Source organism: Mytilus edulis, chromosome 13, assembly GCF_963676685.1.
Source record: "Mytilus edulis chromosome 13, xbMytEdul2.2, whole genome shotgun sequence".
NCBI lineage: Eukaryota > Metazoa > Mollusca > Bivalvia > Mytilida > Mytilidae > Mytilus > Mytilus edulis.
Genome location: NC_092356.1, coordinates 44,916,894 through 44,973,056, shown reverse-complemented (window position 1 = coordinate 44,973,056; position 56,163 = coordinate 44,916,894). Strand labels below are relative to the sequence as shown.

At 33.8% G+C, this 56,163-nt stretch overlaps 2 protein-coding genes and 1 long non-coding RNA gene across 3 annotated transcripts; 2 read left to right on the top strand and 1 right to left on the bottom strand.

The window, feature by feature from the left end:
• The first annotated feature begins 17,763 nt into the window (after window positions 1-17,763).
• Window positions 17,764-18,899, top strand: LOC139500831 (uncharacterized). The gene is made up of 3 exons (XM_071289706.1): window positions 17,764-17,829; window positions 18,050-18,173; window positions 18,466-18,899. The coding sequence occupies exons 1-3, from the start codon at window positions 17,812-17,814 to the stop codon at window positions 18,852-18,854; spliced, it is 531 nt and encodes a 176-aa protein (XP_071145807.1). The 5' UTR covers window positions 17,764-17,811; the 3' UTR covers window positions 18,855-18,899.
• A 1,691-nt stretch (window positions 18,900-20,590) lies between these two features.
• LOC139500866 (uncharacterized) lies at window positions 20,591-21,882 on the bottom strand. Its single transcript, XR_011658382.1, has 2 exons — window positions 21,828-21,882; window positions 20,591-21,092 (listed from the first exon to the last, which is right to left on the bottom strand). It is a non-coding gene; the product is annotated as an uncharacterized lncRNA (long non-coding RNA).
• An 11,717-nt stretch (window positions 21,883-33,599) lies between these two features.
• Window positions 33,600-36,824, top strand: LOC139501143 (uncharacterized). The gene is made up of 3 exons (XM_071290127.1): window positions 33,600-33,714; window positions 34,142-34,220; window positions 35,132-36,824. The coding sequence occupies exons 1-3, from the start codon at window positions 33,697-33,699 to the stop codon at window positions 35,518-35,520; spliced, it is 486 nt and encodes a 161-aa protein (XP_071146228.1). The 5' UTR covers window positions 33,600-33,696; the 3' UTR covers window positions 35,521-36,824.
• The last annotated feature ends 19,339 nt before the right edge of the window (window positions 36,825-56,163 follow it).

Genomic DNA, 56,163 nt, shown 5'->3' with positions numbered 1-56,163 from the left:
TTACTCAAAGCTTAATAGCGAACCAATGGGTACATTTTTATAGCAATAAACTAGGTTCATTCTTATAGCAAAGCATTAAGTCTAATTGTATAGCAGAACACTAGGTACATTATAAGAGCTTTACACTAGGTCAATTTAATAGCATAACATTAGGAATAATTGTATAGCAGAACACTAGGTACATATTTAGAGTGAAACATTAAAGCCAATTTTAAAGCATAAAGTTAAGTCCATTCTTATAGCACAACACTAAGAAAGTCCATTCTGATAGCATAGTATCAGGTCCATTCCCATAGCCAATGACTAGGTCCATTAGTATAGCAATACACTAGGTTCATTCTTAAAGCAAAGCATTATGCTGATTCTTATAGCAGAACACTAAGTCGTCCATTCTTATTGCATATCAATAGGTCCATTATTTAAACCAAACCACTATGAACACAACTACAATTATACATGGGATCAATTATCGAAATACTTTTTAAGTACTAGGACTCAATCAGGTGAATGATAAGCTGTACAATTACTCAATAAAATGTAGATTAGACTGGAACCATATTCTGATATGTTTGCAAAGCTGTGCCCTCTCTCAAACAGATGCATATGAGACAAGCTTGGGATCTCTAGCAGATGTATGAGAAAGCTCCACCCTAAGCCATATAGACACATATGATGTATCCCTTCTTAATCACAGGTATGAGCAGGTGTACTCTTACTCAAAGCTTAATAGCGAACCAATGGGTACATTTTTTATAGCAATAAACTAGGTCCATTCTTATAGCAAAGCATTAAGTCTAATTGTATAGCAGAACACTAGGTACATTATAAGAGCTTTACACTGGGTCAATTTTAATAGCATAACATTAGGAATAATTGTATAGCAGAACACTAGGTACATATTTAGAGTGAAACATTAAAACCAATTTTAAAGCATAAAGTTAAGTCCATTCTTATAGCACAACACTAAGAAAGTCCATTCTTATAGCATAGCATTATGTCCATTCCCATAGCCAATGACTAGGTCCATTAGTATAGCAATACACTAGATTCATTCTTCAAGCAAAGCATTATGCTGATTCTTATAGCAGAACACTAAGTCGTCCATTCTTATTGCATATCAATAGGTCCATTGTTTAAACCAGACCACTATGAACATTACTACAATTATACATGAGATCAATTATCGAAATACTTCTTTTTAAGTACTAGGACTCAATCAGGTGAATGAGAAGCTGTACAATTACTCAATAAAATGTAGATTAGACTGGAACCATATTCTGATATGTTTGCAAAGCTGTGCCCTTACTCAAACAAATGCATATGAGACAAGCTTGGGATCTCTAGCAGATGTATGAGAAAGCTTCACCCTAAGCCATACAGACACATATGATGTATCCCTTCTTAATCACATGTATCAGAAGGTGTATTCTTACTCAAAGCTTAATAGCGAACCAATGGGTACATTTTTATAGCAATAAACTAGGTTCATTCTTATAGCAAAGCATTAAGTCTAATTGTATAGCAGAACACTAGGTACATTATAAGAGCTTTACACTAGGTCAATTTTAATAGCATAACATAAGAATAATTGTATAGCAGAACACTAGGTACATATTTAGAGTGAAACATAAAAGCCAATTTTAAAGCATAAAGTTAAGTCCATTCTTATAGCACAACACTAAGAAAGTCCATTCTGATAGCATAGTATTAGGTCCATTCCCATAGCCAATGACTAGGTCCATTAGTATAGCAATACAATAGGTTCATTCTTAAAGCAAAGCATTATGCTGATTCTTATAGCAGAACACTAAGTCGTCCATTCTTATTGCATATCAACAGGTCCATTATTTAAACCAGACCACTATGAACACAACTACAATTATACATGGGATCAATTATCGAAATACTTTTTAAGTACTAGGACTCAATCAGTTGAATGAGAAGCTGTACAATTACTCAATAAAATGTAGATTAGACTGGAACCATATTCTGATATGTTTGCAAAGCTGTGCCCTCTCTCAAACAGATGCATATGAGACAAGCTTGGGATCTCTAGCAGATGTATGAGTAAGCTCCACCCTAAGCCATACAGACACATATGATGTATCCCTTTTTAATCACATGTTTGAGCAGGTGTATTCTTACTCAAACCTTAATAGCGAACCAATGGGTACATTTTTTATAGCAATAAACTAGGTCCATTCTTATAGCAAAGCATTAAGTCTAATTGTATAGCAGAACACTAGGTACATTATAAGAGCTTTACACTAGGTCAATTTTAATAGCATAACATTAGGAATAATTGTATAGCAGAACACTAGGTACATATTTAGAGTGAAACATTAAAGCCAATTTTAAAGCATAAAGTTAAGTCCATTCTTATAGCATAGCATTAGGTCCATTCCCATAGCCAATGACTAGGTCCATTAGTATAGCAATACACTAGGTTCATTCTTAAAGCAAAGCATTATGCTGATTCTTATAGCAGAACACTAAGTCGTCCATTCTTATTGCATATCAATAGGTCCATTATTTAAACCAGACCACTATGAACATTACTACAATTATACATGAGATCAATTATCGAAATACTTTTTAAGTACTAGGACTCAATCAGGTGAATGAGAAGCTGTACAATTACTCAATAAAATGTAGATTAGACTGGAACCATATTCTGATATGTTTGCAAAGCTATGCCCTTACTCAAACAGATGCATATGAGACAAGCTTGGGATCTCTAGCAGATGTATGAGAAAGCTCCACCCTAAGCCATACAGACACATATGATGTATCCCTTCTTAATCACATGTATGAGCAGGTGTATTCTTACTCAAAGCTTAATAGCGAACCAATGGGTACATTTTTATAGCAATAAACTAGGTCCATTCTTATAGCAAAGCATTAAGTTTAATTGTATAGCAGAACACTAGGTACATTATAAGAGCTTTACACTAGGTCAATTTTAATAGCATAACATTAGGAATAATTGTATAGCAGAACACTAGGTACATATTTAGAGTGAAACATTAAAGCCAATTTTAAAGCATAAAGTTAAGTCCATTCTTATAGCACAACACTAAGAAAGTCCATTCTGATAGCATAGTATAGCAATACACTAGGTTCATTCTTAAAGCAAAGCATTATGCTGATTCTTATAGCAGAACACTAAGTCGTCCATTCTTATTGCATATCAATAGGTCCATTATTTAAACCAAACCACTATGAACACAACTACAATTATACATGGGATCAATTATCGAAATACTTTTTAAGTACTAGGACTCAATCAGGTGAATGAGAAGCTATACAATTACTCAATAAAATGTAGATTAGACTGGAACCATATTCTGATATGTTTGCAAAGCTGTGCCCTCTCTCAAACAGATGCATATGAGACAAGCTTGGGATCTCTAGCAGATGTATGAGAAAGCTCCACCCTAAGCCATACAGACACATATGATGTATCCCTTCTTAATCACATGTATGAGCAGGTGTATTCTTACTCAAAGCTTAATAGCGAACCAATGGGTACATTTTTTAGAGCAATAAACTAGGTCCATTCTTATAGCAAAGCATTAAGTTTAATTGTATAGCAGAACACTAGGTACATTATAAGAGCTTTACACTAGGTCAATTTTAATAGCATAACATTAGGAATAATTGTATAGCAGAACACTAGGTACATATTTAGAGTGAAACATTAAAACCAATTTTAAAGCATAAAGTTAAGTCCATTCTTATAGCACAACACTAAGAAAGTCCATTCTGATAGCATAGTATTAGGTCCATTCCCATAGCCAATGACTAGGTCCATTAGTATAGCAATACACTAGGTTCATTCTTAAAGCAAAGCATTATGCTGATTCTTATAGCAGAACACTAAGTCGTCCATTCTTATTGCATATCAATAGGTCCATTATTTAAACCAAACCACTATGAACACAACTACAATTATACATGGGATCAATTATCGAAATACTTTTTAAGTACTAGGACTCAATCAGGTGATTGGAAAGCTGTACAATTACTCAATAAAATGTAGATTAGACTGGAACCATATTCTGATATGTTTGCAAAGCTGTGCCCTCTCTCAAACAGATGCATACGAGACAAGCTTGGGATCTCTAGCAGATGTATGAGAAAGCTCCACCCTAAGCCATACAGACACATATGATGTATCCCTTCTTAATCACATGTATGAGCAGGTGTATTCTTACTCAAAGCTTAATAGCGAACCAATGGGTACATTTTTTATAGCAATAAACTAGGTCCATTCTTATAGCAAAGCATTAAGTTTAATTGTATAGCAGAACACTAGGTACATTATAAGAGCTTTACGCTAGGTCAATTTTAATAGCATAACATTAGGAATAATTGTATAGCAGAACACTAGGTACATATTTAGAGTGAAACATTAAAGCCAATTTTAAAGCATAAAGTTAAGTCCATTCTTATAGCACAACACTAAGAAAGTCCATTCTGATAGCATAGTATAGCAATACACTAGGTTCATTCTTAAAGCAAAGCATTATGCTGATTCTTATAGCAGAACACTAAGTCGTCCATTCTTATTGCATATCAATAGGTCCATTATTTAAACCAAACCACTATGAACACATTACAATTATACATGGGATCAATTATCGAAATACTTTTTAAGTACTAGGACTCAATCAGGTGAATGAGAAGCTATACAATTACTCAATAAAATGTAGATTAGACTGGAACCATATTCTGATATGTTTGCAAAGCTGTGCCCTCTCTCAAACAGAAGCATATGAGACAAGCTTGGGATCTCTAGCAGATGTATGAGAAAGCTCCACCCTAAGCCATACAGACACATATGATGTATCCCTTCTTAATCACATGTATGAGCAGGTGTATTCTTACTCAAAGCTTAATAGCGAACCAATGGGTACATTTTTATAGCAATAAACTAGGTCCATTCTTATAGCAAAGCATTAAGTTTAATTGTATAGCAGAACACTAGGTACATTATAAGATCTTTACACTAGGTCAATTTTAATAGCATAACATTAGGAATAATTGTATAGCAGAACACTAGGTACATATTTAGAGTGAAACATTAAAACCAATTTTAAAGCATAAAGTTAAGTCCATTCTTATAGCACAACACTATGAAAGTCCATTCTGATAGCATAGTATTAGGTCCATTCCCATAGCCAATGACTAGGTCCATTAGTATAGCAATACACTAGGTTCATTCTTAAAGCAAAGCATTATGCTGATTCTTATAGCAGAACACTAAGTCGTCCATTATTATTGCATATCAATAGGTCCATTATTTAAACCAGACCACTATGTACATTACTGCAATTATACATGAGATCAATTATCGAAATACTTCTTTTTAAGTACTAGGACTCAATCAGGTGAATGAGAAGCTGTACAATTACTCAATAAAATGTAGATTAGACTGGAATAATATTCTGATATGTTTGCAAAGCTGTGCCTTCTCTCAAACAGATGCATATGAGACAAGCTTGGGATCTCTAGCAGATGTATGAGAAAGCTCCACCCTAAGCCATACAGACACATATGATGTATCCCTTCTTAATCACATGTATGAGCAGGTGTATTCTTACTCAAAGCTTAATAGCGAACCAATGGGTACATTTTTTATAGCAATAAACGAGGTCCATTCTTATAGCAAAGCATTAAGTCTAATTGTATAGCAGAACGCTAGGTACATTATAAGAGCTTTACACTAGATCAATTTTAATAGCATAACATTAGGAATAATTGTGTAGCGGAACACTAGGTACATATTTAGAGTGAAACATTCAAGCCAATTTTAAAGCATAAAGTTAAGTCCATTCTTACAGCACAACAATAAGAAAGTCCATTCTTATAGCATAGCATTAGGTCCATTCCCATAGCCAATGACTAGGTCCATTAGTATAGCAATACACTAGGTTCCTTCTTCAAGCAAAGCATTATGCTGATTCTTATAGCAGAACACTAAGTCGTCCCTTCTTATTGCATATCAATAGGTCCATTGTTTAAACCAGACCACTATGAACATTACTACAATTATACATGAGATCAATTATCGAAATACTTCTTTTTAAGTACTAGGACTCAATCAGGTGAATGAGAAGCTGTACAATTACTCAATAAAATGTAGATTAGACTGGAACCATATTCTGATATGTTTGCAAAGCTGTGCTCTTACTCAAACAGATGCATATGAGACAAGCTTGGGATCTCTAGCAGATGTATGAGAAAGCTTCACCCTAAGCCATACAGACACATATGATGTATCCCTTCTTAATCACATGTATCAGAAGGTGTATTCTTACTCAAAGCTTAATAGCGAACCAATGGGTACATTTTTATAGCAATAAACTAGGTTCATTCTTATAGCAAAGCATTAAGTCTAATTGTATAGCAGAACACTAGGTACATTATAAGAGCTTTACACTAGGTCAATTTAATAGCATAACATTAGGAATAATTGTATAGCAGAACACTAGGTATATATTTAGAGTGAAACATTAAAGTCAATTTTAAAGCATAAAGTTAAGTCCATTCTTATAGCACAACACTAAGAAAGTCCATTCTGATAGCATAGTATTAGGTCCATTCCCATAGCCAATGACTAGGTCCATTAGTATAGCAATACACTAGGTTCATTCTTAAAGCAAAGCATTATGCTGATTCTTATAGCAGAACACTAAGTCGTCCATTCTTATTGCATTTCAATAGGTCCATTATTTAAACCAAACCACTATGAACACAACTACAATTATACATGGGATCAATTATCGAAATACTTTTTAAGTACTAGGACTCAATCAGGTGAATGAGAAGCTGTACAATTACTCAATAAAATGTAGATTAGACTGGAACCATATTCTGATATGTTTGCAAAGCTGTGCCCTCTCTCAAACAGATGCATATGAGACAATCTTGGGATCTCTAGCAGATGTATGAGAAAGCTCCACTCTAAGCCATACAGACACATATGATGTATCTCTTCTTAATCACATGTATGAGAAGGTGTATTCTTACTCAAAGCTTAATAGCGAACCAATGGGTACATTTGTTATAGCAATAAACTAGGTCCATTCTTATAGCAAAGCATTAAGTCTAATTGTATAGCAGAACACTGGGTACATTATAAGAGCTTTACACTAGGTCAATTTTAATAGCATAACATTAGGAATAATTGTATAGCAGAACACTAGGTACATATTTAGAGTGAAACATTAAAGCCAATTTTAAAGCATAAAGTTAAGTCCATTCTTATAGCACAACACTAAGAAAGTCCATTCTTATAGCATAGCATTAGGTCCATTCCCATAGCCAATGACTAGGTCCATTAGTATAGCAATACACTAGGTTCATTCTTAAAGCAAAGCATTATGCTGATTCTTATAGCAGAACACTAAGTCGTCCATTATTATTGCATATCAATAGGTCCATTATTTAAAACAGACCACTATGTACATTACTACAATTATACGTGAGATCAATTATCGAAATACTTCTTTTTAAGTACTAGGACTCAATCAGGTGAATGAGAAGCTGTACAATTACTCAATAAAATGTAGATTAGACTGGAACCATATTCTGATATGTTTGCAAAGCTGTGCCCTTACTCAAACAAATGCATATGAGACAAGCTTGGGATCTCTAGCAGATGTATGAGAAAGCTTCACCCTAAGCCATACAGACACATATGATGTATCCCTTCTTAATCACATGTATCAGAAGGTGTATTCTTACTCAAAGCTTAATAGCGAACCAATGGGTACATTTTTATAGCAATAAACTTGGTCCATTCTTATAGCAAAGCATTAAGTTTAATTGTATAGCAGAACACTAGGTACATTATAAGAGCTTTACACTAGGTCAATTTTAATAGCATAACATTAGGAATAATTGTATAGCAGAACACTAGGTACATATTTAGAGTGAAACATTAAAGCCAATTTTAAAGCATAAAGTTAAGTCCATTCTTATAGCACAACACTAAGAAAGTCCATTCTGATAGCATAGTATAGCAATACACTAGGTTCATTCTTAAAGCAAAGCATTATGCTGATTCTTATAGCAGAACACTAAGTCGTCCATTCTTATTGCATATCAATAGGTCCATTATTTAAACCAAACCACTATGAACACAACTACAATTATACATGGGATCAATTATCGAAATACTTTTTAAGTACTAGGACTCAATCAGGTGAATGAGAAGCTATATAATTACTCAATAAAATGTAGATTAGACTGGAACCATATTCTGATATGTTTGCAAAGCTGTGCCCTCTCTCAAACAGATGCATATGAGACAAGCTTGGGATCTCTAGCAGATGTATGAGAAAGCTCCACCCTAAGCCATACAGACACATATGATGTATCCCTTCTTAATCACATGTATGAGCAGGTGTATTCTTACTCAAAGCTTAATAGCGAACCAATGGGTACATTTTTTATAGCAATAAACTAGGTCCATTCTTATAGCAAAGCATTAAGTGCAATTGTATAGCAGAACACTAGGTACATTATAAGAGCTTTACACTAGGTCAATTTAATAGCATAACATTAGGAATAATTGTATAGCAGAACACTAGGTATATATTTAGAGTGAACATTAAAGCCAATTTTAAAGCATACAGTTAAGTCCATTCTAATAGCACAACACTAAGAAAGTCCATTCTGATAGCATAGTATTAGGTTCATTTCCATAGCCAATGACTAGGTCCATTAGTATAGCAATACACTAGGTTCATTCTTAAAGCAAATCATTATGCTGATTCTTATAGCAGAACACTAAGTCGTCCATTCTTATTGCATATCAATAGGTCCATTATTTAAACCAAACCACTATGAACACAACTACAATTATACATGGGATCAATTATCGAAATACTTTTTAAGTACTAGGACTCAATCAGGTGAATGAGAAGCTGTACAATTACTCAATAAAATGTAGATTAGACTGGAACCATATTCTGATATGTTTGCAAAGCTGTGCCCTCTCTCAAACAGATGCATATGAGACAAGCTTGGGATCTCTAGCAGATGTATGAGAAAGCTCCACCCTAAGCCATACAGACACATATGATGTATCCCTTCTTAATCACATGTATGAGCAGGTGTATTCTTACTCAAAGCTTAATAGCGAACCAATGGGTACATTTTTTATAGCAATAAACGAGGTCCATTCTTATAGCAAAGCATTAAGTCTAATTGTATAGCAGAACGCTAGGTACATTATAAGAGCTTTACACTAGATCAATTTTAATAGCATAACATTAGGAATAATTGTGTAGCGGAACACTAGGTACATATTTAGAGTGAAACATTCAAGCCAATTTTAAAGCATAAAGTTAAGTCCATTCTTACAGCACAACAATAAGAAAGTCCATTCTTATAGCATAGCATTAGGTCCATTCCCATAGCCAATGACTAGGTCCATTAGTATAGCAATACACTAGGTTCATTCTTCAAGCAAAGCATTATGCTGATTCTTATAGCAGAGCACTAAGTCGTCCCTTCTTGTTGCATATCAATAGGTCCATTGTTTAAACCAGACCACTATGAACATTACTACAATTATACATGAGATCAATTATCGAAATACTTCTTTTTAAGTACTAGGACTCAATCAGGTGAATGAGAAGCTGTACAATTACTCAATAAAATGTAGATTAGACTGGAACCATATTCTGATATGTTTGCAAAGCTGTGCTCTTACTCAAACAGATGCATATAAGACAAGCTTGGGATCTCTAGCAGATGTATGAGAAAGCTTCACCCTAAGCCATACAGACACATATGATGTATCCCTTCTTAATCACATGTATCAGAAGGTGTATTCTTACTCAAAGCTTAATAGCGAACCAATGGGTACATTTTTATAGCAATAAACTAGGTTCATTCTTATAGCAAAGCATTAAGTCTAATTGTATAGCAGAACACTAGGTACATTATAAGAGCTTTACACTAGGTCAATTTAATAGCATAACATTAGGAATAATTGTATAGCAGAACACTAGGTATATATTTAGAGTTAAACATTAAAGTCAATTTTAAAGCATAAAGTTAAGTCCATTCTTATAGCACAACACTAAGAAAGTCCATTCTGATAGCATAGTATTAGGTTCATTCCCATAGCCAATGACTAGGTCCATTAGTATAGCAATACACTAGGTTCATTCTTAAAGCAAAGCATTATGCTGATTCTTATAGCAGAACACTAAGTCGTCCATTCTTATTGCATTTCAATAGGTCCATTATTTAAACCAAACCACTATGAACACAACTACAATTATACATGGGATCAATTATCGAAATACTTTTTAAGTACTAGGACTCAATCAGGTGAATGAGAAGCTGTACAATTACTCAATAAAATGTAGATTAGACTGGAACCATATTCTGATATGTTTGCAAAGCTGTGCCCTCTCTCAAACAGATGCATATGAGACAAGCTTGGGATCTCTAGCAGATGTATGAGAAAGCTCCACCCTAAGCCATACAGACACATATGATGTATCTCTTCTTAATCACATGTATGAGAAGGTGTATTCTTACTCAAAGCTTAATAGCGAACCAATGGGTACATTTGTTATAGCAATAAACTAGGTCCATTCTTATAGCAAAGCATTAAGTCTAATTGTATAGCAGAACACTAGGTACATTATAAGAGCTTTACACTAGGTCAATTTTAATAGCATAACATTAGGAATAATTGTATAGCAGAACACTAGGTACATATTTAGAGTGAAACATTAAAGCCAATTTTAAAGCATAAAGTTAAGTCCATTCTTATAGCACATCACTAAGAAAGTCTATTCCTATAGCATAGCATTAGGTCCATTCCCATAGCCAATGACTAGGTACATTAGTATAGCAATACACTAGGTTCATTCTTAAAGCAAAGCATTATGCTGATTCGTATAGCAGAACACTAAGTCGTCCATTCTTATTGCATATCAATAGGTCCATTATTTAAACCAAACCACAATGAACACAACTACAATTATACATGAGATCAATTATCGAAGTACTTTTTAAGTACTAGGACTCAATCAGGTGAATGAGAAGCTGTACAATTACTCAATAAAATGTAGATTAGACTGGAACCATATTCTGATATGTTTGCAAAGCTATGCCCTTACTCAAACAGATGCATATGAGACAAGCTTGGGATATCTAGCAGATGTATGAGAAAGCTTCACCCTAAGCCATACAGACACATATGATGTATCCCTTCTTAATCACATGTATGAGAAGGTGTATTCTTACTCAAAGCTTAATAGCGAACCAATGGGTACATTTTTATAGCAATAAACTAGGTCCATTCTTATAGCAAAGCATTAAGTTTAATTGTATAGCAGAACACTAGGTACATTATAAGAGCTTTACACTAGGTCAATTTTAATAGCATAACATTAGGAATAATTGTATAACAGAACACTAGGTACATATTTAGAGTGAAACATTAAAGCCAATTTTAAAGCATAAAGTTAAGTCCATTCTTATAGTACAACACTAAGAAAGTCCATTCTTATAGCATAGCATTAGGTCCATTCCCATAGCCAATGACTAGGTCCATTATTATAGCAATACACTAGGTTCATTCTTGAATCATAGCATTAGGCTTATTCTTATAGCAGTACACTAAGTCGTTCATTCTTATGATAGGATTAAGTCCATTATCATAACCGATTACTAGGTATATTGTTATAACAATACACTGGGTTCATTCATGAAGCATAGCATTAGGCTGATTCTTATAGCAGTACAATAGGTTCATTCTTGAAGCATAGCATTAGGCTGATTCTTACAACAGTACACTAGGTTCATTCTTGAAGCATAGCATTAGGCTGATTCTTACAGCAGTACACTAGGTTCATTCTTGAAGCATAACATTAGGCTGATTCTTATAGCAGTACACTAAGTCGTCCATTCTTATCGCATTGCAATATGTTCATTCTTTAAAGCAGACCACTATGAACATTCCTATAATTATACTTTGGCATTTAGAATACTTCTTATTACTAGTACTCAATCAGATAAATGAGAAGCTGTACAATTACTCAATAAAATGTAGATAAAACTGGAACCATATTCTGATATGTTTGCAAAGCTGTGCCCTTACTCAAACAGATGCATATGAGACAAGCTTGGGATCTCTAGCAGATGTATGAGAAAGTGTCACCCTAAGCCATACAGACACATATGATGTTACCCTTCTTAATCACATGTATGAGAAGGTGTATTCTTACTCAAGGCTTAATAGCGAACCACTGGGTACATGTGTACAGCAATAAACTAGGTCCACTCTTATAGCAAAGCATTAAGTGCAATTTTATAGCAGAACATTAGGTACATTATAAGAGCCTCACACTGGGTCAATTTTAATAGCTTAACATTAGGTATAATTGTATAGCAGAACACTAGGTACATATTTAGTGTGATACACTAAAGCCAATTCGAAAGCATGAAATTAAGTCCATTCTTATAGCACAACACTAAGAAAGTCCATTCTTATAGCCTAGCATTAGGGCCATTCCCATAGCCAATGACTAGGTCCATTATTATAGCAATACACTAGGTTCATTCTTGAAACATAGCATTAGGCTTATTATTATAGCAGTACACCAAGTCGTCCATTCTTATCGCATAGGAATAAGTCCATTATCATAACCGATTACTAGGTCTATTGTTATAGCAATACACTATGTTCATTCTTGAAGCATAGCATTAGGCTGATTCTTACAGCAGTACACTAGGTTCATTCTTGAAGCTTAACATTAGGCTGATTCTTATAGCAGTACACTAAGTCGTCCATTCTTATCGCATTGCAATATGTTCATTCTTTAAAGCAGACCACTATGAACATTCCTACAATTATACTTTGGCATTTAGAATACTTCTTATTACTAGTACTCAATCAGATAAATGAGAAGCTGTACAATTACTCAATAAAATGTAGATTAGACTGGAACCATATTCTGATATATTTGCAAAGCTGTGCCCTTACTCAAACAGATGCATATGAGACAAGCTTGGGATCTCTAGCAGATGTATGAGAAAGCTTCAACCTAAGCCATACAGACACATATGATGTATCCCTTCTTAATCACATGTGTGAGAAGGTGTATTCTTACTCAAGTTCTTAATAGCGAACCACTGGGTACATTTATACAGCAATAAACTAGGTCCACTCTTATAGCCAAGCATTAAGTCAAATTTTATAGCAGAACATTAGGTACATTATACGAGCCTCACACTGGGTCAATTTTAAAAGCTTAACATTAGATATAATTGTATAGCAGAACACGAGGTACATATTTAGAGTGATACACTAAAGCCAATTCGAAAGCATGAAATTAAGTCCATTCTTATAGCACAACACTTAGAAAGTCCATTCTTATAGACTAGCATTAGGTACATTCCCATAGCCAATGACTAGGTCCATTATTATAGCAATACACTAGGTTCATTCTTGAATCATAGCATTAGGCTTATTCTTATAGCAGTACACTAAGTCGTTCATTCTTATGATAGGATTAAGTCCATTATCATAACCGATTACTAGGTATATTGTTATAACAATACACTGGGTTCATTCATGAAGCATAGCATTAGGCTGATTCTTATAGCAGTACAATAGGTTCATTCTTGAAGCATAGCATTAGGCTGATTCTTATAGCAGTACACTAAGTCGTCCATTCTTATCGCATTGCAATATGTCCATTCTTTAAAGATGACCACTATGAACATTCTTACAATTATACTTTGTCGTTTCGAAATTCTTCTAAGTACTAGTACTCAATCAGATAAATGAGAAGCTGTGCAATTACTAAATAAAATGTAGATTATACTGGAACCATATTCTGGTATGTTTGCAAAGCTGTGCTCTTACTCAAACAGATGCATATGAGACAAGCATGGGATATCTAGCAGATGTATGAGAAAGCTTCACCCTAAGCCATACAGACACATATGATGTATCCCTTCTTAATAACATGTTTGAGAAGGTGTATTCTTACTCAAGGCTTAATAGCGAACCACTGGGTACATTTGTATAGCAATAAACTAGATTCACTCTTATAGCAAAGCATTAAGTGCAATTTTATAGCAGAACATTAGGTACATCATAAGACCCTCACACTGGGTCAATTTTAATAGTTTAACATTAGGTATAATTGTATAGCAGAACACTAGGTACATATTTAGAGTGATACACTAAAGCCAATTCGAAAGCATGAAATTAAGTCCATTCTTATAGCACAACACTAAGAAAGTCCATTCTTATAACCTAGCATTAGGTTCATTCCCATAGCCAATGACTAGGTCCATTATTATAGCAATACACTAGGTTCATTCTTGAAACATAGCATTAGGCTTATTCTTATAGTAGTACACTAAGTCGTCCATTCTTATCGCAAAGGATTAAGTCCATTATCATAACCGATTACTAGGTCTATTGTTATAGCAATATACTAGGTTCATTCTTGAAGCATAGCATTAGGCTGATTCTTATAGCAGTACACTAGGTTCATTCTTGAAGCATAGCATTAGGCTGATTCTTATAGTAGTACACTTAGTCGTCCATTCTTATCGCATTGCAATATGTTGATTCTTTAAAGCAGACTATAGCAGAACACAAGTTATAACATTAGAGTGATACACTATGGCCCATTTTACTGCAAAATATTAAGTCAATTCTTATAGCAGAAAACTAAGTCCATTCTTATAGCATAGCATTTTGTCCATTATATTATCAAACGACTAGGTATATTATTAAAGCAATACACTAGGTTCATTCTCATAGCATTGCATTGGACCAACTCTAATAGCAGAACACTAAGTCCATTCTTATAGCATAGCAATATGTCTTTCTTTAAAGCAAACCACTATATAAATTATTACATTTATACTTTGGGTTTGTTCTTGAAATACCATAAAGTACTCAATCAGATGAATGAGAAGCTGTACAATTGCTCAATGGAATGTAGATTATACTGAAACAATATTCTGATATACAAAGCTGTGCCCTTACTCATTCAGATGCATATGAGACAAGCTAAAGATCTCGAACAGATGTATGAAAAAGCTTCACCATAATCCATACAGATACATATGATGAATCCTTTCTTAATCACATGTATGAGAAGGTGTATTTTTACTCAAGTCTTAATTGCTAACCACGTGGTAAATAGTTATAGAAAATCATTAAGTCCAATCTAATAGCATACTATTTAGTACATTTTAAGTGTAATACACTTGGTCCATTCAAATAACACAACATTAGGTATAATTGTATAGCAGAACACAATGTACAACAATAAAATGATACACTAGGGCTCATTTTAGAGCAAAAAATTAGGTCCATTCTTATAGCAAAGCATTTTTTCCATTCTTATAGCAAACGACTAGGTCAATTAGTATAGCAATACACTAGATTAATTCTTATAGCATTTTATTAGGCCTATTCGTATAACAGAGCAATAGGTTTGTTCTTTAGAGCAGACCACTATGTACATAATAACAGTTATATATTGGGTCCATTCTTGAAATACTTGGTACATAACTATAGCAATACACGAGGTCCATTCTTATAGCAAATCCATAGGTCTAATCTTATAGCAGCACACTAGGTAAATTACAATAGCAATACACTAGGTTTATTGTTATATCATAGCATAAGGTCCATCATATAGGAGAACACTTGGTACATTATTTTAGCAATACACTAGGTAAATTCTTATAGCATAGCATTATGTCCATTTATAATAGCAAACAGCTAGTTAAATTATTATAGCAATACACTAAGTATATTCTTATAGGATAGCATTAGGTCCATTCTTATAGCAGAACACTAGGTACATTATTTAAACAAAACACGAGTTCTATTCTTATAGCATAGCTTTAGGTCCACCATATAGCAGAACACTTGGATCATATTATAGCAAAAGACTAGATTAATTCTTATAGCATAACATAAGGTCCATTCTTATAGCAGAAGACTAGGGACATTAGTATAGCAATACACTAGGTTCAATCTCATAGCATAGCATAATGTTTTTTTTGTTTTTTTTTTTTTTTTATAGTAGAACACTCAGTCCATTCTTATAGCATTTCATAGGTCATCATATCAATACACTGGGTTTATTCGCAGAGCAATTTCTCAATTTTCAATAGCCGACCACTAGTAACATTAATATAACAATACACTATGTCACGTCTTATAGCAAAGTAACAGGTCTAATCTTATAGCAGCACACTAGGCATATTATTTTAGCATTATACTAGGTTCATTCTTATAGCTTAGCAATATGCAAAACATGTACATGTACATGTCTTAAAGCATAGCATTAGGTCCATTTTTATAGCAGAACAAAGGTTAATTCTTATTGCATATCTTTAGCTATAGGTTCATCAGTAAAAGCAGACCACTATGTACATTACTATATTTATACACTAGACCCATTCTTGAAATAGCATTTAAAAATCAATCAGAGAGAAAGCTTCACCTGGCCTATTCCTTGTTAATCAAATGTATGAGAAGGTGTGTTCTTCTCAGATTTTAATAACAGACCACTGTGTACCTTATTACATCAATATACTAGGTCCATTCTTGATGCAAACATAAGGTCCAATTTTATAGCAGAACGCTATGTTTGTTATCAGAGTATATCATTAGGTCCAATCTTACAGCGTAGCGTTAGGTTTTTGAAGTAAAATAGCTGCTCCCTAAACGATGACGTCGGCCGACGCAAATTAGTCTAATTTGGAGCGCAGGATTACTGAGCTGCCGCCGAATCACATTTTGGCAAAAAGACACATACAGCTGTCCTCCTGGATTCATTCTCGCCGCCATATAGCCTTTTTGTGCTAATGCGGCTTAAAGCAACCAACAATCAAACAATCAATCCTGGGTTCATTAAAAGAAATTTTACAATTTCTGAGTAATCTTCTCTTACTTTGTTTAGTAAAAAGATTAGAATCAATTAAATGAAAATTAGTAGTAATTTACAAATATTCCTGCTCTAATATTTCAAAATCTAATTATTATAAAAAAAATCAATGTTACCCGGCGGCTAATTATTGTGTCATTGGGTCTCTTGTGGAGAGTTGTCTCATTGGCAATATACCACAACTTATGTTTAATGATTATATATAATTTTGAACGACCGACCCGCATTTCATCGACAACCTGACATCCAAGTTTCATCTATACTTCATCTTTATTTATTAAAATAGTCATGAGAAATATTTAAAATACAACTCCAGAGAGCCAAAACACGCGAAATATTTAATTGCATGATCAATACAAATATAGATTGTTTTAATAGACAATTTGTTAACAATTTTATAAGAATGTAGATTGTCAAAATATTGGTTCTCATCTGAGAGACGTCTAGGTTATGGGCAAACATTCTATCAGAAATGTAGCACACAGATGGTAAAATAATGATAATCTAAATCAATATTGATATCCAGGACCATTACACATAGTTTTGGTGAAGACATTTTGTTTTTCAAGCTTTATCTTAGATTTTTTTCTTTTGAAGAGAAATAAATGCAGACTTTTGACCTCGGATACCATTGTTTACAAAATGATTGTGCATGTATTGAATTTCCAATACTTTGAATACATTTTGTATTTTTCTTGGAACTTATAATGGTAATGAATATTGTAATAGAACAAAATAAACAGCATATGTTACCATAACCGATATGGTTATATATATTGCAACTGCATTTGATTAAATTTATTGCTCCTGTTCCTTGACAGAATACGCACAAAAATCACCAACAACAATGAAAGTAACTTTCTTGGTAAGATAGTTTTACTGAATAATCAAACGTCAAAATAATAATGATTATAATAAAAATGATAATAATGATAATAATAATAATAATAATAATAATAATAATAATAATAATATTAATTATATTAATAATAATTATAATAATAATAATAATAATACACAAAATAATTGCAAATATCATAGTTTCAAAACACTCATTGAAGTTTTCTTTTTCTTTTACAAAACAGCTTACGTTGCTGGTTCTAGTGGTTCTAGTTACTAATTCGTTTGGATGGCTTTGGCGAAGGTCAAGGAGGAATCGATGTGGTACCTGGCTTAGGCACAGGCCATGCACTGCTGCTAAGTGTAGTGGTATGTTTGCCTTCATATGATATAAAGCAATGTATATTTTAGGTGTTTTGAATTTTGAATCAATTTGTAAAGGCATGTTTGAGGACACTTGTAAGTAATTATACAAAGCTCTTTGTCTCGTATTGGCTTTTCATACGTAATATAAAATAGGAACCAAATGTTTCAATTAATGATTAGAACTAACTGTACTATAATCTATTTTTACAGTAACAATATTCTTATAAGTATTCAAATTACCTTTAACTGTTTTACAACAGCAAAACATATTAAATGTTATTTAATTATTTTTTAGATCCTTCAAGAGGGAAACCATTTTACTTTGGAACAACTCGTTTGTTTTGTATGGCAAAGGGAAAACGTGGATCGTCACCATCTCGACCAACATGGGCACTAAAGCATAGATGGATCGAATACAATGGCCATTTTTTCGAACGATTGAAGAATGGAGGAGATATTTTTAGCTCAAATGCCCCTAAGGACTCCAATAAATGTTCTTCTAGTCGGGAAAGTCGTCCAGCTGGGTACAGCAGTTTGAGCATAGATTGTATGAAACGTTGTACGAATAAGTACAGGCAACGCTATGGTGGATACCGCCTGTTGTCAAATAACTGCCACCACTTTGCTAATCGCTTCTCCGATATATTATGCAGCAGTTCCTCGTGTCCTTCGTGGTGTGCTTGAATTGAAATAATCTTAGTCTACTATCATTAAATGTAACTTCCTCTTCTCGCTATTTATTCTCTTAATTTATTATGCATGACTATATAAGGTAATACTGAAATAAGAAGATGTGGTATGATTGCCAATGAAAAAACACCATGAATATATCTCAGCAAAAGTTATCAACAATATAAATCACTTTATCAACAATGTGCTAACACAATACCACATAGCAAGCTATAAAGGGTCCCGACCTGACAATTGTAAAACCAACGAGAAAATTAACGGCCCGATTTATTTACAAAACAATAAACTAAAAATAAACAAATATGCTATACAGCAACAAACGACAACCGCTGAATTACAGGCTCCTGACTTGGAAGGTGTAGTACATTGTACCACCAAAAATGAATACGTCACATCAGGTAGCATACAATAGGACAGAACAAAATATTCACTCGAATTTTTCAGGGTCAAAAAAACATAATACTATATCTTGGGTGTTCAAGGCACTCCACTCTGAGGTTTCTGTATTAAAACAAAGTCAGCGTAGGACTTTCTTTGAGATATTGTTGTGTCGTAAAGAAACAAATGATGCTCCCGCAGATGCAAAGTGGAATTTTTAAATACACAAGTTGAGCATAGCGACAGAAACATCTATGATTCACTGTAAGAGGAGTTATTCGGAAACCCTATACACCTCGTATGCAAGTGTATACTCTAAAAAACATGACAATTTTCTTACAAAGGAGCAAATATTAATAAAATTAAAAAAAGTCTATCCTATTTTAAAACACACAAAATTAATCATGGGAGCACGTAGGTCTATGGGTCACTGTAGGGAGAATTTTCTGGGAACGCTATTCACCTCTTACTTATGCAAGTATATACTCCCAAAAAAATGACAAAGTTCAATTTACTCCAATAAGAGCAAATATCAATAAACTTTCAACATATTTTAACAATATTTTTTTTAATTTCCAACACAGTATGGATTGACATATTAAAATACAATTTAAAAGAAAGGATTTTAGGGATTAGACAAGACATACGACATAACAGTGATAACCAGTAGTAGATAGCATAACATCTAGCACCTCCGATAGGTAAACATAAAAACAAATTACCCCCCCCCCCCCCTTTCCCCCCCATAAAAAATCAACCAGGAAAACACATGGGTCAGAAAACCTATGTATTGCTTAATTACCATAAATAGGAATGCAGAGCCAAAATTTTGGAAAACCAAAGACAGTATCATATTGACGGCCTCGTAACCAAATTGATCATATAAGCATAAAGATACCAAGTCAGGAGCCTGAAATTCAGTGGTTGTCTTTTGATTATGTGGCATATTTATTTTTCGTTCATTTTTTTGTACATAAATAAGGCCGTTAGTTTTCTCGCTTGAAATGTTTTACAGTTCTATGCGGTATGGGCTGTGCTGATTGTTGAAGTCCGTACAGTGACCTATGGTTGTTATTTTTGTGTCATTTGGCCTTTTGTTGAGAGTTGTCTCATTGGCAATCATACCACATCCATCTTCTTTTCTATACTTAAATAGAAAGAGTTATGCTAATTTGAATACATATTTACCAATTACACACAGAATGACGAGCATTAATCAAAACTAACGAAGTCCTCCCTTTTAAAAATCAGTATAATTGTCTTTGTTCCTCTCATGTAAAGATTAAATTGTGTCAATATGCAAATTTTAAAAGTTTCCAAATTTAATTTCAAATTGATTAAAAAATAAACCATATTTTTCTATTTTTTTAATACACTTTTTTATACTTATTTAGTTACTGTTGGTATATCATGCATATCTATGCTAACCAAAACAACTGCCAGCAACTGCTTTCATTTGTCTATACGCATCTCCTGACAGCATGTCCCAATACTTGTACACACTATTAAGAGCGAACAAATTTGATGTATACATGTTGCAAAAAGCACAGTTCAAATAGCAATTAACGTGGGTGTCAAAAGCATAGGATTTTAATTTGTCACATTGGCCGACTACATTTTCCTGGTATTTTTCTATCAGTTTTCTTGTCAAACATGGTCTTACACAATCAATCCAACTTTTACCATCATTTGTGAACTTGTTATATCGGTTTCTAAATCTGCCGCAGTATTAGCACTTGTAGCCGTAACCAATTAGATAACCAGATGACCCACGCTGTCTTCTATTTTTAAAGCATATATAAAACCCACAGTCACCGTTTTGGCCTTTCTGTGTACAGTATGCATCTACTGGTTCTGTTTATGAAGACAAAAATTCATGGTTACAACATTATTTTAGAAGAAGAATATTACGTTACATTTGTCTTATGTTTATTTTTAATCAAACAAGAACTATCGAAAATCTTTATCTCATGAAAGACATTTCACATGGGATATCTTTATAATTGTACTTATAGATAATCATTGATCATCTCAACGATATTTTGATTTTCTCGCTTAAGCCGGTACGTCGAAAGCGAGAAAAGCAATCGAGTTGAGATGACCAATGATAATCTGTTTATAGCTATTTTACCTATGACGACGTTGTTAATGTCATGACAACCGGCACGTGCGTCCTTAGTTTCTAGCGCTAATTTTTATATCATTAATTTTCGCTGAGAAAATTTATAAGTCAGCAAGATCCAAGAAAAATTTCGTAACATAGCGATAAATTGCTATAATTCAGTTTTTATATATAACAGAAAAGCGCTACGGACGTATGAAATTGTTGTTTCTATGTATATCTTATATGAATATCAATTCAAAGCTGAACGAAAGCAAAGTGTTTAAACTAGTAACCAAACAATACTGATTATCAACAAATATTAATTAAGAAGTCACCATGCGACCTTGAACAATATCAACCACGAGCAAAGTTTTTAAAGTCATAGTTTATATCATTAGAGTGTGTTTTCTTCTTCTTTCGGGTATTGTAATGCTATCGAGCAGCATCTATGTTGAACACAAAGGAGGAAATACCCATTCACTTACTAATTGACTGAGAATTCGAAGTTCTAGATCTAGAACGCCAAAACCAGCCTGTATTTAAAAAAAATAAAATTCAAAATAAAATGTTGCATGTTAGGTGTATTATGCATAATTCCAAAAATAATTAACCTGATGAAAAGCTTTCTCACTGGTTTTAAAAGATTAATTGGTTATTCTTCGAACATAATTTTCGTAAGAAGGTTCTTTGTGGTAAAAATAGATTTTTTTAGGAAAGAGAACGATCGAACTATATAATTGTAGATATTATATCGATTTCATTAATTTCAACCAAATCGTGGAATTATACAACATAAAAGATAACATATTGATTATTTTGTTATATCTTGATATTTAAAAGACAATATACAAATATATTATCACCAAAGAAAATGGTCACCGTTGAACGGGACATACTTATAAATTATCAACTGTCACCCTTTTTTATAAAACTAGGCGTAAAATTTGCCCATTTTGGTTCACACATATTTATTAAGTCAAATTAGAGAAAAATAAACAGCAAAGGAGAGCTATGATCACTTGATTATACAGACTGATAACATATGATTAAGAGGACATGGAGCTAGAATAACTTGATTATACGGACTCAAATCATCTGATTTGGAGGACATGGCGCTATGATAAATCTACTAATGAATATATAGGACCGTCAAACAAGCTTTCCAATAGAAGCATCCACTTAATTGTTTAAAATACTTTCAAAGGATCAAAAGTTGGTAAATTTTTGATGTCCTATCAACAGGAAGTGTTCGCTGCCACATTCAATCAACAGTAAAGTCTCATTAAAAACAAACAGTGTATAAAGTAAAATAAAAGTGCTGATATAACAATTTATATGAAATTAAAACCTTAAGAGAAAGACTTATTTTTGAGATACTTTTAATGTGAAACATAACAGATCAATATACAATTTTTAAAATTACACATATGGTCTTGCCTCTTATACATGTTATAGGAAGAAAGTAAAATGAGTTACAAAGCATGACGTAAAGGTTGAAAATGGGAAACGACAATGACTTAACTAACATTAAGGTTATCCTTCCTTCATGCACAAGATCTTCCGGGTTTAAATAATTTTTTTAAGTATTTCTGAATTTTGTCCCCCCATTCCTTCTTTTTGTTCTTGCGCTTAATCAAACAAGCTAAGGAAGAATAATATAAAAAACAGGACCTTCCTGCTTATTTTGCTATAATTTAAGTTGTTTAGTACAACTGGTTTTTTTTTCAAAAAAAAAAAATGCAGGCCCAATGATGATAATGAATTGTGAAAAAGCGCAGATATTTTAGGGTTCGTTTCATTTAATTACTGGTACAAATGAAAAATATGAAATCAGTTTGTTGAAATCTCTTAGATCTTATTATATTTATGTTTGCATTTTACTTATATTCTAATGTCATTAAGTTTACATATCTCCCGCTTGTTTTTAACATCATGTATATCTCCTTTAATCAGACAGATACACACAAAAAATAACCAGATGCTCTACAGGGCGCAGCTTTATACGACAACAGAGTTCGAACCCTGAACATTGGGGCAAGTATGGACACAACATTCAAGCTTGATACAGCTCTGAATTTGGATTGTGATTAAATAGTTGACACAACACAGGTTTCTGACACATAATGAATGTGGTCCAAGAACTTAAACTTAAAAACTTTAAATTTTAGATTGGACCCTTTCGACCACAATGTGGACCAATTTGATAACCGGGCCCAAACATCAAAAATCTAAATACATAGTTAAACTAATCATATCTTAAAGAACCCCAACTATACAATTTTTCTTAAAATCAAACAAAGTTGAATTTTGAACCCCGATTTGGACCAACTTGAAAACTGGGCCCATAATAAAAAATCTAAGTACATGTATAGATTCAGCATATCAAAGAACCCCAAGTATTCATTTTTTGTTGAAATCAAACAAAGTTTAATTTTCTACCACGATTTTGACCAACTTGAAAACTAGGCCCATAATAAAACATCTAAGTACATGTTTAGATTCAGCATATCAAAGAACCCCAAGGATTCAATTTTTGTTAAAATCAAACTAAGTTTAATTTTGGATCCTTTAGACCCTAATGTAGACTAATTTGAAACCGGGACCAAAAATAAAGAATCTTAAAACACAGTTAGATTCGGCATATCAAAGAACCCCAATTATTTAATTTCTGATGAAATCAAACAAAGTTTAATTTTGGACCCTTTGGGCCCCTTATTCCTAAGCTGTTGGGACCAAAACTCCAAAAAATCAATCCCAACCTTCCTTTTATGGTCAAAAACTTGTGTTTAAAGTTCATAGATTTCTATTTACTTATACTAAAGTTATGGTGCGAAAACCAAGAATAATGCTTATCTGGGCCCTTTTTTGCCCTTAATTCCTAAACTGTTGGAACTAAAACTCCCAAAACCAATCCCAACCTTTCTTTAGTGGTCATAAACCTTGTGTCAAAATTTCATAGATTTCTATTTACTTAAATTAAAGTTATAGTGCGAAAACCAAGAACATGCTTACTTGGGCCCTTTGTGTGCCCTAATTCCTAAACTGTTAGGACCGAAACTTCCAAAATCAATCCCAACCTTCCTTTTGAGGTCATAAACCCTGTGTGTAAATTTTATAGATTTCTATTTTCCTATACTAAAGTTGTAGTGCGAAAACCAAATGTCTTCGGACGACGACGACGTAGACGACGACGCCAACGTGATACCAATATACGACCAAAAAATTTTCAATTTTTGCGGTCGTATAAAAAAAAATATAAAAGAATAAGCTTACTTTTTGTTTGTTAAAGCTTGATACACTGTATACACAACCTGTATGTCTATAATTGTTAAAAACTGCGTTGATCGCCAGACGACTTTTAGTTATTTATGTCGTTGGGTTGCTGTGCTATTTGCGCTATTCCCGTATTTACTTTTACAAATATGATACTTGTGTACAAGTCGGACAACAAGACCGTACATCAGTCTCAATAAAACCCCAGTTTCCAATAGGATGGTAATAGAAATACGACCACAGCTTGAGTATCTATTAAGGTCAGAAGGATAGAAAATAATGTTTCCAATGCGGTTAGAATGCATGTGAACCATAATATAAGGATCTCTTTGTTTGAAAATGAAAGCGGGAACATATCTTTCTTCACTAGTATATAAAAGAAAGCGAAACAAAATGATAATCAAACGTCCACTGTAATCAATTCTCCTGCTCATGCAAAAATGAAGTTTGTTTTACGGATATCTATACTACTATATCAAAAGATCGTGTTCATGTCAAGCTACAAGTGAAACTTATATAAGGGAAAGATGCTTGATAGGGTATATTGAAAATTTAACCCTTTTAAATCGTATACTATGCAATTAGACAAACTGATAATTTTCAGAACTAACCGATGCAATTTTCTTTTTAGTTATATCACATGTTACCTATTACCTTATCGGTGAGTTCCGCATCTGCCAGGCGCACCACCATACGGTGTATTTGGGAATTACACGGGTCATAATCACACGGTTGAAACTTCTAAATTCATCATTGTCACATTGTTTCTAATGCAGTATGTTAATCAGCATGACTTTATAAAATGAGAATTCGAATACTAAAAATCTAGACTTGAAATAAGGCGTAGGTACAGTTTCCTATATGTTAGCTGACATGACGTAAACTGAACGGCGAATCAAAGAACTCAGTGTTGTTCATAACTAATATAGGACAAAGCATTAAAAATTACGCCGTGTCAGGATCTTTCTTTTCCAAATAATTATTATTTCCAATAATTGATAAGTTCCAGGTCGACGAGTTCAAACAGAAAGATATTGAAAGTAAAGAAAACTATCAATCTTATAATCAGCATGACTTAAGGTAGCACAATACAAAGATTTTTTTACTTCCAATCACTAACCTTTCAAATGCTGTAACGTTTTTATGAATGCATAGAAAATAATAAAAGAGGTATATATATATAGATAAAAGATTAATCTTTCAAATGAATGCAATATTTTTATTATGCAATCATTATGTAATCAATTATTATGTAATTAGTGGCAAAATCTGGGTAAATTCACTTGAATGAATTTAGCTCTATCATCTCTTTAACTATACAGAAAATTTTAACGAAATTTTAATCAACACATCATGGGCTTCAAAAGGGTGTCTCAGATTGTCTCTATGGTATTCCATTCTCTCATAAATTTCTAATTATGTAAACATCCTACCACATGAAAGAAGATGATGTTTAATTAGGTGTAAAATTTGTTCTATACATTCTATCTGAAATCTGAGACACCCTTTTGTAGATAATGGCCATAGGAACAACATATAATAAAATCAACCCTCTGGGGATACCTATGCAGAAGCTAATTTCATTTGAAAGTGGAAATTTGGTGAAAAATATTTTAGACACAGTTAACATTATAATTGGTTACATAATTGTTGCATAATACTAACATTGCATTAATTTGAAAGAGTAATCTGTTAGCTTTCCAAAACAACCACTTTTATAAATTTTCAAGCATTATTAAGAAAGTTACAGCATTTTAAAACTTGGGAGTTGGAGTTATAAAATCTTTGTATTGTGCTACCTTAATCAGATGACAATACCAATACTAAAAATCCAGGCTAAAATAAGGCTTAAACATAATAGATATTTAAATTCAGTCACGGACCCACGATATCGCGGGTTTGTTCTAGTGCTAACTATATTTGAAACTTTCTATAGCCCTTGAGCGATGTAGTGCTGACACAGTGCTAGGACACATTTTTAAAGATTGCATGTTGCCTCTAGATTCCTATTTCTAGTAATTTTCTATCGTGTCTCGGGCTCCTGTCTCATTGTCGTTTAGCCATATTTCTTTTATTCAAAGATATGACATTTTTTTTTAACTTTATATAACATTAATATTTAATGATAATCATTTAATAAAAATGAAATGGCACGGCAAAATTCGATGTTGACTCTCTGAAACTGAAACTCTCAAAATTCATGTTATTATAAAATATTCCACAACTGTGAGATGTATATTCTATAGTTTGAAATTTCTCAAAGCAAGAGGTCATGGTTATAACAGTTTCATAATTTTTTTTTACAATAAAAATTAATGAACAGTTTGCGTTTCTTATACAGATAATTTGTATCAAAAATCCTATGCGGAAAACCATATTGTATGCGCATAACAGTTAAATGATCTTCTTTGTAAATGACATTTTTTGCAGATGATCTTCTTGACATTGGGAGTAGTAACTGAAGGGTGGGACACAAAAAATTGAAAATGCAATAGTAATTTTAATTCTATATTCCATTTAGTTCTAACATTTCTCATATCTTTCGATGGAGTCGATATTTATCGTAAATTGACATGAACAGTGGTGCAATATTGACATTGTATTTTTTTCAGTTAAATATGTTTAACATATTGAAAATAATAAAATTACTCCAAACATCACCTTTTCACTAACTTACATAAAATTCAGAACTGATCAATTGCATTGACGTGATTTGTTTGTTGAGATTTTTATTCTTTTAACACTGTAACATTAATACGACTTATCTATACTATTTTGTATTATGTACCATACATTTTCTACCAATTCTTTCATTCAGTGTGATGCAATATTTTTCATTATAGAAATTAAATAATCGAGAAAAAAAAATGATCGACGCGAGGCTTGTCTGTCGAAAGTGGAGAAATGTCATATTGCTTGGGATTTATTGGTAACATATGTTAGCTATTGACTATTAGACCATACTTGTGCATTGCATGTAGGAAAACTTTATCTTTCCCTTTCAACAATTTATACAAATACACAATGCAGCGAGCATGCAAATATGTGTTATTTCTATAAAACTTCATCTGACACGATCCTCTTTTTAAATGTTAAAATTCTGAGGGAAGTTAAAAAAAAATTAAACTGAAATACAAGAAAACCCGCCTTAAATAAATGTCGATCAATCAAGAACTGTGACAGTACGACTCACCTTGATTATTTAGCAAAAAATGTCAACCGGTCAGGGAAAGTATGAATTGGAGATTATAGCAGAAAAGTAAAACCGTTAAACCCTACTGTTTTGCTTTAACAGTTGTATATTATATAACGAAGAATTCAATTAAGTTTCGGCAAAAATTACCACTCGGTCATCCACCGTAAATACAGCTTTCAATAAGATGTGACTTTTACTCATTGTTAAAGGCCTTACGAGAAAACAAAATTGTTTTCATTCTCTGTTGGTAAATAGATAGTTGTCTCTTCGTATGATTTGGGAACCATAAATAGTAGTCGACGCTCAACCTGTTGATGCAACCAATATCACTTCTTTTAACGTTCATGTGATTACCACAACTTTTGTCTGTTACCTTGATTTGTTATCTTGATCAATTTTTCTGATTTATGCATCGATAAACCTTATTAATTCTACTGTTGTCTATATTTAGCAACCCTACTACAATAAAATTGAGAAAGAAAATGTGGATTGTGTCAAAGCGACAACAACCCGACCATAGAGCAGACAACAGACGAAGGCCACAAATGGGTCTTCAATGTAAGGAGAAACTCCCGCACCCGTAGGCGTCCTTCAGTTGGCCCCTTATAAAAAATGTACATGTATACTAGTACAGTGATAATGGACGTCATACTAAACTACGAATTATACACAAGAAACTAAAATTAAAAATCATACAAGACTAACAAAGGCCAGAGGCTCCTGACTTGTGACAGGCGCAAAACTGCGGCGGGGTTAAACATGTTTATGAGATCTCAACCCTCCCCCTATACCTCTAGCCAATGTAGAAAAGTAAACGCATACCAATACGCACATTTAAATTCAGTTCAAGAGAAGTCCGAGTCCGATTTTAGAAGATGTAACAAAAGAAAATAAATAAAATGACAATAATACAAAAATAACAGCAGACTACTAGCAGTTAACTGACATGCCAGCTCCAGACTTCAATTAAACTGATGGAAAGATTATGTCTTCATTATATAAATATCAGTCTCAATCCCTCCCGTTAGGGTTTAGTATCATACTTTCATAAAATATATGAAAAGTACATAACCCGTGTCATGCCAACAACTGTTTTTTTAAATAAATGTGTTTAGTTCCGATGCAAAGACCCTATACGTGAATCAATATTAAAACCAAAATATGCAAGCTTTAATGACCTGTCAACAGTATCGTAACTATATCCCTTCTTAATAAGTCTGTTTAAAGGTTTTGTAAGCTTTTGAGGTGAATACTAACATGTTTGTGCTTTGTAAAGAATATTACCATAAAAGATTGGATGTGAAATACATGAACGTATAAAATGTCTGCATGTTGAGTTATATTTACGAATTATTTCCTTACACCGATGATAAAATTTAGTAAACTTTTACTAGTTTGTGATATCGAAAACCCTGGTGCAGTAGTTTTTCACCCCTTATCTGTATATTGATTTGTCCATTTTAAATGTTATAGATATTTGACGATATGATGTGTAGATTACAATAATTTGAAAACAGGTTATTTAAGTATTTTCCAATTCTTTTTACACTTTATACATGTTGTACGTATGCAGACCATTGGTACTTGCGGACAATACATATTTTTTATTATATATAATATATGAGTGACCACTGCATCTTCACTAGCCAATGATTTCGATCCACTCCCATAAGAGGGGGAGGGGATCGTATCTGTTGGCTAGCGAAGATGTGACTGCTGAAGATTTTAAATGGAATTGATAGTAAATAGAAAATACAAGTTATTTGTAGTATAGTTATATTCTTATAGCACAGAAAAACGCGTACTAAATAATTAAAATGAATAGAAACGAAAAAATAACGGATTTTGCCAAAAATGTCCTGTCTCAAAGCACTTATGATGCAAACTATCTGCAGATCATGATAGTCACACTTAACATTTTTGATAAAAGAGTAATATTAAAAAACATACCATGCACGTTTATGTGATAATGATTGTCATTGTGGAGAAATCCCGATTTTTACCTAATAAGATGAAATGTGCTAGTAGTTTTTTTTAGGAAGGAGGACAAACTATGTAACTCTAGTTATCATTTCTACTTTATTGATTTCACCATAAATCGTGGAACTATATCACAGAAAAGATAAAAATGTACGTGACTTGGTCCATCTTGAGCCATATCGGTATGGTGAAATTAATTGCATAATATAAATAATCAATAAGACTAAAGTTATATGTAAACCTTCTTTAGTAAAATAAGTTATAGGAATTTCACAGTTTTTGATAGTTTTTCAGTGTATCGTAAATGATATCATAGTTACTGTTGAAAGCTCCGGCCTTAACATCACGAGTCAAAAACTATGGTTAAAATACCGATACACTGGAAAAATATATAACAAATATGAAATATCAGTTTTAACTTATTGTAACTTTCACTGTTAAAATATTGTGCATAAATTTTTTTTGTTTTATAAGATTCAGTAACTTGAATATTCCCTTGGTTTTGACCTAACAATCAAACCCCACTAAAAGTCGCGAGTACCAGTTAGATAATTTTCATTGACAGTTAGGAAGCGTCAAATAACGTTTCCAACGAAATATGATGATACAGAAATAATACGATTATAGTGAGTGTGCGATGAAGAACTAGACATTACCGTGACACAAATATGTGAAGATTAAGATATATAGAAAAAGACCCAATTCTTTACAATGACGTTTACAGACTTAATTGAATTGCCGCAAACGAAAAAAAGAATTTTACAGGGACAATTTATAGAATGACGGTTTAAAGAATGTTATTTTTCGGACTACAATTACATTGAATTGAAGATCAAGGCATGAACTGCATGAATGATTCCCAGCTGAAAATGAAATTGTCTAAGTGATCAGTATGCTATAGGAACGAACTGTGCACCGCTTCTTGCCGACCTCTTCTTATTTTCATATGAATCGGAGTTCCTTTAGACATTTGTCAAAAACAAAAAGATAAAGAAGACAGATTATTTAATTTCTATCAATTTTGATAAAAAAAAGTTTCTTAACCACTCAACCTGAAAATTAATGTAATCACGATAACTATATGAACACAGTTATTTACATTATTTTGCAGTATAATTTTTTTTTTATAACGATAAATCTTTTATTGCACATTTCTCTGCTGTTTAACAAATTACTCGACTCACAGCATTCAGCCAGATATCTCTGTAAATTAGTTACTGTTTAACTAAGGAGATTATACAGTATATTTATATTTATGAATTATGGTAAGTTATTATGAATGCAATACATTGATTTTCATAATTTGTCAATTTTGTGGTGGTCACCATTATGAAAGGTAAAGACGGAAGCTGTACTATCTATTGTCCGATGTTGGTTATAATTTTGACCTTAACCTTGATCAACATATTCCCGTGAAAATTGAGATGATCAAATGATTGAAACCATGTGGAATGATTTCAAGAGCAAAGGATCTCAACTGAGTATTTATAATGGTGAATTTTGTTTTTATTTCCATTGAATTATAATATATTGATCAATAAGGATTTTTTTTTATCCTGAATTAATCGAAGTATTAGATAATATAGTATAATTCTTATTGTTAGCGCAATGCTTATAGGAAAGCTAAATCAAAATTGTTTTTAGAATTTTGTGACTATAGATTGCGTCGATACTAAAATTGATTGGAATATAGCGTTTGTCCGCTATTCCATGAAATATGGCACGATTTTACGAAAGCAATTATTTTGATACAAAATACAATATGTTTTTGATAACTTCTGTCACGAGAAAAACATGTATTCAGCTATAAAGGTGTATATACCAAAACGTCAATTTAACAACATAGTTGATTGTTTATCTACAAAAAAATGCGTCAGTTTTCAAGTAGAAATGAATTTTTAAAGTTCTTTTTTCACTTCGCTTAAAAATTACAGTCCCAACATAAACGGTTAAAAAATATATACAAATTCGGCTGTCTCACAATGATCTTCAACTTCGTACTTTATTTGGCCTTTTTCGAGCGTCACTGATGAGTCTTTTGTAGACAAAACGCGCGTCTGGCGTATATACAAAATTTAGTCCTGGTATCTATGATGAGTTTATTCACCCCACGTCATACCCAAGAAAATTGTCACCCAATGAACGGAACATTTTTGTGGTCGCTTTAACATTAAAAAAACGTCTCCATTGAAATGTCTCAGCGCCTTAAGTAGCGTAAGAGCCATCATAATTTAATGTAATCATTAAGTGCTGTCCAAATTTTTATAGAGAAATATCAATTGTTTAATATGTGTTTAACATTAGCAACTGTCACACCTTGATTTTATCACTATGCTGGGCGTAAAATATGTCCATCGTGTTCACACATATTTGAAAAGCCAACCGTAAAGAATTCGGAAGGACAACAAAGGAGAGCTATGATAATCCGCCCTGGACTCATAACTACATGTACCTGTAAACCGGCACTACTGATGACACTGCGATCAATATACTGATGAATAAAAAGAGCAATCCAGCAAGCTATCTACTTCAAGCACTTACACAAATGTTTTGAAATACTTTCAAGAGATCCTAAGCTGATTTGATGCGGGTAGTTTTAACGACCTTGACTGGCTATACAGCCCTCACATGGTCAGCTTAAATGAGTAAACCGTTGATGTCCTTAATTTTATACAGGCAATATTCGCTGTCACATTAAAACAACAGTAACATATCATTGAAAGCAAACTGTTACACACGTGTATAAAACGTTTCATTGTCAAATCAGACAGATAATTACTGTGCATGACATAAAATCATTTTAAAACCTATATTTCTGAAGAGAAAAAGGATATTCCCATAGTTTATCAATGAAATGTATCAGGAAGAACGAATATGAAAGTAAAATAAAAGTGCTGACATAACAATATTTTGAAATTAGAACCTTTAGAGAAAGACTTATTTTTGAGATTCTTTTAATGTAACACATATAAAGTTTTAAAATTACATGTATGATCTTGCCTCTTATACGAAAAAAAGTCAAATGAGTTACAAAGCATGACATAAAGGTTGAAAATGAGAAACAACAACGACTTAACTAACATTAAGGTTATCCTTTCTTAATGCACAAGATCTTCCGGGTTTAAATATATTTTTTAAGTATAATTATCTGGATTTTTTCCAATCCCTTCTTCATTTTCTTGTAATTAATCAAACAAGGAATAATAATAATAATAAAAAAAAAAAACAGGATCTTCCTGCTTAATTTGTTATAACTTTTCATTTTTAAGTACAATATTCATTTTTTACATTTTACTTATATTTTACTGTAAATAAGTTTACAAATCTCTATATAATTTACATACCCTATAATCAGACAGATATTAAAAAAAATGAAAATAAAAAGAATAAGATTTCTTTTTCGTCTCTATTTCTTTGATATACTGTATACACAAACTTTATGTCTATCATTGTTAAAAACTGTGCCTGCATTTCTTGACGACATTTGGTTATTTATGTAGTTGGGTTGCTTTGCTATTGGCTGTATTCCTGTATCTACATTTGATTTTATATGATTCTTATTACCTTGAGAAATGATAATAAGTGTACGTGTAAAGTAATTCCATTTTTTAAAAGACACATTGATTGTATGTATCAACTGTGTTAAATGTATACAAGGGCGGACAACAAGACCTTACAGCAATAATACGCTTGTTTTCAAAAGGACGGAAACAGAAATACGACCACAGCTATATATTGAGGTCATAAAGCATGTTGCCAAACATGTGGTTAGAATTCAGTAAAAAATAATTGTACGGATTACCTTGTAAAAAAATGTAAGCGAGAACACACCTTTCTTCGCTAATATATAAAAATGCGAAACCAAACGACAATCCACTGCAATCGATTCTCCTACACATGCCAATATGAAGTTTGTCTTACGGGTATGTTAACTATATTCAATTAATTTACTATTCTTGTTGGGCTGCTGTCTCATTGACGTTTATCCATGTTTCTTTTATTCGAAGATATTACATTTTATTTTTAACTTTAGAATATTAATATATTGGGATAATCGTTAAATAAGAATAAAATGGCACGACACAATTGTTGACTGGAACCCTAACAATTCATGTTATACCTAAATGAGATATTTCCCAACTGGGATATGTACATTCTAAAGCTAGAAATTACTCATTCGATAACACAAGTGTTCATTTATAACAGTTTTGTATATTTTTTCTACAACAAAATAAATCAGCAGTAAGTGCTTCTTATCAAAATAACTAATTTGTAAGAAAATTGCCATGCGTAAAACTATATTGTATGCGCACAACATATACTTTGATTTGTTAATGACATATTTTGCAGATGATCTTTTTGACATTAGTAGTACTAGTTACTAGCTCTGCTGGTTGGTGGTGGGGCAAAAAAAGTTACAAATGCAATGGTAATTATAATTCTATATGTCATTTAGTTCTAACATTTCTCATAGTTATCCATGGAGACGATACTTATCATAAAAAGACGGGAACAGTTGAACAATATTTACATTGCATTTTTTTCGTTTAAAAGGAATTTGATGTGTTTATTATAAAAGGAATTTAATTTGTTTAAAATATTAGACTCATTTAATATATAACTCTTCCCTAACTTGAATTTCAGAAAATGAAATGATGCGTTCTTTTTATGAAACTTCTTCAGGAATTACACCCTGCTGTTTTGCTTAAACAGGTGGGTATAATTTAACGTATGATATATTGGGGCATAAATAGCATAAGACGCTTTAAATCTGTTGTAAACCTGTCGACGCACCCAATAACGCTCCTTGATTTGTCTTCTTAATATAGGCAAACTGCTGTTTCCTATTTATATGTCAATCATACCACACCTTATTATCTTTATATTGATATGACCATCGGTTCCATATCTTAAATGTTGTGTGTTGCTACCTAGATCTATCTAGATATTGGACGATATAATGAGTAATTTGAAATAGTTTGTAAACATGTTGCATATGTATTTTTCATAATATTTTTGCAACATAATCAAAGGTCAATACAAGTATACTTAAAAAATGCAACACCGTTTATAGATATAGGAAGATGTGGTATGAGTGCCAATGAGACAACTCTCCATCCAAATAACAATTAATAAAGTAAACCATTATAGGTCAATGTTTAGATTGCTTGTTATGCAAAATTATCTGCAGATCGTGACATTTACATTTCACATTTATGATACAATTTGATATACAAAAATATCTGACGCACCTTTATGTGATTATGGTTCTAAAAAGATAAATTGTGTGTGTTACAAAAATATAAATAAACAACCTACGTAATCTTTTATAACTTGTAGATCCTTCTAGAGGAGAGCCTTACTATTTTGGAACAACAAAACTATTCTGCATGACAAAGAAAGGAAAGCGAGATGCACCATCGCGAGGCACTAAAGTTCTTAGTCATCGATGGATCCAATACAAGGGATACTATTTTGAAAGAATAAACAGCGGCGATATCTATACTTATGGATCATCAACGGAATCTGACAAGTGCTCAACCCAGCGTGAAAGTAAACCAGCTGGATATAGTTCTCTAAGTGTTGACTGTATAAAACGCTGCACAAATAAATATCAAAGAAAATATGGATCATATGGATGGTGGGGAAATAACTGCCATCATTATGCAAACCGTATCTCCGAAATTCTATGTACCAAAACAACTTGTCCCTCATGGTGTGAATACTGAACTCGCCTCAATATTTACATATACACATGTATTATATCTGTTTATTTTTTAAGAAAGAAGGAGCATTTAATCTACTAACATATCCAAAGATACAATTTCCGATAATTACTTAACACTTTATTCTTGCTCATTTAAAAAAAAATACATCATTTGAAATCTCGTTTCTCGTTTTTTATATAGATTATACCATTAGTTTTCCCGTCTGAATGATTCTACACTAGTAATTTGTGGGGGCCCTTTATAGCTTGCTGTTCGGTGTGAGCCAAGGCTCCGTGTTGAAGACCGTACATTGACCTAAAATGGTTGACTTTTATGAATTGTGGCTTGGATGGAGAGTTGTCTTATTGGCACTCATACCGCATCATCTGATATCTATTTACACAGAATTTTTCGACTTTGTTAGGGACGTCCTTAAAAAAGTCAAATAACAAATAAAACTCCAAGGAAAATTCAATCGGAAAGTCCTTGAATTTTAAGTTTATTATTATTATTTCCCTTTACCAAATTGACCGATTACCTGGTTTCTTGGATAATACGATAGACATACAACTGCCTGATTTTTATGAGAAACCCTAAAATGTCGCAATTACAGTCAAACTGCATCTTCGTGATACAAGTTACGTTTAAATTTGCTATAAAGGCTAACTTCAGACGTTAAAGAATGTGATGTAGATTGGTATCATACATTATTATTTGTCGAATTAACGGGCAAATAATTCATAACGATTACCTCTCATTTACACTGGGCCGGTGCCACAGCTGACAGATGTTTTGCCTCTATGATATCACCTGGGATTGAAGTCGTAAACTTTGCTCAGTGCTTAGAGCACAAAAATCATGCTCGAAACATCATTGATGATGTCGAATATAAATCAATCCAAAATCAAAGGACGTAAACAATTACAGATCACTATACGGCCTTCACTAATGAGCACAACACATGGATTTTATTCACCTTCTATGGTCAGTAGGGGGTCAGTAGTTAAGAGCACTTCGATCCAAAATAATTGCCGTATTTGTCCTATTAGAATCGAAATAATTCATGAGGGCTTGAATTTATCGTGATTTTACCACAGGTTGGCCCTTTATGCAAAATAGTTTACCCTGAGCGATAGCAGCCATTTTGATTGTTTAGGTTCACATAATAACAATATTTTGAAAATTATATCTAAAAATAATCGGGAAAATGTAAAAAAAATTTTTTTTATTTGAAATCGAGGCGAGTTGAGGAAATATGAAGTATTCTTAAATAAATATATGCAAATGAAAATATGTTACAATTTCATTGCTGTTGAAATATACAAGTATTTTTCACTTCTTGGAAATAATTATTGATAAAACTATATTGATTACATAACATAACATAACATAACAAATTAATAATATTAAATAACATTGGTGTCGATACAGAATGCAGCACAAGTTTCGTAATGAAATAAATTCAAACTGCAAGACTGTAAAAATAGATTTGAAAATCTAGAGCAACTGATGTGATAGTTGATGGTACTTATACCGTCCAGCGGCCAGTACTTCTTAAAATTTTGAATACATTCATAGTATTGTCAAATAGGTAGATACTGGCTTAAATATAAACGACAAAATATGAACGACAAAGAAAAAAGAATTTGATATGACTAGTCGGATTTTCAAGGAAGGGGACGCCACAATTTTGAGATGTGGGATAAAAGAGATAAACATGTGGAAATGTGATATAAAGTTCCTAAATAGGGGGAACTAGGAAAAAAGATGAAAAAATAACTGGAGCTGCAATACAAAAATGCGGGATTCGGAATATCAGAAGTTTAGTTTCACCCATCTTACTTTTATCCCGATTATTTAAAAAGAAAATCTGAATTGAACATCAAGTTAAAAAAATGAAAAGAACAAATTAAAGTAGTTATATGCCAATAATGTAAAATGTTTACATTACATATTTATTGATGTTTTATTGTCCATAACCCCCTGTTATTTGTGAAACTATTGATGTTTTCATTTTTAGTTTTATAGAAACCTAAAATATATTATCAGGATGACAGTTTATGTTTTTTTCAATAATTTAAAAACACTAATCCTTACTCTACCCTCACGATACTGTAGCACTGAGCATAACGCACATTATAAATTTGAATGTAACAGTACAATTCTGTAAGACCGACTTATTTCATCGGTGGATTGATAACCTACTTTAAGAACATCCATCCATTCCAATTCATAAACTTATTATATCAATTATGCAAAGACACTAGTTAGTGAGCAGATGGTATCTTGTTGGAACTAACATTCAAACAGAAGCAACAAAATGGCTAATTGATATTGTGACCATTTGGGAAATACGGATAACCATGAATACACCGAACGGTAATTAACTCGAAAAGATTTGTTAACGAAATCTATTGTCATGACTTATAGTTAATGTTTTGAATAGTTTAACAACCTAAATCACTCCCAAACCTAAACACTTACCGTAGATTACATACCCTATCATAACACTATCCCAAATGCCTAAGCGGAAGTTTTGAAAGTTGAATATGCCAATAAAAGCAACATTACCATGGAATTTAAAACGGGCGATAACTGAACATTTGCTAAACAAAATTCTTCAGAGGGAATTATCCCAGAAATTAAAGCTTGTTCCAAATCACTCGCTCCATTCCTAAAACAATTGCATTTTATCATTTTTTGAAAAGTACACAGGTTAATAAATTGGACATCTAAAACAAATATATTTAAATTAAAGAGATCACCCTAGTTTTAGGTGGGGTTCGTGTTGCTTAGTCTTAAGTGTTCTGTGTTGTGTCTTGTGTACTTTTATTTGTCTGTTTGTCTTTTTATTTTGTAGCCATGGCGTTGTCAGTATATTTTCGATCTATAAGTTTGAATGTCCTTCTGGTACTTTCGTCCCTCATTTTGTAGATTCAATAGATGATTACTGGAACTTTAAATATGTAAACCCCCAAAATGATAAATAGCTAAACCTATCAAGTTGTTCGTTTTATAAGCCTTGCAATCTTGTGGACAGTTCATACATGGAGTGGTATACAGGTCTTTCAGTTTACACTTGGAATCTTTCTTTCTGCGTGTAAAAAGTGAAATCACAAAAATACTGAACTCCGAGGAGAGTTCAAATAGGAAACCCCTAATCAAATAGTAAAATAAAAAGCTCAAACACATCAAACGAAAGGAAAACAACTGTCACATTCCCCACTTGGTACAGGCACTTTTTTTTTTAATAAGATAGTGGATAGAACCTGGTTTTATAACTAGCGAAATGAGGTTTTCTGCCAAAATTATTCTCTGTTTGACCATTAGTGTTAGAATGCATATAGTGTTAGATTGATCATATGGTTTTATATACATTTTGAAGTTAAATTGTAAATGTAAATGACCGAAAATAACATCTGTAATATGATGAAATTTAATTAAACCTCGAGTGCGGATTCGGGAGTAGGGCACACCCGATTACGGATATGTCTCTACTTAATGTAGCAGCCATAGTTATAGCTTCCTATTCCAGATATCCGCCTTCGTCTAATTTATTCAAATCAAGGCCGAAAACATGTGACTGTTGTTGTTAAATTTAGAGCATCATGATACTTTAAGAATGTCTCTTACATAAATATGGTATAAACTTAAAACAGAGTGCATGCCTGAATATTCCTGCGCAAATGTGTTTTATCATAGTAAACATGACAAACGTATCGAATATAAGTTATACTATGTTGTTTTGTCAGATACTAAATGCATAATTCATTTTGCACATTTTAAAAGGATAAATTTGTTTGAGAAAACAATGCTGTATTATCGGATTAAACATAGACTATTCTCGTTATCATGGGAATTAAACACATGCTCTCTATGTTCTTTCGTATCATTCGTCTAAATGAAATAAAGGTCTAATATATATATATATATAATCCAAAAGTCAACAGTCAACAGTAAACGACAAACTATGCATTGAGATATTATATAATAGTTTTAAAAACTTGACGTGTGACAGCCATTTATTAATCACTCATAGTTGTTTTCTACTTGTTTGATGTGTTTGAGCATTTGATTTTGCCAATTGATAAGAGATTTTCCTATTTGCATTTTCCTTTGAGTTCGGTATTTTTGTTCCTTGTTAATTTTTTTCTTCATATCTTCAAAATTATATATAAATATACTAAATAAATAAATGATTTGGAAAATACATTGAAGGTATAAAAAGTCATGAGAATTCCGAATGCAATTAGGTTATATCCGGGCACTCTGGTTCTAAACCTTGGTTCCGTCTGGGTTTTCTAGTTCTGAACCTTGGTTCTTTGGTTCGAAACCATGGTAACTGGTTCAACATCCGGGTTGTTTGGTTAAGGCAACCCAACTTCTTGGTTCCACCTGGGTTCTATTCTAGATCATTCTAATGTTCCCGTTGAACATAATAGAAGATAACCGCAAGTCTCCGAATAAAAAGGTAAAGTAGGTCAAAGACGCTAAAATTATTTTATAACATTAAACATTTTAGCATCGACGGTAAAGGAAGCTATAAGGTATTTATCTGCTCATTTTAATTATTTTGATAAGGAAACTAGTTAAAAATAAAGCATCGTATAGATTTTTAAAACAAACCGAAGTATACAGTACATCGAACATCCTTTTATTTAATTCAGTCGTTTTGTTTTGTTTTTTTTCCTTTACTCATCCCTTATTTACGTAAATATGTCTAGACAGTGGCGGGTCCAGAACTTTTCCTAAGGGATGCCCGCTCCAGTCATGCTTCAATGATTCTCTATATAATCAACCAAAATTTTCCCACGAAAGGGACAAGGCAGCCCCCTGGATCCGCCTTTGCTTGAAGTTTTAAAACCACCCAATTAGGACATGTTGTTTATATGGCTAACGATATGTGCATCTAGCCACTTGACCAGTTGACGACTTGCATATATATTTGATTGCACATTTATTATCAAGTTCGACTGAATTTTATTTAATGGCTTTTTAATAATGTCAGATTTGAAAGAAATACATGTGAAGTATATGTAACAAATCTTTTTGTTCAAAACAGAGTGTTAAAAGACATATAAAGGAAAGTGATGATCAATAAGTTGGTAACCTTTAATTAGTTGGAAAAAAAGTTATAAAATATAATAAAATGTATAATTATGTACAATAAATTTGTCAAATTTGATACTCATTCAGTCATTGTGAAGGGCATGCATATAATCATTCGGCCAAAAATAAAGAAATCAAAATTAAGATTAATTATTTTTATAATAAAATTATGTGTACATGTGTTAATGACAGTGTTAGTGGGATGTGTATCACCAGCACAATAGTCAGAACTTCTGTGTTGGCGCCATGATTTAGGGGCATAAAGAGTTACACTAGTCCGTCTGTCCCGAACGTCCCATAAAAACGGGTTCCGCTCTCCTAACTTTAGTTTGCCTCAACCAAATACTACAAAACTTATACACACTATATAAAAGAAGCTGGTGCATGAGTGCCAATTAGAACTCTCCACGAGAGACTAAATGACACAGAAATTAACAATTATACAATGTAGCCTAGGTCACCACACGGTCTTCAACAATTAGCAAGGTTCATACCGCAAAGTCAGCTATTAAAGGCCCCGACATGACAATGTAAAACAATTCAAACGAGAAAACAAACGGTCTAATTTATGTACAAAAAATAAACTAAAAACAAAATAGGCACGTGCATATAAAATAAGGCGGAGTTAAACATGTTAGTAGGATCCCAACCCTCCCCCTTATGTGGCATGAGTGCCAATGAGAACTCTCCACAAAAGACCAGATGATACAAACACTAACAACTATAGGTCATATACAGCTTTCAACAATGAGCAAAGTCAATACCGCATATAGTCAGCAATAAAAGGCACTGAAATGAGATTGTAAAACAATATTCAAACGAGAAAATAAACGAACAAATGTATGTACAAAAAATGAACGAAAAACAAGTATGTAACAAATAAAAAACGACATTCATTGAATTACAGGCTCCTGACTTACCAGGCACATACATACCGAATAAGGCGGGGTTGAACATGTAAGCGGGATCCCCACCTCAACACAAAATCAAATTTAAAATTTTTAAGTGTCACTTTTACCGTTTAAGAGTTATCATGTCCCTTTAAAAACATAAGAAGTGCTGACTCTTTCGTTTCCTTTCTCTTAAATAAGTCTGACTCAATCAAATGTTAGGAACCTTATACGTGATTCACATTACCCCATAAAACAGATCTATTAAGTTCGATATTGGGTCCCGATGGCGTCACTGTTCATGAGTTTTTAGATGTAAAAAGTTGTGGTACGAGTACCAATGATACAAATGTCAACCCGGAGCCTTGAGTTAGGCAAACTGTTAAATCTATTGTTTCCGTTTTTTAACTTTAATTTGCCTCAACCAAATGTTTTGAAACTTATTCACAATGCTTATGGTCACAAAACGGTCAAAATTACGCGAATCCAATTCCTGCATCTATATGTGGAAGTTTACTCATTTTTTTTTCACAAGCAGGGCATCTGTGGTTAATAGACATATTCTACATCTATTCAGCTTATTTACTTCCATTGAACTCTTCTTTAAATAGACTTAACTTCCACATTTTTTTTCAGGATCTCGGTGCAGTTTGGTAACAGACAGTGAGATTTCATGTTAAATGTGACCAACTTAACAAAGTGTTTAACTAGATTGAGCTCTGTCTAAGTGTACTTTATAGGTTCTTAGCATTGAGTTCAGTTTATTGATATGCGTATACCTTCTGTGTGAATTTTTATGATGTAAAAGCAGACTATCCATACCTACATGTCCATGAAATGAAATCTACGGTAAAATGATTGAAACATTTTGTATTATCTATCACAACTGGAAGCACACGATGCTACTGAATCAGTAAATTTTCTTACTTGATATTCACGGAAATTAAAGGATTTAGTTTCATCTGAACCAAACATTCTTAAAACTTGAGAATGGAAATGTGGAATGTGTAAAAGAGACAGTAACCATGTCAAAGGAGCAGAAAGCAGTCACAGGTCACTAATGGGTCCTCATAGCTGACTATGCGGTATGGGCTTTGTTCATTTTTGAAGGCCGTACGGTGACCTATAGTTGTCAATGTCTGTGTCATTTTAGTCTTTTGTGGATAGTTGTCTCATTGGCAATCATACCACATCTTCTTTTTTATATCTTCAACAAAGCGAGAAAATCCCTCGCCCAGAGGCGGGCTTCAGATGGCCCTTAACAAAATGTGTACCAGTTCAAACTCCAAATCATAAAATAAACTTACAATTAAAAACATACTAAAAGACTAACAAAAACCAGAGACTCCTGACTTGACGTCAAGGTAATCATACCAAGAGACACATCCAATGCAAAGGTCAAGAGTCAAAAAGTCATAGTGTGGTAAAAGAAAACCACACAAAGCGGATTTTGAGAAAAGGGTCATCGTGGTACACAAAACTAACACTATATCTATATATCTAATATATCTAAGAAGATAAGGTACGAGTGCCAATCGTACAGTTAATTCTCCATTTAATTCAAACAAAATATACAAGTTTTACCTTAAGGGCAAAGGTCAAGCTCACATGAAGTTTCTCGTGCCGATAGACTCATCATCTTATGACAATACATCTACATGCCACATATTCAGAAGCAAGGTCAATTGAAAATTATATTTTGAGGTGAAGGAAATATACCGAGGAACACACTGCAACATGATGACACACCCAACGTGCATACATGTAGGTCAGGAGTCAAAAGTCAAAGTCTGATCAAATGTTCCATGTAAAAAAATACACACAGCAGTCTTGCACGAAAGCTCATCATGGTACACGTAACAATGTCTTATGTCATGATGCACTACACATGCAAAATATAGAAAACCTAGGGCTGAGACAGAAACACAAGACATATAACTAAACTCAATTGAATGGTGCTTGTATTGCAGGTCACTACAATTGCTTTCAACAAAGAATATATACTCTCGCAACAATGCAAAGTTAAACCCGTCTTTCACTAAAGTTTGAGCAGGATTCTTTGCAACGATTATCTTACCACATATAATTGAGAATCGAGTCGTGCAGTTATGTCAATAAATTAAAACGGTAAGATTAGACATTAAAACACCAAAAACTAGGGTTTACCATAAATTCTTAACCCAACCATATGATAGTAGTCTATGGTAAATTTATGGAAACACATGATACAGTCATGAAATTGAATATTTGAAATAGTGCGACCAGAACAATACAAGACAAACATGACAAGAATACAATAAAAGGAAAGAATGAAGTACAATTTTAATTACTTTTCAATTACTTATACTGTTTACGAGTCCACTTTCAACAGTATTTTGGACTTTTTAATAAATGGAGCACTACAAAAGTCAAGGCATAAGTACTATTTTTTTACATTATATCTAAATCATTTTGCTCTTGAATCGCATGTGAATATTTCTTCTTCAAATTCTAGATGTACAGTTTTATTTTATAGACAATTGCAAGCAGGGTTCATCTACTTTTTCATTTAAACCATAAAATTGACAAATCTTATTTTCCCTTTTAATCTTTTTATATCAGAATCAGAATAATTTATTAAAGTGTTTCATACCAATATAAAACACAATGAATACATAATTACATAATATACAATCTAAAATAAGATATTAAATATTACAATTAAAATACCAAAAACATTTAAACTAACGCTTATGGGACACTTTAAAAATAACACATACTATAAACAATTAAAACTTATGCATTAAAAATATTATTACACACAATACCTTCTTCGATAAAAAAAATGTATGCAAGGTTTTTGCTAAAAATGGTTGAATTGCATCATTTGACATTAAGAAAATAAATTTGTCTTGTAATTCAGGATCGTTAAATGTCTCAAAAATATCACCAGATTTTTTCATTAAATCATATCTTAAATCTAAATATAATTCACACCCTTACAAAAAATGTTTTTCACCCTCAACACAGTATATACAAGTATATACAAGGACGATCATTTAAAAGCATTTTGGCCTTGTGTAGCTAGTAATAAGAAGATGTGGTATGAGTGCCAAAAAGACAACTCTCCATCCAAGTCACAATGTGTCAAAATGTGTTCATACCCGTTTCAACTGCCAGTGGTAAACAGTCATTTATTATATAATCGTATAATATAATCAAAATGAGTATGTTAATTTGATGTATGCCTTTTTGTGCTTCTTCGTTACATTTGTTGTTTTTATAGTGATTAAGATGATAACACAATGTTGACTGCTGTACCCCTATTTTTGACATTTTTACCTATTATGTCTGTTTGTTTTGTTCACGCATCGGTGACTATATAATGGAATTTGATGCGACTGTCATACAAGTGAGAGGTTTAGCTAGCTATAAAACCAGGTTCAATCCACCATTTTCTACATTTGAAAATGCCTGTACCAAGTCAGGAATATGACAGTTCTTGTCCATTCGTTTTTGATGCGTTTTGTTATTTGATTTTGCCATGTGATTATGGACTTTCCGAATTGATTTTCCTCTGAGTTCAGTATTTTTGTGATTTTACTTTTCACTACAAAAATTTGGAAAAACACGTCTATGCTGCATATTACGAACTAGATTAACTAGTTTTACATAAGAATTAAATTCTATAACATTTTTATACTCCCTATAAATGCGTATCTTATTACCGTTACATTCATTTATGTCATTGAACAAATTTTCGACTCATTCAGTTTTATCTATTTCACAAAGTTTGGATTTGGTTTCTAGAAGAGTCCTAACTCCACGTACGAACCTTATATGTAAGTCTCGTATCGTAAGTGTTGCTCACTCTGAGAAAAAGATGAAAAGTGTCAAAAATTTCTGCTGATTTCGTACGTTTAACTTGAGTCCCATATCACCTTAAATGGCTATATTTAACGCATTTGAAGCTCTTCCTAAAAATACCCGACATGCTTTGTTATGTATTACTTGCACATCTCTTCAATTTGCATGTCCCCAGATTCCGGGACCAGATAAAATATGTTGCAATTCAAGAACCATTGTATAGAACGGGCTCAACTACAGACCTATAAAGTTCGTAAACACGTCATAAGACATTCCACCACACGAAATAAATTCAGCATACGAGGCTGAAGGTGCTCTGCTTGCTGATTTACTAATCTCTCGTACTGTATATTTACAATCCAAAAATGTATATATCGTTCCCTTTCAAATTTCAAAACAAATGATTCGGATTTTTATACGGATTAGAGATTTCTTTAAATTCAAAAGTTGTTTCTATTTCTTTCTTTCTTTTTTTTTTATTATTTCTCTTGTAATCAGTTGCAATTTTGCTATATAAGAAGATGCTACTATTATCTTTAGTGGAATTTCATTTTTTTTTAAAAGTTTTCTCTTAACTGACTTTCAGTTTTTTGTTTTAATGTTTGTAATAGTGATTTATAGAATGATTGATGCCACTTGTGTGTTTTTCTCTGTTACACATAAAACAATGATTGATCTTTTTGAGTAGGCAAATAACAAATTCACATTCTATATTTAAATTTAAGGTTAACATATACAAAACACTAATAATAATATATATATATATATATATATACATGTATATATATATATGTTTTCATACACCGGAGGAGGTTAGTTGGAATGAAATGACAAAGTAAGGACAAAAAAATATAAATCAGTAACATTTTTGGATACACAGTATCTGAGGGTCCCAATTGGGGATCCTTAATTTTTGTATTCTTTAAACTTTTGGGGCATCTTTCTTTATCTCTAAAACAAACGCTTATGCTGTACAATTCTCATGAACATGATTATAATTAATTTTTAATGTAATTTGGTGCTTTCCTTATTTCTGTAATAATATAGAACCTAATTTTTTGATTTGCCACAATTATTGTTCATACCTTTGCACTCCTTTATTCTCTATTCTTTATTTACTTTGGCCATTATTTTCTATTCTGTAAACCCCAGTCTAATGAAAACCACTATTACTTACATATATTCCCACATTACACAAATGGGTGGGATGTATACTCCCCAAAAAATAAGAAAAAACAAACAATAAGAATAAAAAGAAGATGTGATGTATACGCCAATGAGAAAGCAGCGCCTATCAAAATAAATAACCAACAGAAATTTGGAGGACAGCATACATGATAAACTGAATCCGTTGAGAGGTACAAACATCACACAAGAAAATTAAAACAAAATCATTCAATATGACAACATGCCAGATACATCTCCCAATAACAAATGTGACTGAACGATATATATGTACAACATGGTCCTATTCTGTGGTGAATTAATTTCTTATTTCTTTAAATGAAGTTGTCCGAAATTTTAGATATCAGATGATAATTCTTTACGATTATGCGTAAATGTTCCACGACAGATACATTCGTTCTTAAATGCATTTTTAATACCAGAAGACATAGCTACCAATACTAAGAAGTCGCTGGCACTATTTATGATACGGAGACTTGTTCCGGCTTGGTTGATAAATCGGGATGTGTGCGAGGTGATTTTATTAATTCCTAATTCTGGATATAAACGTCCAATAATAATGGTCAGTGAATTTGGAAGAAAAGCTAGAATATTTGTTAGACACAGGACAAGAAAAATTTTGCACAATTTAATTTGAATTCGTTTCCGTTGTTGACTAACAGCAATAAGATTTAATGCTCTCATTGTTTTCCTATTTGTATACATACAATACAATATAAGCCCATTCATTATACAGACTATAAGGATTTGAAGTGGCCCAGAAAAAATCTTTGATGTGAGAATTACTGTGTTTGACCTCGCAATATTCTGTAAATAAAAATATGAGCGTACAGGTGAATACACGGTTAAGTTTGTTCCATCTAATAGAATGTCTGCAAACTTAGTATTAATGACTTTTGATATGTTAGTAGAGCAACCAAAAAGAAATGAGAGTGAAATAAAAATGAATGGAAACCGAGCTGTTAGAGACGACTTCAGGTGAATGGGATATTTAATTGCCAGGAATCTTTCCACGGAAAGTACACATAAAATATTGATAGCTATACACCGAAACGTGTACGTTACAAACACTTGATTCCAATGTCTCATTTGGATAAGTATCCTCTCCCAAGCCCCAGAGACATATAGTTCTAGTACATTGGATAATGATACTAACATATCTGATAGAAGACTTAAAATATCAGCCATTACAAATGAGAACATGTATACGAATGAAGATCCAGTATTACATCTATCAAATAAAACTAACGTTACAATGATATTTCCCATAAGTCCTATTAAACAAATTGGTGGAATTATATACGCGTTCTGGTAAAATTCAATGTCTTTTAATATTGCTAGTAAAGAGTTAGAGTAATCATCGAGGTTTGGTGACCTAGTTTTTGTATTGTTCTCATTCAGACAAGCTCCAGTTGGTATCACACTACTTGACGTTGTTAAATCTATTCCAAATATTGTTATTGCTTCTCTGACTATAAATCCAGCTTGTGTCTTCTCTGCTGTGGTGTTCATTCCAACTATTGTTATTACCAGGCAGAAGCTAGCGAACAATAGCTAGCGAACAATAAGCCAGCGAACAATAAGGCGATATATCGAGAAACCAAAAAACAGAATAAGACAACAACGGCCGTTAAATAAAAAAATATTTAAAAAGGCAGAAAATCAGTTAAAATATAGCAATTTAAACTCAATTTTGAAATGGTTTTTATCCAATCTATTGATTTAACAAGTCGCATAACTTTTTAGGCTAATATTCAGTACCACAATAACTATGCATCTATCAACGGATTATTTGTAGGTGTAGGGCCACCTATGCACCCTCTTCAATTTAGAACGTATGTAAAAGTAGTCCTACCCTGTAAAATATAGCACCTTTAATGTCATTGTTTAATCTAGAGCTCAAAATTTGAAAAAAATGTCAAAAAATTAGGAGGGTTGGCCTATTCCAGGGCTTCTAGAGAAAAATAATGATGGGTTTCACGGGGAATGACTATATAGGTCTTGTAGAGGAGAAACAGGCGCTTCTTTTGCGCTAGGTATCGAAGGGCGCTATGTTCAAAAATCTGAAACTAGAGCTCAAAATTTGAAAAAAATGTCAAAAAATTAGGGGGGTCGGTCTATTCTAGGACTTCTAGAGAAAAATAATGAGGGGTGTCACGGGGAATGACTATATAGGTCTTGTAGAGGAGAAATAGGCGCTTCTTTTGCGCTAGGTATCGAAGGGCGCTATGTTCAAAAATCTGAAACTAGAGCTCAAAATTTGAAAAAAATGTCAAAAAATTAGGGGGGGGTCGGCCTATTCTAGGACTTCTAGAGAAAAATAATGAGGGATGTCACGGGGAATGACTATAAAGGTCTTGTAGAGGAGAAACAGGCGCTTCTTTTGCGCTAGGTATCGAAGGGCGCTATGTTCAAAAATCTGAAACTAGAGCTCAAAATTTGAAAAAAATGTCAAAAAATTAGGGGGGTCGGCCTATTCTAGGACTTCTAGAGAAACATAATGAGGGGTGTCACGGGGTATGACTATATAGGTCTTGTAGAGGAGAAACAGGCGCTTCTTTTGCACTAGGTATCGAAGGGCGCTATGTTCAAAAATCTGAAACTAGAGCTCAAAATTCGAAAAAAATGTCCAAAAAATGGGGGTAGGGTCGTCCTATTCCAGGAGTTCTAGAGAAAAATAATGAGGGGTGTCACGGGGTATGATTATATAGGTCTTGTAGAAGAGAAACAGGCGCTTCTTTTGCGCTAAGTATCGAAGGGCGTTATGTTCAAAAATCTGAAACTAGAGCTCAAAATTTGAAAAAATATCAAAAAATTAGGGGGGTCGGCCTATTCCAGGGCTTCTAGAGAAAAATAATGAGGGGTGTCACGGTGAATGACTATATAGGTCTTGTAGAGGAGAAACAGGCGCTTCTTTTGCACTAGGTATCGAAGGGCGCTATGTTCAAAAATCTGAAACTAGAGCTCAAAATTCGAAAAAAATGTCCAAAAAATGGGGGTAGGGTCGGCCTATTCCAGGAGTTCTAGAGAAAAATAATGAGGGTTGTCACGGGGTATGACTATATAGGTCTTGTAGAAGAGAAACAGGCGCTTCTTTTGCGCTAAGTATCGAAGGGCGCTATGTTCAAAAATCTGAAACTAGAGCTCAAAATTCGAAAAAAATGTCCAAAAAATGGGGGTAGGGTCGGCCTATTCTAGGACTTCTAGAGAAAAATAATGAGGGGTGTCACGGGGAATGACTATATAGGTCTTGTAGAGGAGAAACAGGCGCTTCTTTTGCGCTAGGTATCGAAGGGCTCTATGTTCAAAAATCTGAAACTAGAGCTCAAAATTTGAAAAAAATGTCAAAAAATTAGGCGGATCGGCCTATTCTAGGACTTCTAGAGAAAAATAATGAGGGGTGTCACGGGGTATGATTATATAGGTCTTGTAGAGGAGAGACAGGCGCTTCTTTTGCACTAGGTATCGAAGGGCACTATGTTCAAAAATCTGAAACTAGAGCTCAAAATCGAAAAAAAATGTCCAAAAAATGGGGGTAGGGTCGGCCTATTCCAGAAGTTATAGAGAAAAATAATAAGGGGTGTCACGGGGTATGACTATATAGGTCTTGTAGAAGTGAAACAGGCGCTTCTTTTGCGCTAGGTATCGAAGGGCGCTATGTTCAAAAATCTGAAACTAGAGCTCAAAATTTGAAAAAAATGTCAAAAAATTAGGGGGGTCGGCCTATTCTAGGACTTCTAGAGAAAAATAATGAGGGGTGTCACGGGGAATGACTATATAGGTCTTGTAGAGGAGAAATAGGCGCTTCTTTTGCGCTAGGTATCGAAGGGCGCTATGTTCAAAAATCTGAAACTAGAGCTCAAAATTTGAAAAAAATGTCAAAAAATTAGGGGGGGTCGGCCTATTCTAGGACTTCTAGAGAAAAATAATGAGGGATGTCACGGGGAATGACTATTAAGGTCTTGTCGAGGAGAAACAGGCGCTTCTTTTGCGCTAGGTATCGAAGGGCGCTATGTTCAAAAATCTGAAACTAGAGCTCAAAATTTGAAAAAAATGTCAAAAAATTAGGGGGGTCGGCCTATTATAGGACTTCTAGAGAAACATAATGAGGGGTGTCACGGGGTATGACTATATAGGTCTTGTAGAGGAGAAACAGGCGCTTCTTTTGCACTAGGTATCGAAGGGCGCTATGTTAAAAATCTGAAACTAGAGCTCAAAATTCGAAAAAAATGTCCAAAAAATGGGGGTAGGGTCGTCCTATTCCAGGAGTTCTAGAGAAAAATAATGAGGGGTGTCACGGGGTATGACTATATAGGTCTTGTAGAGGAGAAACAGGCGCTTCTTTTGCGCTAAGTATCGAAGGGCGTTATGTTCAAAAATCTGAAACTAGAGCTCAAAATTTGAAAAAATATCAAAAAATTAGGGGGGTCGGCCTATTCCAGGGCTTCTAGAGAAAAATAATGAGGGGTGTCACGGGGAATGACTATATAGGTCTTGTAGAGGAGAAACAGGCGCTTCTTTTGCACTAGGTATCGAAGGGCGCTATGTTCAAAAATCTGAAACTAGAGCTCAAAATTCGAAAAAAATGTCCAAAAAATGGGGGTAGGGTCGGCCTATTCCAGGAGTTCTAGAGAAAAATAATGAGGGGTGTCACGGGGTATGACTATATAGGTCTTGTAGAAGAGAAACAGGCGCTTCTTTTGCGCTAAGTATCGAAGGGCGCTATGTTCAAAAATCTGAAACTAGAGCTCAAAATTCGAAAAAAATGTCCAAAAAATTGGGGTAGGGTCGGCCTATTCCAGGAGTTCTAGAGAAAAATAATGAGGGGTGTCACGGGGTATGACTATATAGGTCTTGTAGAAGAGAAACAGGCGCTTCTTTTGCGCTAAGTATCGAAGGGCGCTATGTTCAAAAATCTGAAACTAGAGCTCAAAATTCGAAAAAAATGTCCAAAAAATGGGGGTAGGGTCGGCCTATTCTAGGACTTCTAGAGAAAAATAATGAGGGGTGTCACGGGGAATGACTATATTGGTCTTGTAGAGGAGAAACAGGCGCTTCTTTTGCGCTAGGTATCGAAGGGCGCTATGTTCAAAAATCTGAAACTAGAGCTCAAAATTTGAAAAAAATGTCAAAAAATTAGGCGGGTCGGCCTATTCTAGGACTTCTAGAGAAAAATAATGAGGGGTGTCACGGGGTATGACTATATAGGTCTTGTAGAAGAGAAACAGGCGCTTCTTTTGCGCTAAGTATCGAAGGGCGCTATGTTCAAAAATCTGAAACTAGAGCTCAAAATTCGAAAAAAATGTCCAAAAAATGGGGGTAGGGTCGGCCTATTCCAGGAGTTCTAGAGAAAAATAATGAGGGGTGTCACGGGGTATGACTATATAGGTCTTGTAGAAGAGAAACAGGCGCTTCTTTTGCGCTAAGTATCGAAGGGCGCTATGTTCAAAAATCTGAAACTAGAGCTCAAAATTCGAAAAAAATGTCCAAAAAATGGGGGTAGGGTCGGCCTATTCTAGGACTTCTAGAGAAAAATAATGAGGGGTGTCACGGGGAATGACTATATTGGTCTTGTAGAGGAGAAACAGGCGCTTCTTTTGCGCTAGGTATCGAAGGGCGCTATGTTCAAAAATCTGAAACTAGAGCTCAAAATTTGAAAAAAATGTCAAAAAATTAGGCGGGTCGGCCTATTCTAGGACTTCTAGAGAAAAATAATGAGGGGTGTCACGGGGTATGACTATATAGGTCTTGTAGAGGAGAAACAGGCGCTTCTTTTGCACTAGGTATCGAAGGGCGCTATGTTCAAAAATCTGAAACTAGAGCTCAAAATCGAAAAAAATGTCCAAAAAATGGGGGTAGGGTCGGCCTATTCCAGAAGTTATAGAGAAAAATAATAAGGGGTGTCACGGGGTATGACTATATAGGTCTTGTAGAAGTGAAACAGGCGCTTCTTTTGCGCTAGGTATCGAAGGGCGCTATGTTCAAAAATCTGAAACTAGAGCTCAAAATTTGAAAAAAATGTCAAAAAATTAGGGGGGTCGGCCTATTCCAGGGATTCTAGAGAGAAATAATGAGGGGTGTCACGGAGAATGACTATATAGGTCTTGTAGAAGAGAAAAAGGCGCTTCTTTTGCGCTAGTTATCGAAGGGCGCTATGTTCAAAAATCTGAAACTAGAGCTCAAAATTCGAAAAAAAATGTCCAAAAAATGGGGGTAGGGTCGGCCTATTCCAGGAGTTCTAGAGAAAAATAATGAGGGGTGTCACGGGGTATGACTATATAGGTCTTGTAGAAGAGAAACAGGCGCTTCTTTTGCGCTAAGTATCGAAGGGCGCTATGTTCCAAAATCTGAAACTAGAGCTCAAAATTCGAAAAAAATGTCCAAAAAATGGGGGTAGGGTCGGCCTATTCCAGGAGTTCTAGAGAAAAATAATGAGGGGTGTCACGGGGTATGACTATATAGGTCTTGTAGAAGAGAAACAGGCGCTTCTTTTGCGCTAAGTATCGAAGGGCGCTATGTTCAAAAATCTGAAACTAGAGCTCAAATTTCGAAAAAAATGTCCAAAAAATGGGGGTAGGGTCGGCCTATTCTAGGACTTCTAGAGAAAAATAATGAGGGGTGTCACGGGGAATTACTATATAGGTCTTGTAGAGGAGAAACAGGCGCTTCTTTTGCGCTAGGTATCGAAGGGCGCTATGTTCAAAAATCTGAAACTAGAGCTCAAAATTTGAAAAAATGTCAAAAAATTAGGCGGGTCGGCCTATTCTAGGACTTCTAGAGAAAAATAATGAGGGGTGTCACGGGGTATGACTATATAGGTCTTGTAGAGGAGAAACAGGCGCTTCTTTTGCACTAGGTATCGAAGGGCGCTATGTTCAAAAATCTGAAACTAGAGCTCAAAAATCGAAAAAAATGTCCAAAAAATGGGGGTCGGGTCGGCCTATTCCAGGAGTTCTAGAGACAAATAATGCGGGGTGTCGAGGGATATGACTATATAGGTCTTGTAGAAGAGAAACAGGCGCTTCTTTTGCGCTAGGTATCGAAGGGCGCTATGTTCAAAAATCTGAAACTAGAGCTCAAAAATCGAAAAAAATGTCCAAAAAATGGGGGTCGGGTCGGCCTATTCCAGGAGTTCTAGAGACAAATAATGCGGGGTGTCACGGGATATGACTATATAGGTCTTGTAGAAGACAAACAGGCGCTTCCAGGCGCTTCTTTTGCGCTAGGTATCGAAGGGCGCTATGTTCAAAAATCTGAAACTAGAGCTCAAAATTTGAAAAAAATGTCAAAAAATTAGGGGGGTCGGCCTATTCCAGGGCTTCTAGAGAGAAATAATGAGGGGTGTCACGGAGAATGACTATATAGGTCTTGTAGAAGAGAAACAGGCGCTTCTTTTGCGCTAGTTATCGAAGGGCGCTATGTTCAAAAATCTGAAACTAGAGCTCAAAATTCGAAAAAAAATGTCCAAAAAATGGGGGTAGGGTCGGCCTATTCCAGGAGTTCTAGAGAAAAATAATGAGGGGTGTCACGGGGTATGACTATATAGGTCTTGTAGAAGAGAAACAGGCGCTTCTTTTGCGCTAAGTATCGAAGGGCGCTATGTTCCAAAATCTGAAACTAGAGCTCAAAATTCGAAAAAAATGTCCAAAAAATGGGGGTAGGGTCGGCCTATTCCAGGAGTTCTAGAGAAAAATAATGAGGGGTGTCACGGGGTATGACTATATAGGTCTTGTAGAAGAGAAACAGGCGCTTCTTTTGCGCTAAGTATCGAAGGGCGCTATATTCAAAAATCTGAAACTAGAGCTCAAAATTCGAAAAAAATGTCCAAAAAATGGGGGTAGGGTCGGCCTATTCTAGGACTTCTAGAGAAAAATAATGAGGGGTGTCACGGAGAATGACTATATATGTCTTGTAGAGGAGGAACAGGCGCTTCTTTTGCGCTAGGTATCGAAGGGCGCTATGTTCAAAAATCTGAAACTAGAGCTCAAAATTTGAAAAAATATCAAAAAATTAGGGGGGTCGGCCTATTCCAGGGCTTCTAGAGAAAAATAATGAGGGGTGTCACGGGGAATGACTATATAAGTCTTGTAGAGGAGAAACAGGCGCTTCTTTTGCGCTAGGTATCGAAGGGCGCTATGTTCAAAAATCTGAAACTAGAGCTCAAAATTTGAAAAAAATGTCAAAAAAATGGGGGTAGGATCGGCCTATTCCAGGAGTTCTAGAGAAAAATAATGAGGGGTGTCACGGAGTATGACTATATAGGTCTTGTAGAAGAGAAACAGGCGCTTCTTTTGCGCTAGGTATCGAAGGGCGCTATGTTCAAAAATCTGAAACTACAGCTCAAAATTTGAAAAAATATCAAAAAATTAGGGGGGTCGGCCTATTCCAGGGCTTCTAGAGAAAAATAATGAGGGGTGTCACGGGGAATGACTATATAAGTCTTGTAGAGGAGAAACAGGCGCTTCTTTTGCGCTAGGTATCGAAGGGCGCTATGTTCAAAAATCTGAAACTAGAGCTCAAAATTTGAAAAAAATGTCAAAAAATTAGGGGGGTCGGCCTATTCAAGGGCTTCTAGAGAAAAACAATGAGGGGTGTCACGGAGAACGACTATATAGGTCTTGTAGAAGAGAAACAGGCGCTTCTTTTGCGCTAGATATCGAAGGGCGCTATGTTCAAAAATCTGAAACTAGAGCTCAAATTTGAAAAAAATGTCAAAAAATTAGGGGGGTCGGCCTATTCTAGGACTTCTAGAGAAAAATAATGAGGGGTGTCACGGGGTATGACTATATAGGTCTTGTAGAAGAGAAACAGGCGCTTCTTTTGCGCTAGGTTTCGAAGGGCGCTATGTTAAAAAATCTGAAACTAGAGCTCAAAATTTGAAAAAATGTAAAAAAATTAGGTGGGTCGGCCTATTCCAGGGCTTCTAGAGAAAAATAATGAGGGGTGTCACGGGGAATGACTATTTAGGTCTTGTAGAGGAGAAACATGCGCTTCTTTTGCGCTAGGTATCGAAGGGCGCTATGTTCAAAAATCTGAAACTAGAGCTCAAAATTTGAAAAAAATGTCAAAAAATTAGGGGGGTCGGCCTATCCTAGGACTTCTAGAGAAAAATAATGAAGGGTGTCACGGGGAATGACTATATAGGTCTTGTAGAGGAGAAACAGGCGCTTCTTTTGCACTAGGTATCGAAGGGCGCTATGTTCAAAAATCTGAAACTAGAGCTCAAAATTCGAAAAAAAATGTCCAAAAAATGGGGGTAGGGTCGGCCTATTCCAGGAGTTGTAGAGAAAAATAATGAGGGGTGTCACGGGGTATGACTATATAGATCTTGTAGAAGAGAAACAGGCTCTTCTTTTGCGCTAGGTATCGAAGGGCGCTTTGTTCAAAAATCTGAAACTAGAGCTCAAAATTTGAAAAAAATGTCAAAAAATTAGGGGGTCGGCCTATTCTAGGACTTCTAGAGAAAAATAATGAGGGGTGTCACGGGGTATGACTATATAGGTCTTGTAGAGGAGAAACAGGCGCTTCTTTTGCACTAGGTATCGAAGGGCGTAATGTTCAAAAATCTGAAACTAGAGCTCAAAAATCGAAAAAAATGTCCAAAAAATGGGGGTCGGGTCGGCCTATTCCAGGA

Bases quoted from the DNA above. Each gene is read 5' to 3' on its own strand.
- LOC139500831 (XM_071289706.1), top strand. The intron at 18,174-18,465 runs GTATGTTTGCCT...ATTATTTTTTAG, and splicing joins CACTGCTGCTAAGTGTAGTG to ATCCTTCAAGAGGGAAACCA.
- LOC139501143 (XM_071290127.1), top strand. The intron at 34,221-35,131 runs GTAATTATAATT...TATAACTTGTAG, and splicing joins AAAAAGTTACAAATGCAATG to ATCCTTCTAGAGGAGAGCCT.